We start from the raw sequence: 69,266 nt of genomic DNA on the forward strand, positions 1-69,266 counted from the left end.
TTCTCGGGGGGCTTCTCCGGTTAAAAAAATTGTGTTTGGGGGGTAAAATGCATGTTATTTTGGCAAGGTTGCCTGCTAAAATTCGCACTCATGGGTCTATATATCACACAATAGTCGCTTCAACCCGTGGACTTGGCAACACAGTGCAGTTGAGCTCTGTTGACATTTGACAACTAACGTAATGCGTCGCTTCGTGAAGCTAGTAAATGTGAAGATTAAACTTTCGCCGTATCCGGTCGGCAAAACTCCGGACACATCTTGCCTTTTTAAGAATAACTTCAGTGCCGTTCTTTGTTCTTTCCTCAGAGAAAAGCTTAACTCCAAGTATGGAGTCAAATTAATGCCTTAATGTTTTGCACAAAAATAAAGTTTTGCACAAAAAAAAAATAAAAAAATTCAGCAATACATTTTTTTTTGAAAACAAAAATAAAGAATTGCAAAGGAAAAATAAAGTATTGAGCGGAAAAATAAGTTTTGCAAACAAAAATAATAAATTGCAAAATAAAATAAAGTTGTGCAAAAATAACAAAATATATTCAATTACAAAATTCAATGACAGCTGTAATCCTATTTTATCTTTGCCACATATTTTTCATGCTCAAACCTACTAAATCATTTGCAACGCTCATTTTATTCTGCGTTTGAGTCAAGCGTGCGCTCACGGTACTGGGTTTCCTTTGCGCTGCACTTTTCTGCATGGTTCTCTTTGTGGCACTGGTTTGACGTGGGGGTGGAGTCAAGAAACGGGGGCACGCCCCCACAAAATACATCATCGGCAGGAGACGGAGATCTCAATAGAACAGATCAAGCATGGCAGAGCAGAGGCAAGTGGGAGGATTCCATGTATGTAAAGGTGTTTGTTTCCTATTATTTAGCGTTAAAATGTGTTTTATTGTTTGTTTTTTTCTTCTTCTAAATGCGATCATTATTAACGGCATTTGCTAAAGAAGTTGCACATGAACTTGTTGTAAAATGATAGGTACGTAAAGTTGATTGTTTCTTTTTATTTAGCGTTAAAATGTGTTTTTTTTTCTTCTAAATGCGATTATTATTAACGCCGTTTCCCAAAGAAGTTAGATATAATATGCACGTTTTCGTAATTTGCATGATTTTTTACTGTTGATGAATTAGTCTATTATGATTTTTGTTTTTTTGAGCAGATTTTAAATGAATAAATAAAAAGTAAATATATATAAAAACAAACGTCCCATCCCAACATTTTTTAAATTCTGTGTTAGATGGCTAAGTTTAAACTATGCTCATTGTTAGTGTACGATTCATTTGGTAATGCCGTATATTTATTTTGCCATATTTAGCAGAGAGAGAATCCAGATGTTGCTACTGTGGCACACAATTTAATAAATCTTCTGACCCAAAGCCTGGGTCAGATTCAGGCAGCTCAGGGTCAGCAGCAGCCTTCTCCTGGTTTTTATCAGCCGGCTCAGGGTCGTCAGCAGCAGCAACAACAACAACAGCAGCCTACTGCTATTACTCCAAGAATAGAGCAGGATATGACCAGGTTATCATCTGCACTCTCTCCAAACAATTAAATGCTTTCATTTGTCTATCTATTGTACCTTTTAATAAAAGGAATAGGTTTTATTGTTTTATAGAGCTTTTCCTGGGATGTTCAAAAAAAGAAAAGAAAAAACGCACACCCTCAAGTGCAATCAAAAGCAACAGCTTGGAAGCCATTTAGCATCCACATTTATCTTTTAAACAAAATAACTGACCCCTCACCTCACCATCTGAAGAGCTTGAACTACTCCAGGCAGGGCTGGGCAAACGTATTTGTACAATTTCTTCAAACATGAACCATTCTGAAGTAAGTACTTTGTGGCTGTGTTGATGTAAGGTCACCCCAAAAATGGCAGTGCAACATGTTTAGTGTAATACAAACGTTTATAACTAATAGGAATTGTATGGGATAGTTTAATCAAGTTTTTAAGAAATCAGGCTCAGTGCCTGCTTTGATAATTGCTCGTGTATTTCAAACAAATCTTATGCTTAAGCAAATACAGTGGGACTGGGTACGGAAAGTATTCACACCCCCTTAAATGTTTTACTCTTCTATATATATATATATATATTGTGACGGGGTGAAGAAGTACACGACACAGGAGGGCAGGTGAATTTCCCCGAAGGGTGGATTTATTGAACAAAGTGAAAGTGAAAGTGCGTTGAGTGCGGTGCTCCGTGCTCGGTGTGGTCTCTTCTTGCGTCCTCGGTGCTCGCGGTGATCTGGATCCGTGCTCAGAGTGAGTGCTGGCCGTCACACGCTGCTCTCTGGAGGGAGAATGGAGACAACAGTTAGCCGAGTCTTCTGGAGACATCTCTCACCTCTTTGGGCGGCGGGCAGGCTTATAAAGCCGCCCGCTGATGAGTTGCAGCTGTGACGGCTCAGCCTGTGATGAGCGGGTGCAGGTGTTCCCGCCTTGTTTCCAGGGCGACGCTGATGAGCGCTCGGGACACTTGTCACACTCCCCCCCCTAAGCGACGTCCTGGTCCTGCGGAGAAGCGGGGAAACTGGGGGGGGTTGGGGAGTGGAGCCTGACAGACCTGCGAAAGCTGACCACATCCGGGAAAGACCATCGGCATTGGCGTTGGCCGTCCCGGCACGATGTTGGACGGTGAAGTTGAAGTCCTGGAGCGCCAGGAACCACCGCGTCACCCTGGCATTCGTCTCCTTGGCCCGGGCCATCCATTGTAGTGGTGCGTGGTCAGTGGTCAGGGTGAAGTGGCGGCCCAGGAGGTAATACCGGAGCTCCAGGACTGCCCACTTGACGGCCAACGCCTCCCGTTCCACGGTTGCGTAGCGCTGTTCTGCTGGGGTCAGCTTTCGGCTAATGTAGATCACCGGGTGTTCCTCGCCGTCGGTGACCTGGGAGAGGACGGCTCCCAACCCGGTGTCGGAGGCGTCCGTTTGTAGCAGGAAGGGGCTATTGAAGTCGGGCGCTCGTAGGACCGGTGCCGAGGTGAGGGCCGACTTGATGCGGTGGAACGCCGCCTCCGCCTCGGTGCTCCACTGGGTCTTCTCTGGCAGCCCCTTCCTGGTCAGGTCTGTCAGGGGAGAGGCTAAGGAGGAGAAGTCAGGGATAAAGCACCGATAGTAACCCGCCAACCCCAAAAAGGCTCGTACCTGCGTCTTCGTGGCGGGACGGGGAGCGGAGAGAATCGCAGAGACCTTCTTCTCCTGGGGTCGGATCAGGCCCCGTCCCACCTGGTAGCCGAGGTACTTGGCCTCCGCGAGCCCTAGGTGGCATTTCCGGGGGTTGGCGGTCAGCCCAGCCCGACGCAACTCCGACAGCACCTTCCGCAGCCGGTCCAGGTGGTCCTCCCAGGTCTCGGAGTGTACCACCACGTCATCCAAGTAGGCCGCCGCGTAGGCTTGGTGGGGTCGGAGCAGGATGTCCATGAGCCGCTGGAAGGTGGCGGGTGCTCCGTGCAGGCCGAAAGGGAGGACGCGGTATTGCCAGTGGCCGCTCGGAGTGGAGAAGGCTGTCTTTGGCTTGGCCTGAGCGGAGAGGGGTACCTGCCAATACCCTTTCGTGAGGTCGAGGGTGGAGATGTACCGCGCCCTCCCCAGGCGGTCCAGCAGCTCATCTACGCGGGGCATGGGATAGCCGTCAAACTCCGAGACCTCGTTGAGCCGGCGGAAGTCGTTGCAGAAGCGGAAGGTGCCATCGGGCTTTGGGACCATCACAATCGGGCTGGACCACGGGCTGCGTGATGGTTCGATGACCCCTAACCTCAACATCTCCTGTACCTCTGCCTCAATGGCGTGTCGCCGAGCCTCCGGAACACGGTAAGGCCGCTGCCGAACGACGACTCCTGGGGCCGTCCGGACGTCGTGCTCCAAGACGTGAGTCCGCCCGGGGCGAGGGGAGAACACCGCAGAAAACTGACTGACCAGGTGTTGCAGCTCCGACTTTTGGGCCGCCGACAGTTGGGGGTCCATGTCTACCATCACGGGTGGGGAGTCCGTGAACGCGGAGAGCTGGGGCCCGGTCCCGACCCAGCGCTTCAGGAGGTTGATGTGGTACAGCTGGTCGGCTCTCCTCTTCCCAGGCTGCCGGACCCGGTAGGTGACGGGCCCGACCTTCTCGGCGACCGTGAAGGGACCCTGCCAGGTGGCCAAGAATTTACAGGCGGCGGTCGGGACCAGGACCAAGACATGGTCCCCGCGCTGGAACTCTCTGGGTTGGGCGGCCCGGTCGTAGTGCCTCCGTTGGGCCTGCTGGGCTTTGGCCAGGTGCTCCCGGACAATGGGCATCACGCGGTCGATCCTGTCGCGCATCTGCCGCACGTGTTCGATCGTGGAACGGTGTACCCCCGGTTGTTGCTCCCAGGCCTCCTTGGCCACGTCGAGCAGTCCGCGGGGTTGCCGGCCGAAGAGGAGCTCAAACGGGGTGAAGCCGGTGGACGCTTGGGGGACTTCCCGGATGCCAAAGAGGACGTAGGGCAGCATCTTGTCCCAGTCCCGCGGGTCTTCGGCGGCCACCCGCCGCAGCATCTGCTTGAGCGTCTGGTTGAACCGCTCGACGAGGCCGTCGGTCTGGGGGTGGTACACTGTTGTGCGGAGCTGTTGGACCTTCAGGAGCCTGCAGAGATCTGCCATCATCCGGGACATGAACGGGGTGCCCTGGTCAGTCAGAATCTGGGCGGGGATGCCCACCCGGCTACACAGAAGGAAGAGCTCCTGGGCGATGGCCTTGGTGGTGGCTTTCCGGAGGGGTATGGCCTCTGGGTAGCGGGTGGCATAGTCCACGATGACGAGGATGTGTTCGAACCCCCGGGCGGACTTCGGCAGCGGTCCCACCAGATCCATTCCGATTCGCTCGAAGGGCACCTCTATGATGGGCAGCGGAATCAGCGGGCTGGGGGGAGGAACTCGTGGCGATGTCCGCTGGCAGGTGGGGCAGGCTTGGCAGAAGCGCTTCACCTCGGCCTCCAGGCCGGGCCAGTGGAAGCGATCTCGGATCCGTTGGATGGTGTTCTGAGCCCCGAGGTGGCCTGCCATGGGGTGTGCGTGGGCGATCTCCATCACTGCCTCGGTCTTGCTGCGGGGCACGACGAGCAGGTTTTTTTCCTCCCCCCTTCGCTGAGCGACACAGTAGAGCAGGCCTTGTTCAATTCTGAAGTGGGGCGTAGGGTGCGGCGCGGGCTGTAGGTCCTTCCCCTCCGCGACCCGTACCTGAGCCCAGCAGTGCTTCAGACGGTCGTCCTCGTGCTGCTCGCGGGCGAACGCCCCGGCCCCCGAGACCTGCTGGAAGAGATCATAGAATAGGTTAGCAGCTTGGGGGGTGGACTCACCGTCTCGGGGGCTGTCCGAAGCCAGCAGCACAGGACGCCGTCTGGGTCTCCGCGCGGTCCGGCGCTTTGGGCGGCTCCCGGGCTGGCTGACAGGCTGAGTGGCGGCGGTGAGGAGACGGTCGAACCCCGGCCAGTCCCTTCCGAGCAACACGGGGACCGGCAGATCCTTGACGATCCCGACTTCGATGGCCCAGGTGCCCGGGGCGGCCTCGATGGACACGCGACGTGCGGGGACTTCTCGGGTATCGCCGTGCACACACACAATGGGGACGGAGGTCTTCGAATCTCCTCGCGGCGGCAGGATTGCCGCCTGTACGAGGCTGATGGCGCTGCCGGAGTCCAGGAGAGCCAGGAAGGGACGGCCGTTAATCTTCACCTCCGCCCGCGGCGCGTTCTCTGTGTGCACGGCGCAGCCTGCCAGCCATGCTCGTCCAGGGGATCGCGGGGCTTCGGTGGGCATGGGCTCGTCCGGAGGCCCGGGAACCGCCGGCCTGCCTACTGGTCGCGAGGTACCCTCCGGCGTGCGTCGCTCCTGGACCACCCTTCGGGGAAAAGGCGACGCTCGCTCCCCGACCTCCCGGTGGAAGGTGGCATCCGCCAGCTCAATAGCCTCGACCAGCTCATCCTTGGTGGTGGGCTTCCGCATCCCCACGGCTTGACGGAGGTGGCGCGGGAGCGCGCGCAGGAGGCGGTCAATGACGACGCGCTCCGCTACCTGGATGGCGGTGGACCCCTCGGCCAGCAACCAGTGTTGTGCCAGACGGGAGAGATCCGCGGCTTGGAGTCTGGGCGGGCGCCGTGGGTCATAGGACCAGTCATGGAAGAGTTGTGCAGCGCTGATCGCGGATAGCCCGACACGGCCCAGGATCTCTTTCTTTAGCACCGCATACGAAGTGCTTTGCGCAGGGGGAAGCGCGAAGTACGCCCGCTGCGCATCCCCGGTCAACAGCGGGGCGACGATGCGAGCCCACTCATCCTCTGGCCACGCCTCGCGGGTAGCGATGGTCTCAAACATCTCCAGGTATATGGCGACATCGTCGTGCTCGGTCATCCGTGGCATGAGTTGGGTTGCTTGGGCGCGAGGGTCAGGCAGCGGAGCGCGTTGGGCCGCGGCCGCCCGTAGTGTGAGCAGCTCCCGCTCGGTAGTGTCTTGTCGAGAGGCCATATGCTCCATAATTTGCTGCTGGCGGATGCTCACCTCGGTGAGGTGTTTCAACAGTTCGTCCATCGTTGCAGGGAGGAGCGCCACCTGGGGAAACAGAGGGAAAAAACCAATAAGTGTGGGGAAAAAATAAATCCAGGGAAAAAGTCTCGGGGAAACGGGAACCACTCCACGTGAACCTGATGTCGGTACTTCTTCACACTCTTGCCCGCATTCTCCACCAGTGTGACGGGGTGAAGAAGTACACGACACAGGAGGGCAGGTGAATTTCCCCGAAGGGTGGATTTATTGAACAAAGTGAAAGTGCGTTGAGTGCGGTGCTCCGTGCTCGGTGTGGTCTCTTCTTGCGTCCTCGGTGTTCGCGGTGATCTGGATCCGTGCTCAGAGTGAGTGCTGGCCGTCACACGCTGCTCTCTGGAGGGAGAATGGAGACAACAGTTAGCCGAGTCTTCTGGAGACATCTCTCACCTCTTTGGGCGGCGGGCAGGCTTATAAAGCCGCCCGCTGATGAGTTGCAGCTGTGACGGCTCAGCCTGTGATGAGCGGGTGCAGGTGTTCCCGCCTTGTTTCCAGGGCGACGCTGATGAGCGCTCGGGACACTTGTCACAATATATATATATATATATATATATATATATATATATAATCATCAAGCCTGCATTTATTTGATCAAAAATGTGTAATGCAATGGCTTACTGGCCAGGGACACAAGCCACTTCTCATGTCAGAACGTCAAGAATTCAAAATTGCTTTGCATTTTGATCATGATTGTCAGCAGAGGATGCCTACACATCGAATATGCTACCCAGTTGTAAGTGCCTGTGCCAGAAAAATCACATTACCTATAGCACACATTGACAACTACGATTCATTCAAGGAAATCATGCTGCAGGCTATCAACTCTGATTTTGGATTTAACAGAGTGTAAATTTGGGAGTAGGATACAATTCCAAATTAGTCCAGTGTACGTTCAGGGCATAGTATATTTATATATGCTGTTAAATGTTCTTATTGTTACCCTAACACCAGAAAGAAAACAGGCAGTCTATTAATATTAATAACATTTAATGTGTTATTCTGATTTCATAAATATATATTCTGCATAAGTACACTTCCTGATTATACAGCTGATTGTTCATTAACGTATCTTTGATGAAGATGATCTTGAAAAGAGAAACAGTCACAATTACCTGCAGCATTGTTGTGCTGAATGATGTAAGTATTACAGGAATCAAAGAAGACTGATGCTTCCTTGGAATTCCTTTCATGTTACTGAAAATGTAGGTGTTGATATAATGAATGACGTGCTCGATGGTGTTGCACCTTTGGAAGTGAAACTTTTACTTCAGCACTACATTTATGAAGAAAAACTGTTGTACCTGGAACAGTTGAGCCAGCTATGATTATGGGTAATAAAAAACAAACCAAGTGTCATCCTTAACCTGAAATCTGAGACAGCAATCAAACAAACTGCATCACAGATGTGGTATCTCGTACAAAACTTGCCTTTTCTTTTCAGGGGTACATTGTCAATCCTGAAAGTGAGCACTGGAAGTTGTTCATTTAGTTGCAAGAGATATGCAGCATTATATTTGCTTCTGTTTTAACCAGAGGTCTTGCAGTGATGAGATTTCAAGCAGGATAAACTTCTTTGGACAATTTACTATGATAAGCCATTTCAGGAATACAAAACAACACTTTATGATACATTATCCTGGTATGTTGATTAGGTTTGGACCTGTCAAAACTGTGGTGATGAGATTTGAAGCTAAACATAATCCCCTCAAAAAGCAGCCACATGATGTTTGCAATTTCAGAAATATGTAAAGACCTACAAAAACCTGGTACAACAAATGCATTGTTGGAAATTTGGGGACCCATTAGTTCATAAGACACACTGACCTAAAGGATTATTAGGAACACCATACTAATACTGTGTTTGACCCCCTTTCACCTTCAGAACTGACTTAATTCTACATGGCATTCAGAGGTGTAGTGGTAAAAAAAGAGGTGGGTAAACTATAAATTCTGGGTGACTGCATCGTGGTCACGGTAAGGTGGGCCACTGCTTACCGGTGTATGCAGCCCGATCTCACGGCAATTCGTACTAATACGAGGTGGCTAATATGAGCACATATGAGAGAACACACTAGAACATATTCACATTAATCAAGCTGGAATCAAAGAATTTGACTTTTGTCTTAAAAAATTACTTAAGCCGACTAATCGATTATCAAAATAGTTGTCGATTTCAGTTTTTGCCAATTGCTAATGAGGCAGGTGCAGATTAATGACAGAAGGATGAATTTGGTGCCACATATTTTAATTTAAAGAAAACTCAGTTTCTGTAATCAACAGAAGAAAGACAATATAAGTTGGACTGTAGTTTCCACAAGTGTAGCCTAATGGCTGCCGACATTAACAGACGATTTTGCTAAACTATAAAAACAATAAAACCAAAAATGTTCTATTTGAACACAAAATACACTGCGAAAAAAAAGTGTCACAAGCTGATTAAATGTACTACAAATGGATAATTGTCATTTTGAAATTTTCTGGATATCCATTTGCGTGTCGTTCATGAATGATTCGTTCATTTTGAACGAATCTTTGATATGACTCGGGACTACCGAGTTGTCTCAGAAAGTGATTTGTTCATTTTGAACGAATCTTTAATATGACTCGGGACTACCGAGTTGTCTCCATTGTCTCAGAGAGTGATTCGTTCACTTTGTTTTGACTGCACGTGCCCATTACGCAACATATGGGTTCTGACTGTTCTGATTCTGAATCGACAGGTGAGATCCGAGTCTTTTGTTCTTCCTATCAGTCCCATAGAGACGGGAAGAGAAAAGATTGGTTCATTTTGCTGAACGAGACTCAAAGATCTGAGTCAGTAAAATGATCAGTTGCAGCACGATATGAAAGACAACCAATGAAAATGAACAATATGAAACTAAAACGACACAAGCTTAATTTAAAATGGCTTAGGAACTTTAGGCTATTTAGAAGCGGATAAACTCTATTTAGAGGTGGATAAACGCACTTTGGAGGTGGGTGAACGCTATTATTGAATTTTGGGAGGTGCGTAAACGGCGTTTACGTGCGTTTAGCCGCCACTACATCCCTGATGGCATTGATTCAACAAGGTGCTGAAAGCATTCTTTAGAAGTGTTAGCCCATATTGATTGGATAGCATCTTGCAGTTGATGGAGATTTATGGCAGCTCCCATCCCACCACATCCCAAAGATGCTATATTGGGTTGAGATGAAAGGAAAGAAAGGAACTCATAAAGGTTTGAAAAAAGTTGAAGGAGCGTAAATGATGACAGGATTTTCATTTTTGGGTGAACTATTTCTTTAAATATTATTGCATTTGAAGTTTTCAGTTAATTAATTAATGCAAATCTTTGTCTTCATTCTACGACCAGGAAATGTCATCCCTTCTGTTATTGCTATATCTCCTTCCACCACCACCAGGAGGACTGAAGTCTCCAAAAATTAGTGCATGGGATGCTGTTGAAAGACTTGTAATCTTTCATAAGGTAGTGGCATTTTAATAATGTTTTGTGGGTTGCTCAAACATGAATGAAATTGAAATCAAGTCTTCATAGGCATTCCCATACTTAATTAGCCAATGAGTCAATGTTTGTGTAACACTCGTCTAAGAATTAGAAATAGTTTAATGGATTGCTTACTATGTAATATAGTTAGGATTTGGATTAGTCAGAAGATTTTAGGGATCGCTAAGGAGGTAGCGGGTTAGACTGAGAAGCAACAGACAGACACAGATACAATTTGAAATAGACGTATAATTGATTTCACGGTAAAAGAAAAAGTAGAAAGTTAAACAAATAAAAGAAAGTAAATTACAAGATCACATGGACTATAAACAATAAAAACTGACTGAAAATTCCCTCTGAGTGCACTCGTTCTTTTTCCTTATAAATATACACACAGACCGGTCAATTCAGTACATCAAAAAATAATAAAACAAAGAAAAGAATACACAGAGAAATATAATGTCTCTCAAAAGACCTCAGGTGTTCTCAAAGTTTTGACTGTCTTGATCTGGTCTATGGATGACCATACACCCTTCCGAGATCTTTAGACCGAAACGTCTTTATTCACTAGAAGTGAACTGGAAGAATCAAAGAAAGGATATCGTCGCCTCTCCACGACGAATCTTCTACTCTGCTAAAGGGTTGCTTGGCTCGCCATCAAACGTGAGGTTCACAGGGTGTCACAGAAGATCGCTCGGGTGTCACGGTTCCAAGAATCAAGAAAGAAGAAAAGAGAGAAGAAAGAAGAAGAAAAATAGAAACGAGAAAGAAAAAAAACCTGGCCTCTGAATCAATAGCGCTTCGCTTACACAGACACGTGGCCAACAATGGCGACGGTGAAACTCTCACACAGGCGCACCTCGATTACAGGCGTGCGCGACCATAAAATGGCGTCGTGAACTAATAGAACGTATTACTCTACTCTGTCGGCTCTTTTACTCAGGATGCATCGAAGTAATTAAAATGTAAACTTCCTCATACTCTACGGAGGGTTTTCGGATCAGCATTTCAAATTTTGGATCAGAATTGGATCGCGTTGATCGATCACGTCTGCTCTCCTCATCAAGGTTGTCTCTTCTGTCATTGCGCATGCTCATTGACATGCACGGCGCAACTGACGAAGAGCTCTCATTCGTCAATCACTGAGGATTGTTCTAGAACAAATTTGCATGCATTTATTTAATTTTAATTATTCTTACATCTCTTATGGACAGCTTTTATTAAGGGAATTATATAATTTGATAGTATATAAATTAAATAATCCCCCTTATCTAACCTGTGTTACATTTGTTTTCTCTGTGACTGCACATTATGTTTGTGTCTAATGTTCAGTGTCCATCCTAACCCTAGTCATGCTGCAGTTTGGAGGAGCACCTCAACAACAACCAGCATCAGCATCCGTACCTCTTTGCTGTTGGACGTCAGAAAAGCAAGATTGACAGGTTCTACATCACCTTGGATAAGCATCTCATCATCCCATGCCAGGCAACCCGCTCCCTTGGGGCATTTGACGAACTTTTCAAGGCACATTTTGTGTTCAATCTGTCTTATGATAGTGCACTAGTGAGCTTTTACACCTTCATGCAAACAATGGTGTACAACATTGATGTAGGGAAAATGAAGGAGTCACCCAGAGTCAGAGACTTGAGAGCCAGACTGCTTAACCAGACTGTAACCTTGTCTTAAAGTTTGAGCACTGTTGAGAGAATGCTTATTACGTCCCTCTGTTGTTATTGTCTAGAGTTAAACGGGAATGCAACATATTACCAGCTGTGCAAGCATCTATTGGAGGAAGGTCAACAAATGGAGAGGACAAACAACTACCTTTAAAAAAAGGTTTATTGCTCAGTGCAAAATAAATGGATAAAGTGTCAAAAATATTTACAATAATATTTACAAACAAACATACATAAAATAAACAAACAAGAAAATATAAACAATGCTCAAACCTTGGTGGGAAGGGAAACACGAGTAGAGGCCAAATCAAAGAAATTAACAAAACAAAAACAACTAACTAAGTTTAACCACTAAACTAACTATCAAAGCAAAATGTAGAAATAAAAAGTCTTCAGCGTCAATGACGCCCAAACTAAACTACACTAACTAAACAAAACAAAACACAAAATACGGCACTCTCTCTGAACCTAGTGTGTGTAATACAGCAACAAATAAACGTCCTGCGTGGTGCGCAATGTATGTCGTACGACCTGCTTTTCCTGTGCTCTCCTTCCCAGCCTCACCGCCATAGACGACTACTGAAAGAAACAGAACATGCGACATTATTAGGAACCCACATGATTACAGAGAACGTTTACTGAGAGACAAAAAGTCTCATTCTCTAGTACCACGCCACAGCATGACACGGGGCAGGAAGCTAAACCTCCAGTCCCCGATCTGGAGGAAGATCCGGCTTTTAAAGCACAAGGCCACCCCTGATTAGATGGAGCGGCAGAGACGTCATCTCCAACGCTGACAGACACACACACCCTCACATACCAAATACGTACAGCGTACGTAACAATGCTGATCTGTTTTATTTGTCAGAAACGGCACCACAGCAGTCAACAGTTGATTTCCCATGTACGAGGGGAACATAGTTATTATCCTGGTCCTAAGTTTAAATTGCTTTGTTCGCAACAAGGTTGTAGGCATCAGTTTCAAACTTATGCAGGTTTTCGTAAGCACCTTGATAATGTTCATAGCAATGTTCAGCAAATTGCTCAAACTTCGACTGTTGTATGTTCCTCAAGTGAGCCAGTTGCAAGTTCATCTCGAGAAGATGCTTTGGAGGACCAAATGTATCCCCAGCATCAATCCCCTTGTTCCAGTGTTTCCTCTGTGAACAATGATTCAGGGCTTACTAAAGATTCAACTAAATTGTGCGAATCCATTGTGGCAAAACTACAAGCAAGTGGGATTCCAAACAGTTTAGTGTCCTCAATTGTAGGAGATTTAGAGTTGCTAACAGATGAGCTTCACTCACAAGCAAAGCATAGCATGCTTTCTAATTTACCTACTAGTGACCCCTACACATCAGTGATAAATGAGTCTTTTGAAAAATTACAAAACCCGTTCACAGATCTGAATACCGAATGGAAACGAAATAAATACTTTAAAGAAAAATGGGGGGTTGTTGAACCAATTGAGATAACATTGTCAATTGATATTTGTACTCTCCTAAGGATAGACTGTAGATCGGAGGCGGACACTTTTGCAGATTTTAGCGATGGCAGTTATTTTAAAACCCACCCTTTGTTTACAACCAAGAGACATGCATTACAAATCCAAATATACTGTGATGATTTTGAAACTGTCAATCCCCTTGGCTCCAAACGTGGAATTCACAAAATTGGCTGTCTTTATTTTATTGTTAGAAATTTGCCCCCCCAAATTTAATTCTGTTCTGATGAACATTCATTTGTTATCACTTTTTCACACACAAGATCTAAGTAGATATGGTTTTGATGCTGTACTGGAACCATTGATAAATGATTTGAAGATACTGGAAAGCCAAGGATTAAGTCTTCCATTTTCAGATGAGCAGATATATGGCACCATTTCACAGATTACTGGCGATAATCTAGGGATGCACTCTATTCTCGGTTTTAATGAGTCATTTTGTAGCCATCATATCTGTCGCCTTTGTTTAATTGAAAAGAAAGATTCTCAAACTGTGTTCAGTGAGAATAATCCTAAGGTGATCCTTCATGGAAAAGAAATCTTTGAAATGCATTGCCAGTCTCTCCAAGAAAACCCACAACTGAGGTCACTCTATGGTTTGAAAAAAAATTCTACACTTAATAAACTGAAGTATTTTCATGTCAGCAATAACTACTCATTCGATATAATGCATGATCTTCTTGAGGGTGTGGCTCAGTACGAAATGAAATTGCTTTTTGGATATCTCACACACAATTTTATATCTGAAGAGAACTTACTTTCGAGGATTTATTCTTTTGATGATGGATTTTTAGAACGTAAAAACCGCCCCACAAAGGTTATTCTGAAGAGTGCTGGCAATAGCATCGGTTTAAATTCCATTCAGACATTGTGTCTTGTGAAAAACCTCCCTCTTTTGTTTGGTGACATTGTTCCTCCAGGACACAAACACTGGAGTTTGTTGTTACTGTTACTTCAAATAATGAACATTGTGTTTTCACCTTGTCTCACATCAGGCTTGACAGTTTATTTGAAGCACTTGATTGCTGACCACCACAAACTATTCAAGTACTTGTATCCACATAAAAACTTAATACCCAAGCATCATTTTATGATCCATTACCCCTCTTCAATAAGGAAAATTGGCCCCTTATTGTATATGTGGTCAATGAGGTTTAAGGCCAAACAAAAGATGTTCAAAGAGTTTTTTTAAAATTTCAAAAATATAACTATAATATAACAAAAAATATAACAAAATCATTGGCTAAAAAGCATCAGATGACCATTGCTTATCATTGGGAATCCTTTACCCTCAAACATAATGAGTTTGGGCCTATTAAATCATTTCCTCTTAGAGATGAGAATTTGATCAGCAATCATATCATTGAAATGATCATGTCAAAGGAGGTCTTCTCCACCAGTTGGGTTAAAGTTGATGGAGTAGAATATAGAGCTGGACTTGCTATATGCAGTGCGATGGAAAATGAAGTGCCAGTCTTTTGTCAGATAAGTGATGTCCTTTTGGTTGACAACCACATTTATCTATTGGTAAACAAACTATGCACAGAGAATTTTGATGAGCATGTTCATGCATCCAAAGTATTACGAAGTGAGGAAAGGTGCATTATAAAAATGTCAGAGATTAAATTTTGTAAGCCATTTGACATTCAAAGTTCATAGAGTGTTGCAGATGAAAGTTTATACATAATTCATTCTTTTGTAATGTTTTAATTAAATTGCACTGTGAAGGAAAATATATAATAAAAATAAACAATTTAGTGGAAATTATTTTGTGTTTTGGATTTAATTGAACTATTTTAAAATTATTTAGCAGTGTTTTGTAGGTTTTTTTGAGACTATAAAGTGAAACTAATTCTACCCACCTAAAAATGTGTAACTCTGAACAGTGTTTTTCTGTATCCCTTTAAGAGTTTTTTTAGAACTTGTTAGAGTCAAAGAAGGAACTCTGACTCAGTGTTAAATATTTAACTATTTTAAAAATGTTAATTTAACTCAGGAGAGTGTGGAGCTATATAAACTCTGAAAAAGTGTTAAAATCAACTCTATGAGAGTTAAATCAACACTGGACTTTTTGCTGTGTATATATATACAGTCCCTGACAAAAGTCTTGTCGCTTATCTATTTTCTAGAAATACCTGATAGTAACCTGACTTTTAATTAATTAATTGGTGTTAGAAATAGCTCATATGAAAAGCTAAAACCCTCCCAAATGATGTTTAATGCACTGAAATAAATAATGTTCACAGAAAAAATATTTAACATTTAATCAAGACAGAAAGGTCAAATTTTGGCAAGACAAAAGTTTTGTCGCCTATACAGAAATTGAACAAATTTACTGCAAATACAAAAATATGTCAGCAAATTAAGTTGTGGTGCTGTCAGATTCAAATTTAATATCTTGTATGACTTCCATGAGCTTGAAGGACTGCATCCATGCGGTTTGGCAAGGATTCATACAATTTATTGATGAAGTCATCAGGAATAGCTAAGAAAGCAGTCTTGCATGCCTCCCAGAGTTCATCAATATTCTTTGGTTTCGTCTTCCATGCGTCCTCTTTCATCCTACCCCACATATGCTCAATGATGTTCATGTCTGGTGACTGGGCTGGCCAATCCTGGAGCATCTTGATCTTCTTTGCCTTGAGGAACTTTGATGTGGAGATGAAAGTATGTGATGGAGCACTGTCCTGCTGCAGAATTTGGCCTCTTTTATGGTTGGGAATATAAGAGGTATGATTTCTTGGTATTTTAGACTATTGATGTTGCCTTCCACCCTGCAGATCTCTCGCACACCCCCATACTGGATGTAACCCCAGACCATGATTTTTCTGCCACCAAACTTCACTGTTTTCTGGGTGAATCTCGGATCCATTCTGGCTCCAGTAGGTCTCGTGCAATATTTGCGGTGACTGTGGTGTAATTCAACAGAAGATTCATCTGAAAAATCCACCTTCTGCCACTTTTCCAGCGTCGATCCTTTTAGCAGGCTGTGGGCCTTGGCAAATGCCACACGGTTTTTCAATTGTCTTTTTTTTAGTGCTGGCTTCTGGGCACTGATTCGACCATGGAGGCCATTTCGAGACAGAATCTGACAAACTGTTCTGGTTGACACAGGGACTTCAGGTGACCAGGTCTCGTGGAGCTCTGCTGCAGTGGAAAATGGGCTGGCCTTGAATTTTCGAGCCAACAAACGGTCCTCTCGAGCAGTTGTCTTGCGGGGTCTGCCTGACCTGGGCTTGTCAAAAACGTTTCCAGTCTCTTCAAATCTTTTTTTAATCCTCTGTACTTGACGCTGAGACACATTGAAGGTGTCTGCCACATCAGCAGTGGATCTGGTCTTCAGCCTCTTGATAATCAAAACTTTAGTCTCAGGGTGAATCTTAGGCATGTTTGCAGAGGTCTAGTTGCAGTTGATGTGAAGGTCTAGCGTACTGGGGTTCTTTTTATACACACTTGAGACCTAATTGATCCATTATTAGTCACAGGTGAAGCTCATATGACAAGGTGACAACACTTATGTCTTTGCAAAAATTGACTCAATGGGCTTTACCAAGCTGTGAATATTAGAATACTTTTTGAAAGTTTAGTTTTTCACTGAAACATTATCACAAAAGCTGGTGGGATTAAAATGAGCCATTTCTTGTAAAAAAAATCGTATATTTCAGCAGCACTTTAGGTCAATTTGTACACAAGCGACAAGACTTTAGTCAGGGACTGTGTATATATATATATATATATATATATATATATATATATATATATATATATATATATATATATATATATACGCACACACACACAAACACACATTTCTATATAAATTCTTTTGATGAGGAATGGCAACCCAGGGAACTATGTCAACATTCAACCTCTGTGGCAGCCTTTACAACTACTGCCTTCAGTAGTTTTGGAGAAAGAGAAGGAGCCAGAAGTAAAGATAAAAAAGGGAGAGGCAGTGACAGGCAGAGAGGAAGAGGGGAAAGCAGTGACAGAGGAAGATGGAGAAGCAGTGACAGACTGAGAGGAAGAGGGGAAAGCAGTGACAGAGGAAGATGGAGAAGCAGTGACAGACTGAGAGGAAGAGGGGGAAGCAGTGACAAACAAAGAGTAAGAGGAAAAAGCAGAAACCGAGGAAGAGAAGAGGGAGAAGAAGCGGGAGAGGGAGAGACAGAGGTCATGTCAGAGAAAGACGGGAAGAAAGATCTTCATCTGGCTCTAGTTGCGTTTCCACTAGCACTGATGATCGATGGTACACCCAAGAAGAACCTGATGTTTCACCACCACAAATATGATTCCGACCTGCTCGACCACCTGGACGTCAGATTATTCAAACAGAGTCGTACATTCCTCTGGAGTTGTTCCAACTTTTTTTTCATCCTCAGTTTGTCAGACCGTCATACAGAATTCTAACACATATGCTGCTGAGCACCTGGAGACAGCAAGAAGGCAGAGGCAGGAAATGTCCCAGAAGGAATTTTTCTCATTCATCTCAGTTGTAATCTATATGGATTTGGTGAACCTGCCATCAGTTTCAGACTACTGGAATCGGTCCAGACTGTATGACATTAGATTCCCAGCAAGCATCAGTGATGTCCTGCAGGAAATTTCAGGCCATGTCCTCAGCACTCCACCTCAGTGATCCTAAGCAGAGCCGAACAGCCCTATACGCTCACTACGCAAGCTGCGTAGGGCCCCGCAATTTACTAAAGGCCCCGCCTCCCCCTTGTGTCAAAGCGCGTCAATCAATGTTGTAAACACTGATGATAAAATTAAGCGGAATTATCCTTCTGGCCATGAAAAGAGGGAAAAACACCACGAGAGTAAATTGCAGGAACAGCAATCAGGTAAACTTGTGTTCTCTCCTCTCCAAGTTTGATGTCAGCAAATAACAGTAAAGTTAAGTTGATGTGCATCTCTCTTCTGTTGTCTTGCTAAGCTGGACATGCAGGCTAAGCATCTCTTGGTCTGTCTGGCTAGCTAATGCCAGCCGCTTTCAGGGCTGTGTTCTGTGTCTTTGTGCCGCAGAAATAATTATTTATTTTTTTATTTTTATTTTTTTGATAAATGGCAACGGTGTATTGTATTGGGAGCACTAAGGTGTCAGGTGTAACTGCATGGCAGTGGCAAATGGTTTAGATAGCTTACGGGTCAGGTAAGAGGGCCCCTTAGCAGAATTTTGCTTAGGGCCCCAGGGAGGTCAGGATCGGCTCTGATCCTAAGGTAGATGCTGAGAATGCAAGGAATAAAGGAACCCCTTCCTTTGACCGTCTCTGCAAAGTGAAACCTCTCTATGACCAGATCCGTGAAGGATGTAAAAATTATTATCTCCCACATCAGAACATTGCTTTTGACAAAAAAAATGGTGGCATCAAAGACAAGGATTTGTCTGAAGCAATATCAAAAAGACAAACCGACAAAGTGGGGGGTACAAGCTTTTTGTTCTTGCAGACTCCCTGAATGCCTATACATGGGATTTTTTCATTTATGAAGGTACATCTCCGGTAGCTCAGAGCCAGCAAAACAAAGGTCTGAGCTACGAATCAGTCATGGCTCTGATAGACGAAAAGGTATTGGGGTCAGGCTACAAATTATATGTCGATAACTTCTACACCAGCCCGATGCTCTTCAGCAACCTCCTGCAAAGAAACATCTTTGCTTGTGGGACCATCAGGGTGGGCTTCCCACAAACCACCCAAAACAGGCTTCCAAAAATGCACCCCGGGGAAGCATAAGGTGGAAAAGGGACAACCAGCTTCTCTTTGTCCAATGGAAGGACACAAGAGAGGTATCGATGTTCTCCTCCTTCCATTCAGCGAATGGAGATCAGACTGTCCAGAGGAGGGTCAAAACAGGATGTGGGGAATGGACTTTAATGACTGTTCCTATTCCTACAGTAGTATCGGACTACAACAAGTGAGTAAGAATGTTTTCAGTGGCTGATGCAAAATGTTTGCAGATGTGTTTATATTTTATGTATTGACTTTTGTTTATGTATCCTTTTTTTACACAGGCACAAGGGAGGATTGGATATGTCCGATACCCTCATCGGGTAATACTCAGTGCTTAGAAAAACCAGCGGTTTTACTCCCTTTTCTTTCACTTTGTGGACATTGCGGTGGTTACTGCTTTCATTATCCACCAGCAGCTGGCTGCAATGCAAAGCAAGATGGCAAAAAATCTGAGGGAATTCCAGGAAGCTCTAATACAGGAGCTTGCTGATTGGGTGATGCCTCCTGATGTTCCTGCTGCTCCTGTTCCTCCTGCTTCTCACCATCCAGCAGGACACATTCTAAAGCATATAAAACCTTCAAGTAAAGTCAGAAGAAGATACAGAATGTGCCACCAGAAAACCCCTGTGATCTGCAGTGTGTGTGACTTGTCTTTCTACTTCAGTCGCTGGCATAATGGTGACAATTTGTAGCGCTTAGCTCTGAATAGTGTTATACAATTGTGTGAAAAGTTTGTCATTTGGCTTTCTAAAACCACTGTATATACTATATACTTTTTTGTTTAAATTTTTCATGTTCAAAAAAATGTATATACTGTATTTAATATATATTCTGAGAATGTTTTGAATTTAAAAAATATCTAATTTTGTGTGTTGTGAGACCAAGTAGTAAACAAGTGTCACCAATGGAGCATATGAATCCCCAATGAAGGAAAAAAATTACATCTAGTGTTACAACATCTAGTGTTACAGCAGCTAAAATTCTCACAGAATCAACAAGATTTGTGATATCAATTCCAAATTTAAAACACAACTTTGCTTTAATTTCGTAGTATTTTCAGGTTAAAACCTCTTTTGGATTATGTTTTTTTTTTTTTTAATTAAGAAAATATATTTTATTATAATCCTTATTTATTATAATAAACTTAAATTGCTATAACTTTTCATTTATAATTTTTTTTCAACTGCAGACACTTGTGCCATAAACCTCCAAGGGTTTTCTTAAAAACAAGACCAGAATCAAGCATATATTAAAAAGCGTTCCAGAATTACACCCATTTTAATTTGTTTGTTTTTAAGTGTGAACTCAAAAAAGGGGGTAACAGTTTAATGGATTAAATCACCTTTCTTTCCCATTCTGACATTCAATTTGGAGTTCAGGAGATTGGCTGCGTCCGAAAACCTGCAAAATGCTGCCTTCGGAGGACACATTTCAAGGCAGGAAGGCATCGAGCCACGTCCGAATCTAATGTTTGCTTCACTACCTCTCTCCTGAGAGACCTTCATCTGATCGATTTTTGAAGGCAGCACATGTGTCCTCCGCTGCCTTTGATATCCCACAATCCTGTGCTTTCCATTCAGTGACAGTTGAGCTGGGAATAAAAGATGTTGTCCAGAAGTTGCGTTTGCGGGTCAGTTTGTGTGTAAATGTAAGTTTTTTACCAACATATTCCACTTCTGATATAAGTTTTAGCGAGAAATCACTACTGTAGTAATTAAATATGTGTTTAGTTATCACCAGAGCTCTCTATTTAGCTGTAGATCATTAAACTGTTACACTGCCTTAAAAGTCTGTCCGAAATTAGTTTCATGAGGCGCCTTCATGCACAAAATGCAGGCAGAGTCATTGTCTGATGAAGCAGCGAGGCAACGAGTCAGCTGCCTAGGTTTCCAGACGCAGCCATTAGTTGCGTTTCCATTACAGATTTGCGAAAAACTGTTGCGATATTTCTTAAATGTCGATAAAAAACTGTTGCGAAATGACAGCGTTTCCATAGCTGCAGTTATGCGACTAAAACATATTACTTTCCTCTCGCGATAGGTCAGTCCAAAATGATGGCACTTGGTAGGTTTGTATATCCCATCCACCACACTAGCCATTATTTTTATTGGAAGGAGACGTGTGTGTTATCCAAGCATTAATGGCAAGGAAAGCCCCTTAGGTTACTTAAGCGGCACGGATATGAGGTCTGTGTGTGTGTGTGTGTGTGTGTGTGTGTGTGTGTGTGTGTGTGTCAGATCTGCTTCAAGGTCTTCATGATAATGTAGCATTTCTGTGTTTAGAATCCAGTATTACTGTAATCCTATATTGTCTTTTATGAGTTTAAAAAAGAACGTCTCGTCTTCTCTCCAAACAAACCGTCATCTGTAAAGAATGATCGACTTTTACGCGCGCCAGGTTGACGCATATAGAGAAGAGCGAAATGTTTGAATTTGCATGTTAACTCAAATGGTTTTTTTATTTTTTATTTTTACCACTTTCGTTATTTTGGCTAGACATTTCGTTTTTTGGGGTATATGAACTGAATTTAGAAAAGCTTTGAAAAAGAAAAAATGGCATTTAATAAACAAAATATTTTTTTTTAAATGAAGACAGCGTTTGGAGTGAGTGCATGCAAAATAATTAGTTCCCTGAGTCCACAAATAAAAATAGACAGTTTATAGTTTATAATTATGTCTTGAACTCATCTGTATAGCTAAAAATGACAAGAGTATTGTAAATTGTTTCATCTCTCTTAAAGGAAGAAGGAAAAGATGAGAACGTCGGCGCTTTTATCGGCCGGGGGTTAAATAAAACATAGCCTAACTACGAAACTAAATAGGCTGCGTTTAGGCCTAAACATTAGCCTGTAATATTATTATTTTAATTTATATGTTGATTATGAAAAGTGAGCAGCATGAGTAAGAATCGCAATATGTTTGAGACCTGGGGAGTCACATGATTTTGATCATTTTGAGTTTTATTTTCTAGAAAGTCTTTCTTAAAAATTTTTTTTAGTTTTGTATAAATTGTATTTTTATTTTGATCGATGTTTCATCAATTAATTGCCTGTTTATTAAATTAGAAGCAAACTAAAATCGTCTGGAATGGATTGACGTGCGTAACTGGCCAGTTTCCTCTGCCTTTGAGTAAGGCTGAAACTATAGGCTAGCTCTTTCTGCTTTAATACATTTCTTGAATATATGTCTTAATTACAGTATATATAGCCTGTAGTCCTTATTAGGAGAAAATATATGTCCTTTTAACTACATTATCTTGTTATTACGACACAATTGAGTGGAAAATATAATATATAGGCCCTATGTTGCAGCAATGCGTCACCGCGACAGGTGACATGTAAATGCGGAAAAAACGTTTCCATTGCAGTTTTTACGAAAATGTCCTTTTTCGAATTGTCGTAAAAACTTTTTTGCGATATATGGGAGTTTTTGCGAAATTGCCGCGGCTATTGTCTTGACCAGTACCACACCCTAAATGCATTGAAGCAACTGCCATGCGATTGGTTAATTAGATAATTGCATTAATGAGAATTTGAACAGGTGTTCCTAATAATCCTTTAGGTAAGTGTATGTGTGCCAGATGCATAGCCTGTTGTTGTTCATTCTTTGGAATATACTGACCAAATAAGTGAAAAACTGAGCTCCTCATTGGAGGCAACTGACACAGTTCATGTGTCCAACTCGGTCAGTGGCGGTGGACACACATACACAGGTCCTTCTCAAAAAATTAGCATATGTGATAAAAGTTCATTATTTTCCATAATGTAATGATAAAAATTTAAATTTCATATATTTTAGATTCATTGCACACCAACTGAAATATTTCAGGTCTTTTATTGTTTTAATACTGATGATTTTGGCATACAGCTCATGAAAACCCCAAATTCCTGTCTCAAAAAATTAGCATATCATGAAAAGGTTCTCTAAACAAGCTATTAACCTAATCATCTGAATCAACTAATTAACTCTAAACACCTGCAAAAGATTCCTGAGGCTTTTAAAAACTCCCAGCCTGGTTCATTACTCAAAACCGCAATCATGGGTAAGACTGTCGACCTGACTGCTGTCCAGAAGGCCATCATTGACACCCTCAAGCGAGAGGGTAAGACACAGAAATAAATTTCTGAACGAATAGGCTGTTCCCAGGGTGCTGTATCAAGGCACCTCAGTGGGAAGTCTGTGGGAAGGAAAAGGTGTGGCAAAAAACGCTGCACAACGAGAAGAGGTGACCAGACCCTGAGGAAGATTGTGGAGAAGGACCGATTCCAGACCTTGGGGGACCTGCGGAAGCAGTGGACTGAGTCTGGAGTAGAAACATCTAGAGCCACCGTGCACAGGCGTGTGCAGGAAATGGGCTATAGGTGCCGCATTCCCCAGGTCAAGCCACTTTTGGGCTACAGAGAAGCAGCAATGGACTGTTGCTCAGTGGTCCAAAGTACTTTTTTCGGATAAAAGCTAATTTTGCGTATCATTCAGAAATCATGGTGCCAGAGTCTGGAGGACGACTGGGGAGAAGGAAATGCCAAAATGCCTGAAGTCCAGTGTCAAGTACCCACAGTCAGTGATGGTCTGGGGTGCCATGTCAGCTGCTGTGTTGGTCCACTATGTTTTATCAAGGGCAGGGTCAATGCAGCTAACTATCAGGAGATTTTGAAGCACTTCATGCTTCCATCTGCTGAAAAGATTTATGGAGATGAAAATTTCGTTTTTCAGCACGACCTGGCACCTGCTCACAGTGCCAAAACCACTGGTAAATGGTTTACTGACCATGGTATTACTGTGCTCAATTGGCCTGCCAACTCTCCTGACCTGAACCCCATAGAGAATCTGTGGGATATTGTGAAGAGAAAGTTGAGAGATGCAAGACCCAACACTCTGGATGAGCTTAAGGCCGCTATCGGAGCATCCTGGGCCTCCATAACACCTGCAACACGTGCCCGCCGTTCTCTCTTTTGTTTGACGTCAGATTTTCCACATTATCTCCTTTTGATTTACATGAGTCGAGTCTATGCGGTGGACTACTAACAGCGCTTATCACATGTATAGCCTACAGATACATGTTCAGTTACTTCATTGTATTGCAGAACAAAGGCGCCAGAGTGCAATACTACAAAATAGTAAAGCAAGTGTGTGAAGCTATTACAGTCCACTTCGGCCCTGCACCTGTGTATATACAGTTACCTGTCACTGAGTCCAAAGTAAAGGAACTTGTAGAAGTGTTTCACTTGGCATCCCTCAGTCAGTGTAAAGTGCATCGGTGCCGTGGATGGGACCCATGTGGAAATCAGGCAGCCAATCATAGCGTAGTTTTGCGTTCTCATGTGGACAGTTTCTTTTCAAAACCGTGCTTGTGTGGACGCGATTGTTTTTTAAAATGGAGGAGAAAAAACTCTGGTAATAAAACTACCCATGTATGTGTGGACTAGGTCTAAGAATGATCCTCCATCAGCAACAGACTTTCAAAATGGCTTTCAGGATTTCATATAGCGGTCTCAAGCAATCCGCCTCTTCACATTCGACACGGTGCCATCGAGTGTTAAAATGCGAAAGGCAAAGCTTGAATTTACGGGTATGTCCTTCTTTGGCTATAGTACTTTCAAGATGTAGGGGCATCATGGCGACCAGCATTCGAACCCCTCACCCGTATGCATTTTTAATAGCATATTATAAACTTACAAGAATACTTTATTACTTGGAAGAAGTAAATATACATTAATGAGCACATACATTTTTGAAAGAATTAAGTGTTTTTAGCTAAGAATAAACAAAAAAAGTTACGCAGTGTAGCTTTAAAGGAATTGTATGTAAGATTGTGGACAAAACTGGTACTGCAATCACCATCCCCTCTCTCCCCCTCCTCCCTGACTGGAGGTTGCCAGATAGGCTGCAGGATCCAACAGGAACATTTGTAGCTGCAGATGTACAGGTGGAGCTTCAGGCTAAAACACAACATGTCAACATCAACATCTGCTGAGGGCTAAAACAACAACTTTTAAATGACAATATCCTGGCCGGACTACTGTTGTCAGTGATAAGTATTTGAAATTAACATGATTTTTTAATGTCTCGTGACATATCAGGGCCATTTTATGATTAATTGAAATACATTTCTTACATACAGTTCCTTTAAGTATTAGTCATACCTGAGGCATAGTTTGATGACGCCAAGTTTGAACACAAAACTTTGGGATGTGGTCTTCACCTCACAGCCAATGGAAAAGACTCAGGCAGAAATCATGTTCATGGATGCGATTATTAACGTTACCTTAGTATGACGCAGAGTAGGATCAAATGCTGTAGGAGCTGAGCAAGACCGCTGGAGCAATTGTTAATAAGAGGAAATGTAACAACTAGCGAGCAGTGGGACTTTTATTATGCCACAGTCGCGGGTGCCATTTCCGCTTTTCCGGTCATAAACTTTATTTGATTGTGAAATAGTGTTGTAAACTTAAAACACATATGTCATGTATAAGGGAAAGTGACATGCAGGCAGGGTTCTAAATTAACACCCGTCAAATGCAGGTTTAAATTCATTTTGGCAGGTGTTAATAAAAACTTACTAGAAAGTTTGCCCGGTGATGCATGAGGCATTAATTACATGCATGATACATAAGGCTCGGTTCTCTGTCTCGGTTTCATACGCACATTGGCTGCGCACAGTTTGCAGTGAAACCTTGTCCGGGACAAGTGGATTTTTTGAAGGGGCAAGTGAAAGAGAATTTTATTTGCCCGACTGTATCCTGATAAAAAACGTCAAAAAAATAACTAGGGAATTACCAAAATGCAAGAATGATTCTACAGACATTTAGTATAAGTGGCAATCGATAGTGGATAGTAGTATAATGTATAATGAACTGACAGTAACAAGGTTGCACTGCTGACGCTCGCACAGCCTCCCGAGGAGAAATCACAACAAAAGTGCTGTTCATACTGAGAAACTCAATAACCTACATGGTAAAAATGTGTTACAAATTGTTTTGTAAGAGTGTTACAAAGAGTTTTTATATTTATAACAACATATATCCTACAGTTAAGCAACATGACAGAACCAAGAGTGCTGTTTGCCTGAATACCATCACGACTGAAAATGACACGGATTTCATATGACAGTTCCATAAATTTTTTTTTATTAACATTAAGTCACTTACATTTTTAGATAATACTGACTGTTTGTTAGATTTCAGCTGCAAAAATTGTTCCAAACAAAAATCACTGCAGAACCATAACGCATCTCACAGCAACAGTGTGTCACTGAACAAATCAGCATTTGAATGAATCGGTTGAATCAAAGATTCAAAGACCTATTCGTAAATGACTGCCTCATTCTTGAATGAATCATCCATTTGAATGAATCATTTAAATGATTCAGTGACTCACTCATTAAGACGGTTAATGCTGCCACCTACTGTTGGTTTAGTTTCATGTTTCCAACATTTCTTGTGTATGTTTTGTTTGTGTAAATTATTTAATTTGATTGGTAACAGCCCTATAGTGCCTTATTCTAATTTAATTTCTAGATTAAATGAAAAAATAAATAAAATGAAAGCTAAAGCATAGCCTATATTTAATAAGATTGTGGAAAAAATAAAAGGTAAAACCTTTATAAAAGGTAAAAATATCACAAATATGCAGATTTAAAATATGTCAAAGCTGATTGAACACTGGTGAGAATATTGTTTTAGAATAAATTATATTTACAACACATGTTTTTAAAAATCTGTCTGAATGACAGATTTACTTGTTCGAAGGACAAACACGTGCTCTGTAATTTACTTGAGTACTAATTTACCTCTGTGTACTTTCTATGTGTTTTTCATGCCAACAATGTTAATAAAATGATCAAATGCATCTAGTGGCACTCATTTCTCTTATTTTCACCGGGGGGGAAATGGGCTAGTGGAAATTACAATTGGCTGGTCACTTTAGACATCCTTAGAAAGTGACCAGCCACTTGTAGAAAACATCACATATTTGTGTGATGTTATGTACCTTGTGGCTTTAAAATGTTATGAGGAATTGTTTTACAAATGTTTATTCTCCTCCTCGCACGATTCGACTATCAGTCAACTATAGGAGACGTATGACAATTCTGATTCGACTATATAATCCCTTTATAAATCCTTAGTTTGCATTTTTTTTATACACCCTGTCCTATTTTTGTAAGATTATGCACACCAATCTGGCATAGCACCACTGACAGGTGAAGTGAATAACACTGATTATTACACGGCTCTGTGAAATACTTGATTCTGATTGGTCAATCGCGCATTCCAGCGGTATGTTATTTCCAGATAACAACCGCATACGGTACTACGAGTTATCTTGACTGGTACTGCTTCAATTCTTAACACTGGCGCCATCTTGTGTCTGTTAAATACTTAAACAGCCATGGCTACAATGGAAGACTTCAAGGCGGGTTTCCTTTATAAAGTTTTAAATATGGATATTTTTTCTTACACAAACACATCAATTCGAACCAGAAGGCTCTATTAACCCATCGGAGCCGTGTGGAGCACGTTATTTGACGGACAACTGCACTGTTTTTATGGACTTCAAAAACAGCTAATTTACAACTACTGCTTGGATTAATGTTAGCATTGATAGCATATCATAACGAAGCAAGGACAACCGACTGGGAGTACAACCGACTGCGATAACAACCGACTGGGTGTACATTACCCCTTACTTATCCCTTCATCACTGCACCTGTTAGTGGGTGTGATATAATTGGCAGCAAGTGAACATTTTGTCCTGAAGGCAGGAAAAATAGGCAGCGTAAGGATTTGAGCAAGTTTGACAAGGGCCATATTGTGATGGAGAGATGACTGGGTCAGAACATCTCCAAAACTGCAACTCTTGTGGGGTGTTCCTCGTCTGCAGTGGTCAGTATCAATCTAAAGTGGTCCAAGGAAGGAAAAGTGGTAAACCAGCGACAGAGTCATGGGTGGCCAAGGCTCAATGATGCATGTGTGGGGAGCGAAGGCTTGCTCATGTGTTTCCAATAAAATAAAATAAAACAAGTATATATCTTTTAATCTTAAACGGGTGACTTCTGTGTTATTCTTCTTTGTGGCGTATGATGTCATCACGTTGGAAAGTTCACACATGATGTAGATGAAAGTACCGACTCAGTGCCAAAAAACTAATTCTCATGTTCTCCTTCAAATTTTAAATTGTCCCGACACGTTTTACCTTTATTTACAGTACATCTGGAAAGTATTCAAAGCGTTTCACTTTTTCCATATTTTGTTACGTTACAGCCTTATTCTAAAATGGATTGAATAATTTTTTTTCTTACAATTCTACAAACAATACCACATAATGACAATGTGAAAGTTTGGTTGAAATCTTTGCAAATTTATTAAAAATAAAAACATACATATACATTATTATGACAGAGCTCCCAGTGTTTCTCTGTGGAGAGAAGATAACTTTCTAGAAGAACAACCACCTTTGCAGCACTCCACCAATCAGGCCTGTATAGCAGAGTGACCAGATAGCACATGACAGCCCACATGGAGTTTGTCTAAAGGCACCCGAAAGACTCTCAGACCATGAGAAACAGAATTCTCTGCTCTGATGAAATTCTTTGGCCTGTATGGCAAGCATCATGTCTGGAGGAAACCAGGCACCACTCATCACCTGGAGAATATCATTCCTACAGTGAAGCATGGTGGTGGCAGCATCATGCTGTGGGGATTTTCAGTGACAGGAACTGGGAAAGATAAATGCAGCAATATACAGAGACATTCTTGATGAAAACCTGCTCCAGAGGGCTCTGGACCTCAGACTGGGACGAAGGTTCATCTTCCAACGGCTCAAAAATAGGTGTGCCAAGCTTGAAGCATTATACTCAAAAAAGAATTGAGACTGTAATTGGTGCCAAAGGTGCTTAAACCAAATGAGCAAAGGCTGTGAATACATATGTACATGTGATTTTTTTCATTTTTTATTCTAATAAACTTCCAAAGATTTCAAACAAACTCCTTTCACTTTGTCATTATAGGGTACTGCTTGTAGAATTGAGGGAACATTAATTTGATCTATTTTGGAATTGGGCTGTACGATTAAAAAAAAAGTGAAGCGATGTGAATACTTTCCGGATGCACTGTATGTAAAGGCCATTTGATTTAGTCTTTGCTCATTCGTTTTAACACTGGGTCGGCACTTTCACATACGTCACAAGCTTGACCTTTCCGACGTAATGTGTCATATGTCATGCAAAAGCAGAACACAGAAGTCTTGCATATCAGGGTAAAAAGTTAATTTTTTATTTTAGAAAATGACAGATTGTTTGGCTAGATAAGACTATATTCCTCACCTGGGATCGTGCAGAGCATCTGAAGCCCTTTGAAACTGCATTGATTTGGACCTTCAACCCCTTGGTTGCCGTCAAAGTCCATTATGTGGAGAAAAATCCTGTAATGTTTTCCTCAAAAAAACTTAATTTCTTTTTGACTGAAGAAAGAAAGACATGAACATCTTTGATGAGATGGGAAGTAAATCATCAGAAAACTGTCTTTTTTTTAAATGAAAAACTAATCCTTTATTATGTTATTCAATCAAAACAACAACAAAAAATTATACACAGAATACTTAATTATACTTATATCTCGATCAAAAGATTTATGTACAGGCCAAATATACTTAGTGTAATTTTACATATATCCCTGACAAGTACATTAAAAGTAAACTAAGAGTATCCTCTCTTATTTTTAGTTTAAAATATACTAACAGTACACTTGTATCATTTTTTTGTATGGATACTCTTTAACTAAGAACACGAACAGGGTCTCAAATGTCTTTCTCCAGAGTGAATGCGAAATTGTTCCTTTTTCTAAACCTCTTGTCACACGAAGGAGAATGTAAATTTCTTTTCAGAATGAGTCTGCCAATGCCGTTTCAGGTTTCGGTGACATGTGAAACTCTTCTGACACTTTAGACACTTGTAAGGCTTCTCTCCAGTGTGAACTCTCAAGTGCATCTTTAGGCTTCCTAATTTCGTGAAGCTCTTTCTACACTGATGGCAGGTGAACGGCTTCGCTCCAGTGTGAACTCTCATGTGATTATCAAGGTTTGTTCTGTTTGTGAAAGTCTTTCCACAGCCATTGCACATGAAGGGCTTCTCTCCAGTGTGAAGTTTTACATGCTTCTTAAGGTGATAGCTGCCAGTGAAACTCTTTCCACACTGATGACACATAAAACAGTTCTCTCCTGAGTGAATCTTCATGTGTTTATCAAAGGTTTCCTTATATCTGAAACCTTTTCCACACTGACAAATGAACGGCTTCTCTCCAGTGTGAATTCTCATGTGAGTCTTAAACCCTCCTTTTCGTGAGAATCTCTTGCCACACAGTTTGCAGGTATAAGGACTCTCTCCAGTGTGACTTCTCATGTGTATTTCAAGGTTGTTTTTCTGTGCAAAACTTTTTCCACACTGAGGGCACATGAACGGCATTTCTCCAGTGTGAATTCTCATGTGTATTTCAAGGTTGTTTTTCTGTTTAAAACACTTTCCACACTGAGAGCATTTGAACGGTCTCTCTCCAGTGCAAACTTTCATATGGACTTCAAGGTTTCCATTTTCTGTCTGAGTCTGTGAGTAACTAAATGATTTTTCATGGCATTTCTCCTCCATTTCATTCAGTTCTTGACTCTCCTCTTTCAGTGCCATCAGATCTAGAGTGGAAAAAAAAATGTTAACACAAGTTAACAAAAGTTTAATTTCAAAGACATGAAAACATTTAAACAGACTCCTGAAAAAGGAGTAACCCAAGTAATCCAAGGAGTGGATTGGGATACCACAAGTCCTAACACAAATCTTGCAGAAGCAAAAACATTTCTTACTGCACATAGTAAACAAGACACTGACAAGAAATGTTATCAAAATGCTTAACTGTTATTGTATGTTACTGGGCATATGTTTTAACATTGTTTTTTTAGGCTCCACTGCAGCCAAACCATTGTGATGTTCTGTAGCCTATCAAAAGCTAAGTGAGTTTTATTACATTAATAAAAAAATGTTTAATAAAAAAATGCCCATGTTATTTATCATGTGTGGTGCTTTACTTTAGCTTGATATGACCACATTTATCTTATAGTCTGTTTAATTGAGTGCAAGGTTTTATATCTGTAATCCTGTGGTGTGTTTCCCTTACAATAGGGGCGTAAAAATCAAGCATAGAGTTAGTTCTGGCAGTTCATGTTAGTCAAGCTTGCATCAGCTGATCCATGTCAATCTATAGGGATACAACGCCTATCACAGCATATATATATATATATATATATATATATATATATATATATTAGGGCCGGGACTTTAACGCGTTAATTAAGATTAATTAATTACGTGACTTTAACGCGTTAATTAATTACGCAAAAAAAAAATTTTTTAACCGCATTTATTTTTGCACCGCGGAACGTTTTTCAATGAATCAGTTTCGACGGACCGATTATACTGGAACACCAACTAGCGCGACAACTACAACAACAAACCATGGGTGCGTCTCAATCCGCTCCCTAGTTCAGTAGTCAGGGCACTGATCAGGGAGTCAGCCCATTGACTTATGTCTTGATCAGTGCCCTGACTAGGGAACTAGGGAGCTGATTGAGACGCAGGGCATGCGTGAACATGAACGAAGAAGCTGATGAGACTGCTTTGCTTGGCCCCGTGGATGGGAAATTTTGTTTTAAAAAACGAAAGAATGGACGCGTCGTCAAGAGCATGGTTGTGTGCAAGCTATACAACAAGGAATTCGCGTATCACCGCAGCACATCGAGCCTCAAATATCACAAATATGCTTTTGCTTAACTTAATGGCAAACATTGCACTGGTCTGCTGGACTGAAATAAATAAACAATATTTTGTTGATTAAGCTTATGTTTTCAGTCATTATTCAATGGTATAATAAAAATACATGTGAAAAATTACTTCTCATTGTTCTCAGGTCAAATATTTATATGCGATTAAATGCGATTAATTTCGATTAATTAATTACAAAGCCTCTAATTAATTAGATTAATTTTTTTAATCGAGTCCCGGCCCTAATATATATATATATATATATATATATATATATATATATATATATATATATATATATATATATATATATATATATATATATATATTATTTTACAAAAAATAGTAAAATAAATATATATGGTCCATTCAGTATTATCAGTAGCTTTATCGTGTTGCTCAGGAGCTAATTCAATGGCGAAATCAGCAGATTAAAAACTGCATCATATCAATAGGAATTGTGCAATTGGTAATTTAGCAATAGGGATTTGTTCCCCATCCGGATTTTACCTGATTCAATTTTGCGAAATTGAACAGTGCCAAATTCGCCTTTTGATTCGGAAGTGACCTGAATAAGCATTGCTTCTTAAATCGCTGCTTTATTGACATTGACTCTTTGCATGCAATCTCACTGAAGGTATACTAACATGACTGCCTCAAAAACAAAGTTTAGATGAGATCTGCACTCCATGCATGAAGGAGGACAAGGCCGGCCCTGACCAATTTGCTGCCCTAGGCAAATTTTACTTGGTGCCCCTTGTATCAAGGTTTTTATATGTTGGTTGCGTTATATACACATACATAAATATTATATATATATATATATACACACACAGACAGACACACGACTGGTTCACTATCTTTGTGGGGACTCTCCATTGACGTAATGGTTTTTATACCGTACAAACCGTATTTTCTATCCCCTTACACTGCTCCTGCCCCTAAACCTACCCATCACAGGAAACATTCTGCATTTTTACATTCTCAAAAAAACTCATCCTGTATGATTTAGAAGCCTTTTGAAAAGTTGGGACACTTCAATCTCAGGTTTTACTATCCTCATGGGGACATTTGGTCCTTACAATGTAATATAAACAAGGGCACACAAACACACAAATCTCTGTATGTATGTATGTATATATCCTCCACTAAACTATGCATGTTCATGTTTTCACCATGAATTAAACTTAAGAAATTTGTATATTTAGTGTGCATTTTATTTTTTGCTATTTTAGATAAACCTGTATCATTACTAATTTCAGAAAATACCCCCTTAAAATTGCACAACTGAGGAAAAACATTAGGCTAGTAAAAACATTAGACTAAAATTATATATGTTTATAAACAATTGACATGATTTTTTACAGATTCTGATCACCCAGAACAGCTGCTTACATAAAGTTTATGGTAAAAATAACTGGAATTAATTAGCAAGCATTCATATTTAGATAATGCAATTAGATAAACTGTTCATTCATTTCATCACTTTACCTCTGTCTTTATCCCCTTATTCCTTATCTTTCCTGTAGCAGAGGGCTTTGGTCTTTTTGACACATATTTGGCCATCCGTCATAAATAATTAGGCAACTTTCACTGTCTGGCACGAGCGAACAAGCACATTAAAAACGAATGCAATCCTGTCTGTTAGATGCGCGAGAGGCGACGTGACAACAAAATTCCCAATGTTAAACTGATCGCGCACTCAATATCGGACACACTAAAGCACTCGCCTGGCAGGGGAGATTGATGCGGCGGTCTGGAATGAGTCTGGGGATTTGGTTAAGGTTTTAAACAGTAATAAAACCGTTAAAAAAAAAAAATCACTCATTTTGGTGCCCCTATGGACGAGTGGCAACCCTAGCATTTGCCTATTTCGCCTATGCCACGGGCCGGCCCTGAAGGAGGATATCTTGAATGATGAGATGAATCATCACAGCTGGCTATATTTCACACTCCATTCATCTCTCAATGTCTTCACGAATCTATCAGGTTATTGGCAGCATGCTTGTTGCTTAAGGCTATCTGGGTATCATCAACATACAATTGTGGTCAGAATTATTGGCCCCCTTGGTAAATATGACCCCCGTATATAAAAAAAACCCATTTTTTTTATCCTTTTGATCTTTTATTAAAAATAAATCAAATTGATTGAGGTAAAACAACCATCAATTCTTTATCATCTTTGACGATTGTGGTCCTCACAGTTCCTGGAGGGCCACAGTCCTACAGAGTTTAGTTCTATTCCTGCTTCAACACAAATACCTGTAGTTTTCAGATAAGCCCGATTTGCTGGATCTGTGGCCTGATGTACGTTGTGTGTACGCAATTTTTCACGCACAGAGATTTATTAAAAAAAATTATCTAGGCATAAAATTCTTCACACCGTACAGACACTCTAGATCATGCGTACTCACTTTTACTGGAACTCTGTTACACACATTTAGATTAAATATAGTCACATAAATAGAGTTAAGCACTGCAATTTAATTGAATCATTATCCAGAAGTTGCATCATTTTTTATATTAATTTAAATAAACATTTTTGTAGCGGATGCACTGCTTTTGAATACTTTTCCTGTCTCATGCTGCATTTTTTATATTTAAACTAGCGAAGATTGCTTGGCGCATAATAATGATGCTTCCATTTGTATTCTAAATAGCACAACTCACGTTCTGAGAAAATATTTTAATGTGAATTATGATCAATGATGCGCACCTCATACCGTGCCCGAACACGATTGTCCCCTCTCCCCACTAGGGGTGTGCACGAATATTCGAATATTCGATCTGTAATTAACATTCGAAAACTAAAAATACTATTCGAATTTTATTTTGTTAATTGGCTGGCAGTAAATGCAGTTGTAGCAGATATCAAGTGGTACCCTCAGGACAGAAGGACAGCCAAACATGGATGAGATGAAGGATGTACATTAATTTACTTTAAAGAAAAAGTAGGTTGGAGCAAAATTAGAAAACACACACACAGGAAGGCATACTGTCTCACTCCGCACTTCCCCGTCTGCATTCACAGTTAGACTGAGCGCGAACGCTTAAAGGGGAAGCGATAACGCATCCTAAGGTGCGCCACTTATTAAGGCCCCACCTACAACAATTGGTAGGAACTCCCGACTGGAACCATTGAAAATTAAACATAAATAACAATGAAAGGGTAACATTAAGTTGTAATGAAGTTAAAACATTTAAAAAAATATTTCTTTCAACACAAATAAGGTAAGGTAAAATAAAATAATAAAAGTAGGATGACATAAAATAAAAAGTCACAAGCAACTGGCTACACAGTGAATCCATGAGAAATCCCTCTAAATCTCGCAGTTATAACTCAATCCACTGGGTGGCGTTGTGGAGCAGGTTAATAAGTTAAGTGCATTTGATCACAATGTCGTCGTCTGCCTCGCAATGTTTGGAATTAACGTTACTTCGATGAAAATTGAAAATGCTGTTACAAAATGGAGTTACTTTTGATGAAATCAATTACTGAAACTGAGTTGTAATAATATCACCACCACAAACGAGAATCACATGAAATCCAAACACCAGTGGAATGAGCGATCACTGCTCAGGAGTGCAGGTAAGATCATCTGTAGCTACCCCGAGTGAGAACTTATGATAGCAAAATGATCTCGAGACAAATGCTTCCTTTAAAGTTCTTTGAGGGTTTATGAACAGAAAACACAGTTCTTCACTCAAACTTCACTTAACCGTTATCTTTGTCTCCGCAACGCCTGTCAGTGGCGCATTTTCTCACCCGAGAATATCATAATCCAATAATATTATAGTTTATCTCTACATGAAAATGTGAAACAATACAAAGTAAACACATCAGCCATATCAAACACACACACACACACACACACACACACACACACAGAGGTCGGTAGGCTATAGCCTATTGACGTGTGTGTGTGTGTGTGTGTGTGTGTGTGTGTGTGTATGTGTGTGTGTACATCACGCTAACTGACGCGCTCTGCGCTCGTGCTCTTTGAGCTTATAATGCTTTTGTTCTTTAGGCATTTTTTTACACTGTTTAATGTTATAAAAACCTTAAGATATAACGTAAGCGTGTTGTGTACATTGCCTAATCATAAGCTTGTTCAGAAATGGTGACGACATGTTTAGAGAAAAAAAGAAAGAAACATCTCTCTCATTTTCTCAAAATACCTAATTTAAATAAACGAATATTCGAATATTCGATTTTTATGAGCCCAAATATTCGAATACAATATTTTGGGAAAATGCCCATCCCTACTCCCCACTCCCCCGCTGGCCTGCACTCACATTGCACTTAACGTACCGGGCTGGAGCATACTTACATCATTCACAATGCAACTTTTTGTTTTGAAGAAGACCGGAAAAAAGCACCTTCGCAAATAGACTGCCTAATAGATTTATAATTTATGTCGTGCAGCAATTTTCCCTTGATTGCACTACACGCATCAGAAGATTATTACAGTGGCAGCTGACTTTGTGGTTTGCGAGTAAAGCTGCAAGTTCCTACATCATTTCATGTTAATCAATAGGGTGAGATAAGGCCTAATGATAACCCTTTTTTGTGACATTTACACTGGAAAAAATAAGGACTACCCGTTTCCATTAAAAATATATACCGGTAATCATCCTAAAATATAACTATTTAATTTATAGAGAAAACAGCATACATTTAATTTAAAGCAATTTAAAATACTATTTGTCCAGTGGAAAAGATAGAGGATTGATTAACTAAAGATTGACTAACTCTGAAAACCTTCTAAAATGTATTTTATACAACAAGGCAAGGACACTGAACGATTTTTAGCAATGTAAAATGACGGCAAATAGTTGGTGCCTCCTTTTCTTAATGTCTTGTACCATTAAACATGGCATCACATGGATGGGATTTTGCATGGAAATGATAGGCTACAGATGATGTTATGCATAGTAAAACACACTTAATGTTTATTTTGGGGAGGAGATGGAGTGGAGATGCATGTAATGCACAATCTTTCACTGACTGGGTTTTATCAAAATAATTTTGCGCAGTTTCTGGCATTCGTGAAATTATACACGAGGCCCCAGGTGTTTATAAAATATGTAGTGATTTAGATAAATCGAACATCAGAGGGATTTGTAATATCTGTACAATGTAGTGATGCAGTTAGACAGACGTTTAGCCCCATCATACACAAGGGCTCGACAATAAGGACTCCCTGATGGCCCCGGGCCAGCGTTAAGGACACGGGAGCCAGTTGATGGAACTGTCACTTGCCAGCCCGGGCCACTGCAATATCTTCGCTGAAGTTGATAATTTATGCATTTGTAAGCTTTGCCTATTTAAATATTCAAGCGCTCATTAGCAACAACGTAGTCTCTCAGTTTGGTTCTCGAGCGACACAGCACCACGCAACCACGCCACTCGTCTCACAGCGCACGAATATTCACACAAAATTGACGGTAGAGATCTGCGCGGGACAGATTTTGCCCGCTCCCGCAAGATTTTTTCCCGCTCCGGCAGAATACATATATTATTTTCGCCCACTCCGCGCCAACAAACAATCCAGATATCACAATGTATGATTTTTTAACTATTTATTTGAATGATACAGCTTCAAATAAGTATTTAAACACCTGAGAAAATCAATGTTAATATACAGTATGGTACAGTAGTCTTTGTTTGCAATAACAGAGGTCTAACGTTTTCTGTAGTTTTTCACCAGGTTTGTACACACTGCAGGAAGGATTTTGGCCCACTCCTCCACACAGATCTTATCTAGATCAGTCAGGTTTCTGGCCTGTCGCTGAGAAACACAGAGTTTAAGCTCTATCCAAAGATTCTCTATTTGGTTTAGGTCAGGAGACTGGCTAGGCCACGGTACAACCTTGATATGCTTCTTACAGAGCCACTCCTTGGTTATCCTGGCTGTGTGCTTCGGGTCATTGTCATGTTGGAAGACCCAGCTTCGACCAATCTTCAATGCTCTAACTGAGGGAAGGAGGTTGTTCCCCAAAATCTTGCAATACATGGCCCCGGTCATCCTCTCCTTAATACAGTGCAGACGCCCTGTGCCATGTGCAGAAAAACACCCCCAAAGCATGATGCTACCCCCCCCATGCTTCACAGTTGGGAGGGTACTTATCATTCTTCTTCCTCCAAACATGTTTACTGGAATTATGACCAAAAAGTTATATTTTGGTCTCATCTGACCACATGACTTTCTCCCAAGACTCCTCTGGCTCATATGGCACGGAAGGTTCCCCTGCTTAAACCAGCACATGTCCAGGCCCGTCTTAAGTTTCTTCCATTTTCTAATGATTGCTCCAACAGTGGACCTTTTTTCACCAAGCTGCTTGGCAATTTCCCCATTTCCCCAGCCGTGATGCAAAGCAAAATGTAAGCAATCTGTACTGTTACACCCCTAGGCATAACATATGCGAGGGGGTGCCACAACATTGTGAACATTTTCAAAGGGTGCCATGAATGAAAAAAGGTTGGGAAACACTGGAATAAACTTGTAAGTAATCGGTTAACAGAGGTGGTTTAGGTTCATTTACACTTTTTCAATTAGATTGTAATTGTTTTAATGTGGATCGAATATTGGAATTATAGACTAAATTGAAGATAAATGCACAACTTAAATGCTAACCATGAATGTTTCTTCTGTTTAGTAATTGCTGTCTGATGGCTGAACAAAAATCAAATCCAGTATGGCAGCATTTCACTGAGCCAACTCCAGGGAATGCCAGGTGCAATATCTGCAATTTACTGGTGAGCTTGGGAGCTGAAAAAGGTAAAAAGAAAAGTATAAAGGTAAATTGATGCCATATAGAATTGCAAGCGTAGGGTAAGATTTGTGAAAGTGTACATAAGATTGCAAGCGTAAATTAAATTTGCATGGACAAGATAAGTTTTGCAAAGGTGTAAATTACCTTTCAAGTGTAAGAAAAAAATATTTGCAGCATTTTACTGTTATGCATAAGTGTAATTCATGTATTGTGAAACTGCAGCTTCATGTTAACGCAAAATAAATATGATCTGTATTCTTCTGACTTCCATTTTTCTGCGCTTACCCTTTTGACACGTTTATTTCGCCAAAATACGGCCAAAAGCATTGCACGCCTGTGAACATCGATTTGCAAGCGGAAAAAACAGAGTCAGGAACTGCGAAATAGATTGAGCGTGTAAAACCAACCTTTGTGTAAAAAAAATAAACTGTTGCAACTGTCTAAATGACTTGTTGTGTGCGTAGGGCAAAAAAGGCTCCCGAAATAAACCGATTTGCACAGTTCCGTCTTTCTTTTAGCTGCGCTTACAGTTTTGGCACGATTCTGTCACTGACTGAGTTTATCAAGCACGAGGAGGAAGGCGGGTCCACGTTCTTCTGGAGCCAATCAAATGAGCTGCTCGATTTACTCTTATCTGATTGGTTCAACCAAGTTGGTTCAAACCTCAGACGCCAGAACACATCTTTATCTTCATTTTACTTTTAATGCACAAATACATATAAATAAACAAACAAACAAATAAATAAATAAAGCACAATTGCTTACTAATCTGTGCACCATTAGGTTTAAGACTTATATGTTTCTATCCTGAATTCTGAGCTGGTGTGTTGAGAAAGAAAATGTATGTGAATTCAGTGCATGTATCATCATCATCATCGTCATCATCATCATCCTGCCAGATATAAGTTTGTAATCTTGATACTGCTAAAAGTAGACCTAGCATTTGCACTGCATGCATAATATCACCTGACTACTGATCAGAGGCGATTCCAAAATTATTATTATTATTAGTAGTAGTGTAGTAGTAGTATTTTGCTAAAATTAGTTCATAATAACAAAAATATGTTTTCCTTTAACGTATTTTAAGGGTACCTCTAAATTATGCACCATTTATCATCTGTAATGCCATCGTTTAACCTCTAGATGGTGGTATATCCCTACTGTATGGCTGTGTATTCCTTGTTTGCTGAATTTTGATTCAGACATAATTAGTTAGTTTGCATTTGATTTGGATATATATATATATATATATATATATATATGAATCATTATAAAAGGCTACTCTTTGTCAAAGTTGAGATTTATATTGATTTGAAGTATCAGTTTTGTATTATCCTACAGTCAAATCTGGACAAAGAGAAAGCATTTCCTTTTTCATACTAACTATAAAATAGCTTGATCTGTCTACACAAACACAAAAACACAACGATGTTTCAAAATATATAATTGATTGTTAAATACCATGAAATGTGGTCTGAAAAAGTTATTCAGAATGGTATTGTTACATGGCTATTAAAGAATGCGAATGAAATGTTTTGATTGTGAACTTTAACATCAGCTCAGTGGTGTTTAAATATATATATATATATCAATACAATTCCAAACCAATGACTACACCAGTTCGAAATTCAGGATGAAAACATAAGTCTAAAATGCACAGCTTATTTAGCAATCGTTATTTATTTATTTGTTTATTTATATGTATTTGTGCATTAAAAGTAAAATGAAGATAAAGATGTGTTCTGGCGTCTGAGGTTTGAACCAACTTGGTTGAACCAATCAGATAAGAGTAAATCGAGCAGCTCATTTGATTGGCTCCAGAAGAACGTGGACCCGCTTCCTCCTCGTGCTTGATAAACTCAGTCAGTGACAGAATCGTGCCAAAACTGTAAGCGCAGCTAAAAGAAAGACGGAACTGTGCAAATCGGTTTATTTCGGGAGCCTTTTTTGCCCTACGCACACAACAAGTCATTTAGACAGTTGCAACAGTTTATTTTTTTTACACAAAGATTGGTTTTACACGCTCAATCTATTTCGCAGTTCCTGACTCTGTTTTTTCCGCTTGCAAATCGATGTTCACAGGCGTGCAATGCTTTTGGCCGTATTTTGGCGAAATAAACGTGTCAAACGGGTAAGCGCAGAAAAATGGAAGTCAGAAGAATACAGATCATATTTATTTTGCGTTAACATGAAGCTGCAGTTTCACAATACATGAATTACACTTATGCATAACAGTAAAATGCTGCAAATATTTTTTTCTTACACTTGAAAGGTAATTTACACCTTTGCAAAACTTATCTTGTGCATGCAAATTTAATTTACGCTTGCAATCTTATGTACACTTTCACAAATCTTACCCTACGCTTGCAATTCTATATGGCATCAATTTACCTTCATAGAAAAACACCAAAAATTTGTGGAGTCACCTGAGGTGTCACCATCTCCAGGCTTACAAAGATGCACAGAAAGAAAAAGAAGCAGCTACCTCTACATCCAATGTATCTCAGCCAACTCTGAGCATCAAACATTTCTGGCAGAATTCGGATGCCAGGTCAAAAAAACTTGACACTTTAATTGCCGAAATGATTGCTACAGACAATCAGCCATTTACATTTGTCTCAGGTAGTGGTTTACGAAGGATGGTGGCTGCAATGGAGCCAAGATACAACCTAAAAACTGAGAAGTACTACCGCTTTTGTCTTTCACGACAGACTGTTGGTCTGGGGACACTGAAGCACTGATGAGTCTAACATATTTTATTGACAACAAATGGGAAAGGAAACAAGTCATCCTAAATGCCAAGGACATGTCTGGCTCCCACACTGGAGAGTACTTCAACAACATGTTCATCAGCATGCTGAAGTACTGGGACATCAGCCATGGCAGTTGTACTTGTGCTCCGTGACAGAGGTGCTAACATGGTTTAAGGCCTCGGATTGGCAGAAATGCCAAGTTGAAGAACATGGCTAAACATTTCAACCACTCGGTGCTCGCAAAGCAGAATCTGAAAAAAATTCAAAAAGAACTTGGCCTCCCACAGCACAGCATCATTCCGTCTGAACCCACTCGCTGGAACTCCACGCTCCACATGATGCAGAGGATGCTGGAGCAGAAACGAGCACTCAACGTCTATGCTGGAGAATATGGAAAAGTTGCTACTTCAACTGCAGATCAATGGGACAGTTTCCAATTTGATTGACACATTGGAACCTGTTGAGGAAGTCACCCTCAAGATCAGCAGGTCAGAGGCTTCCATCTCCAGTGTTATCCCAAGCATTGCTGTGCTGAAGATGGTGCTTCAGGCAGAGGGTCCTAACACGAGGGGGATTAAAACACTAAGAGAAACAATGCTACAAAGCTTGCAGAAAAGGTTTGCAAGCATGGAGGAGACAAAACCTTTGGTGCTAGAGACACTGCAGGACCCTCATTATAAGGGTCATGTCTTTTTTTCCGTGGAGACACTGACCAAGGCAAAACAATGGATAAAAGAGGAGCATGCCATTGTGTCCGAGCAACTGAATACTAAGAATACCTATAAACAGAGAAGGGTGGAAAATGAAGAATTACCTGGTCCCTCCAGTGTTCTTGAACAAATGTATGCAAGCATCTTATGCTTGCATACATTTGAAACTCCTAATGAAACTCCTACTCAGGATAGTGATGATGATCATCACATCTCTGAGCAGCTGGATCAGTACCTTCGTGAGCCATTGATTGACAGAAAAACTGGTCAGCCACTGGAATGGTGGAAACCGAATACATCCGGCCTATACCTTCTTGCAACCCTTGGCAAGGAAATTCCTGTCTACCACCCTCCTCTGTTCCCAGCGAGAGTTAGTGAGATTTTTTATGATAACAAGAGGAGCCGCCTCACAGGAGAACATGCTGAACAGTTGTGTTTCCTGCATGATAACCTGCCTTTCTTAAACTGGGAGTACTGAGAACTTTCACTGAAAGATGGGTAGAATGAGGAAGACTCGGGGACTGCAACTGAGTTCAAATTGTAGCACATTCCTTTTTATATTTTCTGTAATGTTTATAAAAAATGTCCTTAACTCAAAAATGAGGGGTTTGCTGCTGTTTGCAGATGTTCTGTGTCAAACATAAATGTTGCTGGCTGCTAGTGTGTTTGCAGCACTACTACTATTATTTATTTCTTATTTACATTTTTCAGTTTCTTTTATTTTTATTTATAAAGTTTATTTAAACATATTTAAGTTTACATTTATGTTCTAACAAACTTGAATTTGATAAATGCTCTGAAATGTTTAGGTAAATAAGTGAATTTATATGTATTTATATTACCTGTTTTATATATTTAATACTTGGTCAGTTTATTGATTTGTTTGGTTAACTTTAGATAAATATTTTATTGTAATACCTTCGAGTTTCAAGTCAGTGTTCAATAAATAATAAGGTTTAGAAATGTTGTGCATCCACTTATTATTAGCGTGACATTTTGTCATACAAATGAAGGGGAAAACCTTCAAACAAAAATATTGGCCAAAAAAATCAGCAACACACATCGGTCGATCTCTAGTTCAAATACTTATTTTCCTCACACTGTGTGTGTGGTGTGGGGTGGTGTGTGTATATAGTTCAGGCCAAAAATTTGGACAAATTACTATTTGCAATGTTTTTGAAAGAAGTTTCTTCTGCTCATCAAGCCTGCATTTATTTGATCAAAAATACAGATTTTTTTTTTAAATATTGTGATGTATAATAAATTGAAAACCAAATATTTTAAATTGTAATTATATATTATCATTTATTTCTGTGATGCAAAGCTGAATTTTCAGGATCTTTACTCCAGTCTGGTGTCAAGAGTCTATCAGAAGTCATTCTAATATTCTGATTTATTATGAGTGTTGGAAACAGTTCTGCTGCCTTATATATTTGATGAATAAAAGGTTCAAAAGAACTGCATTTATTCAAAATAAAAATAAAAAATAAAGAAAAAAATGACAAATTACTGACCAGTAGTGTATATTGTTGTTACAAAAGATATCCATTTTGTAAAACATTTGTTTTTTTGGCTTCTTTTTTTTGTTGTACTTTTTATTCATCAAAGTATTATAAAAAAAAAAGTATCACAGGTTATGAAAAAATATTAAGCAGCAGAACTGTTTCCAACTTTGAAAATGAATCATATTAAAATTATTTCTGAAGGATCATGTGACACTGAAGACTGGAGGAATCATACTGAAAATTCAGCTTTGCGTCACAGAAATAAATGATAATTTAAAGTATAATAAATTGCAAACCAATTATTTTAAATTGTAATATATCACCATTTGTATTTTTGATTAAAAAAAATGCAGGCTTGATGAGCAGAAGAAACTTCTTTCCAAAACATTACAAACAGTAATGTGTCCAAACTTTTGGCCTGTACTGTATGTGTATAATATTATAATAACAATATAAAACATGTAACAGGCAAATAAATGTACAGTAACATGTATTTATTGCAAAAACGGACACAAAAAAAACTGTTAAAAAGTATTAACTCATGTTACATTCCAAGTCTTCTGAAGTCATATATCTTCATGTGAAGAGCAGAGTGTATCTTAATGTTTTAGTCATTGAAATGATGTTGCGTCCCTTTGTGAACAGAACACGCACGCACTCGTTCATGTTTCTCATTCAACTGATACAAACGACTCTTTAGAATGATCGGTCACGAGACATACGAGAGCCAATGGCATTTTAAAATCAAAGCTGACGTAATTGATCACGAGACACACAACAGCCAATGCTGTCAAAGCTGACCTGACGTTTCTTCCGGCGGCAATATTTTAAATGTATTAATCTTTGGTGGATGGACTCGACGTTACTGAACGTTTTTGGGGATTTTCTTCACACAAATCAATCGTTTGGCCTCGGAACACTTGGAGTAGTTGTACTTTCTGAATAAATTGTGCCTGCAGTCGTATCTGCCTGTTATATCCTGTTTTTTATAATACACAAATGGGTAGGTTTAGGGAAGGGTTTGAGTTACGCGTTCAAAAAGTGTCTGAATACGTGTGTGTGTGTGTGTGTGTCCACAAGGTAAATGGATTTATAAACATACTAAATTATGTTTCGTAAAAATGCAGAATATTTCTTGTGATGGGTAGGTTTAAGGGCAGTGTGTGTGTGTGTGTGTGTGATGGGTAGGTTTAGGGGTAGGGGCAGTGTAGGGCAATAGAAAAAACGCTGTTGATAAACACGCTAAAAAGCAATTATGCATCTGGATAGCACGCAAAAATGGCATACGAATTGGCGTGTCATACATATGACAAATGGCACATATAACTCCACAAAATAAGCCTCAGAATTTATCAGTTATACAACAGCATGTTCACATATATTTTCAAATCAGAGAACAAATGGCGAATTGAATTATAGTTGTCACAGGATATATGTATTTGTGTAATGGTGAGCTTATACTTGTGTGTATTGTGTTGCATGTAAAGCCTAGTTCAGACGGCACGATTTTCAAACTCGTCGGGTCACTGCTCTTTTCACACTGCATGACTATCTGGGGTATCATTCAGTCACTGCTGTGTTCACACTGCACGATGGATCGACGACAGAGGAGTTCACACTGCATGACTGAACAAGAGGAAGAATCGGCGACAACTGGTGCGCGAACTACGTTTCCCAAACACACGTGCGATGTGACAAGTAAACAACGCAAGATCACACCTGCATCACACCGGGGTTCTCGCACGAGACTTGGAATTGTTATTAAAAATGATAAACTGCATAAAGTTTGCTTCAAATTGTATGTGCGCTGATTTGTGGAGAAAAAGAAAAAAGATTATGGCGGAAGAAATTGTTGGAGAGACAGAGGGAGCCAGGATTGTGTTCTTTTGCAAAAACAGTTTGAGGTAAATAAACAATTTTGTAATGTGCTGCGGCTGTGGCTGGATGTGCAAATGTTTGGCCTTTGTTTCTGTTTGATAGAATTGTAAATATATCTATTAAAATACTGATATTCTGCTCTATGACTCCTCCCTGAACCTCCTGCTGCCCTGTATCTCACTCTCTCATTGGCTGTCGGTGTAATTTTCAGTTAGAACTCATTTCACAAAGCAGGAGTTTCAATCGCCGACAGGTCCAGATATTTAGCATGCCAAATATCTCACGGGCGTCTGCGATTCTCTCCGATTGCGTCTTTGATTATTCTCACTGCGTAATCATCACTCGCGTGCAGGAGCACCAATTTGCCAATGATCTCGGGCATTTGTCGGCGATTCCACAAAACCTGTCGGTGACTCAAAATCGGGGCAAAAATCTGGCAGTGTGAACTAGGCTTAAGATGTAATGGTCATTTGCAGCATGCATTTGTGGGAAGCTTTGATGGTTTTAATGAGAGCTAAATAAAACTGTCTGAATCAGAAAAGGCCGTTGCTGTGCTGTCACCTGTCAATCTCCCCACACCGCTAAACCACGCCCACTTTTATAGCATTTTTCAAAACTGTGGTTTTTCAAAACTGTGGTGAGAACTGACTGCTGCTGAAACAGGGGGGTTTCATGACCCTTTAAATAACTTAGTTACAGGGCTTACCATCTCAACGCAGTGAGAGTTAGTGGAAAGATGCACGTCTTAGACAACTGTTTTATGATAGAAATGTTCAGTAACGGTCTCTCACTTACCGCTTTATAAAGATAGCTGACATTTTACACGTTTATTTCCTTTATCGACTAGGGGTGAGAGAAAATATTGATACACGTGAATATCGCGATATTATGTTTGGCGATACTGTATCGATTCTCAAAAACGCTGTATCAATATTTATTTATTTACATCCAAGATTCGTGGCTTTGTGTTCGGTTTAAACCACAGAATGTATAACACCCAACCGCTAGATGGCAGTGTTATCTCAGAACGTATAACTGACACAGAGCCGGAGAAGCGCAAGGTGAAAGTGCGTGCATCACTAGTGTTTAGATTAGCAAACCCAGCTCAAGACGATAGCATTATTCCGCTCCTGAAGTATACAGAGCTGAAGTGTGGACTCATTTTTGCTTCAGCTAAAAAGAAGCCACTAAGTAAATCGACAAGAAACATTTTGTTTGCAAAACAGGCCAACTTATAATCTAATACTTGGGAAACACATTGAAACAGAGCTCACTTAACATCCTAACGTCACCCGCGCTGCTGAGAAGTGCTTCGATAGAATGTACTGCACGTTTTCCTCTCAGTAACAAAATAAACACACACCAAAACTGACAGCGGTGGCAGGAGAATGAAAGATCATAGCGATGTGGATATGGATGCACCAGCTCTGCAGTTCAGTTCTTGAAATAGCACTTTATACAATAGACTGCTTTATAGAAAACAGCTTTAGGCCCCGATCACACAGAACGCGTTTTTCAGGTTCGAAAACGCGAGGCGCACTGCACTCCCTTTTTTGGTCGGCGTTTTTTCATTCAAAAGTGCACTTTAATGTTTCTAGGCAACCCCCGAATCACCTGTACTGTCAGTCAAATCAATGGACGGTCAACACAACGGAAGGCCCGCCTCTTCATTTATTCGTTTGGACAACAGAACATAAGCGTGATGATGTTGCGCGCTATTCTGCTCAGTTGACTTTTTTTCAACTTCATGCGCTCGCAGCGCTCCTTCAGAAACGCGAGGCGCCCAGGGCGCATAAGCAGCGCGCATAACGCTCTCTGCCAACCGAAATCCATTCAAAAAAGGCGCCTCTCGCTGCAAAAACGCGTTCTATGTCATCGGAGCTACTGTGTTAAATATAAAACAGTCATTCAGTCATGAAATGGACTGCACTTTCTGTTGTTAAATAGGGCTATACTGTGAACCTTTAAAACATATACACATAAAGAATCCTGCAGTCAGATTACATTTCCCTTAACTTAGATTGCACATTGCATATGATTAGTGATATATATTATAGGCTGTATTAATTAAATAAAATACTTTGTCTCGTGTTTTAGGCTTATGGTTGTGTTCTTTATTCTTTTAAATTATAAAAAACAAAAACACAAAAAAAAGAAATATCGCAATATATTGCCTCTCTTACAATATCGGAATATATCGTATCGTAACCCCTGTATCGTGATACGTATTGTATCGCCAGAGTCTTGGCAATACCCAGCCCTATTATTGACAAGAGCTACTTATGTCAGAGAGAGTTTCTGGTGGTAAATTACGAAGGAAATTCGGTAACACTTTACAATAAGATTGTATTAGTTAACATAAAATAACCATGAACAACCCCTCTGTTCAGCATTAGTTAATCTTTGTTAACCTTAACGTTCATGTTAGTTCACAGTGCCTTAACTAATGTTAAAGGGATAGTTCACCCAAAAATGAAAATTCTGTCATTTACTCACCTTCATGTTGTTCCAAACCTTTATGAGTTTCTTTCTTCTGCTGAACACAAAAGATGATATTTTAAAGAATGTTTGTAACCAAGCAGTTATAACAACCATTCACTACCATAGTAGAAAAAAAGGGTAGTGAATGGTTGTTCTATCTGCTTTGAGTTTGTTACAAAAATTCTCCCGAATATCTTTTTTTGTGTTCAGCAGAAGAAAGAAACTCATACAGGCTTGGAAAACCATGAGGGTGACTAAATAACGACGGCATTTTCATTTTTGGATGAACTATTCCTTTAAGAAGATTTAGTAATACATTATTAATGTTGAAATACATTTTAAAAAACATATACAAGTCACAATGGACTATAAGTCGCATTAGTGCAGAAGCAGAGCGGGAGCGGTGCGCGGCTGCTCGCTGTACATAATCGAGCAGAAGAAAGAAAGTTTGTGAGTGAGAAACTTGTGAGGGACTGCCGAAAAGCAGATGTTACTTTAACTGTAATGAAGAAAACAAAGAAAGCTAATCGTGGACTGTAAGCAAGATGGCCAGAGCTGAAGGAACAAGTCCACAGATGGATGCTTAAACAACGCTCTGTCATGCGAGATGAACGCTGTGTGAATCGTTCTCCGCTGCATATTTTACTACATGCAGTTTGTAATTTGCAGAATAGGATTTTCTTTATGGGGGCATTTTGTTTGTGTTCAGTCTTTCTAAGTTGTTGTCTTTAAGTAAATATTTCAGTTAAGAGTTTTTTCTGTTTTCAGTTATTTTTTTCAGGGGTAGGCTACAGGAGTGACAGAGCACCCTCTCGCAGCTATATGTTTATTCTTGTCAGTCAGTATTAATTAAATTTGATATACATGTCGCACCTGACTATAAGTCGCAGGACGTACCAAACTATGAAAAAAAGTGCAATTTATAGTCTGGAAAATACGGTAATCCTTGTTGGTGCAACCCACCTTTAGACCTAGAACCTAATTTACACTTCTTTTTTTCTTCTTACAAAAACCCTTTTCAATTTCTTTGTTTATAATAATATAAAGGATACCCCTAAGCACAAAAGTGAAACTCTGTGTATGCCGATGGCCAATTAGTTTTAATCTGACAGTTACGTGAAGTAAATATAAAGAGATGCATGAAGCAGAATGACAGAAGAAAGTATTTGAGAATGAAACCAACCTGTTTGTTCCTCAGTATCTTCTTGTTTCACACTGAATGTTTCTTCAATCCTCATGTCTTCACTCTCCTCTTTAATAAACGTCATCTTTGTTTGTTCCTCAGCATCTTCATGTTTCACACTGAATGTTTCTTCAATCCTCATGTCTTCACTTTCCTCTTTAATAAATGCCATCTTTGTTTGTTCCTCAGTAACTTCTTGTTTCAGACTGAACACTTCTTCAATCTTCAAGCCTTCACTCTCCTCTTTAATAAAGGCCATCTTTATATTAGCGTGTTGCGTAGAGCTCAGCTGCTTCAAGAGTTTTCCCTAAGTGTTTAGACAAATGTTTAAGATGAGAATGATTCATAAAGTAAAATACATCCAAATTGAATATCTGGGTGCATCTCAAGCCGCGTTTCCACCACAGGAACTTTACCCAGGAACTAGGAACTTTGGGGTGGTACTCGATGTGTTTCAACCGCAGGAACCAGGGTCTAAATGAAGTTCTGGGTAAATACTTCCCCCTCCAGACGGCCCTGTTTGCGAGGTAGTACTTTTTCAAAGTTCAGGAACTTTCGAGGGGGGGACTTGGGCGCTGAACATGCTAATTGGTTAAGCTTACGCAGCCTTTTATTTCAACCGCCATTTTGAAAAGTCTTTTGCGAGGTTGAGACGCCAGTAAATATAAGTATTGCTCTCTCTGTCTGATGGCTCACGTTTGTCTCAGCCATTTCACGGTCAATGTTTGTAATAGCTGATAATAACAAACACTGTCATTTTAAATCTAGCTTAACACGCTTTCAGAATACGCTAGTACTCTTCACAAGTACATTTTGTTAATTACCTCTTTAATAAACCAATACATAACCAGCAAAAGCAGCACAGCTTGAATCTCTTCCATACTCGTTATTTTTTTATACTCCATGCGAACGACCTGACCTGATTACTTTTAAGTGTGTGTCCTTACATGACGTGACAGCGTGCGCCACACTCACCAGGCTATAATGTTGACAAGAGAGGAAAGTAGTGGGACTACAGATGGAAATTGGCCCTTGGTTACAATCCGGCATGTTTACATGCATGTATTCCATGTTTTGTTCATTAACATGCACTGTCCAAATCAAATATAATTTAAAAATGTAAAAAATAAAGAAAGTTACTTTTTCTGAGGGGTAAACTTTTTATTTCATAAGACGTTATGAAGATAATGTTGGAATAATGACAGACACAGCCTAGCTCTCATCTTGACAGCATATTGCCCCAGGCAGTTTTTACTTTAACAGTGCCTGACAGAAAAATAATTTTTTTCTGAGATGATCATTACACTTTACAACAAATAAATAGCTTATATAACACTGTGTATTAGTGCTGGTGGCCGTTAAGAGTTGCTCTGGCTACAGTTAACACATTCCAGCTGGTAGAGAGGACAGCGTCGACATTTCTGATGCGGCAGACAAACTGCAATGATTGCGATTGAAAGGCAGCACATGTAAACACCAGATCGTTTGAGATAAGGTCTCATGTAAACAGTCCACTAAATCTTCCAATCGGAATGACAAAAGAGTGAGCATGCAAACATGGCTAGTGTCGCGCAAAAATGATTACTGTCCGTCGCTGACTAGGAGAAGCAGTCCTACATCACCGGACTAATTTGCCTAATCTTCATGGTACTTTAGACCTCGGTAGAAACGCAGAGAATAGCAGGTCTGGGGGGGAAAAAAAAGTTCCTGGTACAAATTGTTCCAGGTAATTTTGGTGGAAACGGGGCTTCAGTCAGCTCTAGTTCAGTGTCAGCCACTGGTAAGAGAGTTAGTCAAAGAGAAAGAGAGTTAAAGGATTAGTTTATTTCTAATATAAAATTTACTGATATTTCACTCACACCTCTTCTCAGTAAATTAGATTTTTTTTTGAGGATTTTTTTTTTTTTTTTTTTACAAACAAAATGTTGAAGGTCCAAATCAATGCGCTTGGAAGGGCTTCAGAGGCTCTGCACGATCCCAGACGGGGAATAGGGTCTTGTATAGAGAAACCATCAGATACACACATATATATATATATATATATATACATATATATATATATATATATATATATATATATATATATATATATATATTTTTTTTTTTTTATATTATATTTTTTTTAACCTAAATTGGGCATCTTGCACTGCTCAACATTAGCCTGACAAGCCAGACCCACATCAAGATGTTTGGTCTGGAAACTCACCATTGACAGGGCTCAATCCGAGGGGCGGGATAAACGGTTGTCTTTCAAACTCCCTCTGCACGCGATAGGATAGCGCTACAACCAACCAGAGCAACGAATGTGAAACAGAGCTTGTTGATGGATTAAACATTCACTGTATCCGGTCAGCAAAACTCCGAACACATCTTCCCTTTCTAAGAATGACTTCAGTGCCGTTCTTTGTTCTTTTCTCAGAGAAAAGCTTAACTCAAGTCTTCCAGAGTCGCGGTCAAAGCTGATTCGAAAGACCGCCGTTCGCCAGTTTCTGTGTTTACTAGAAGCACGCAAACGCAACTCAGCCGTCGTCATTATGGCCCCGCCCACCGACTCTATACACGATGTGATTGGCCTGGCAAGAGTTAGGCGAATACAGGCAGATTAAATTTGCTGCCGCTAGGGTGCGTCTAGATTTCTAGGCTATTTCTAACAATGTCAGGCGATTTTTCGAGTGTTTTCTAGTAAAGGTATAGTTTGTATTAGTCCTTGCATGTTTGCTTGGTGCTGTACTACTTCTGCCTACATTTAGTGTGAGGTTTTTCGACATGATTGTACAATCACTAGCGAGCGCAGACCAGCGCTTGATAAGAAATTTAGGTTAAGTGTTTCTTTTTTTTTTTTAATGCCAATCGTCTATAGTTTCACTACACAAGACACTATTTCTCATCTGGGATCATGCAGAGCCTAAGCCATTCAAAGCCCGTTGAAGCTGCTCTAATTTGGACCTTCAACCCGTTGATTGCAACTGAAAACCATTAATTGAAGAAAAATCCTGGAATGTTTTCCTTAAAAAAAAACTAATAAAAAAAGGAATTTCTTTTTGACTGAAGAAAGAAAGACATGAACATCTTGGATGAGACGGGGTTGAGTAAAATATCAGAACATTTTAATTTTAAGTGAACTAACCCTTTAAAGGACTTAAATGATTAGACAAAAAAACTCTTAAAACTAGCACAACAAATAAATAAAGGAACACAGACTATACAGACCAGACAATTAATATTAAGGCATTTATGATTTACATCCGATACGCATTGATTAAGATGATATTAAAGGGTTAGTTCATCCAAAAATGAAAATTCGGTCATTAATTACCTACCCTTATTGTCATTCGACACCCGTAAGACCCCCGTTCATGTTCGAAACACAAATGAAGATATTTTTGTTGAAATCCGATGGTTTAGAAAGGTCTTCATTGACACCAATGTAATTTCCTCTCTCAAGACCCATAAAAGGCACTAAAATCGTGTATCAATTCATGATTCGGATCGCCAAAGTCATGTGATTTCAGCAGTTTGTAGGTTTGACACGCAAAACAATACACTGATTTATAATGGGTTGCGCAGAAAAACTATTCCAGTCGCTTCATAAAATTATTGTAGAATCACTTTAATGAGATGGATTTTGTAACGTATGTCTTTGGAGCCTTTTATGGGTCTTGAGAGAGGAAATTACATTGGTATCAATGAAGGCCTGTCTGAGCCATCGGATTTCAACACAATATCGAACTTGTGTTCCGAAGATGAACGGAGGTGTCCAACGACATGAGGGTAAGTAATTAATGACAGGATTTTCATTTTTGGGTAAACTAACCCAATAATAGATAACACCGTCATGAAAACATTATAAGTAGATTTGTAAAGTTGTCATTATACATTTTTGTGTTGTTCATTCACACTGGTGAACTGTAGGTGTTGTCCGAGCACTGTGATTCAAACGCTTAGAAACTGAATCATTTTGAGAAGATTTTGATTCAATTGAATCTGAATTGGTTTCGAAAAACTCAGTTTCTCTCTAGCATTACAGTGACCAAACAGCGAGTTTATGATGAAGATGAACTGCTTCACATTAAACGGAATGAAATGAGACAATTTTCAATTACTTAAGTGTGGATTCATAAAAACCATGCTCATTCATATTAGATACATAATAAATCATAAGATACAGTTTCATTTCTACATTCTCCTAAAATTGTACAAATGGGTTGTATTAAGTTCTTCCACACAATAACCGGAAATACGTAATTGTTGTGGAATCGGTGTTCTCGTCAAGCAAAAACGAATCAGAAAAACACACCTGGGCCAAAAAGAAATGAACAATTAGGCCTATTTACACAAGAATCAGATTACGTAGCTATAAAGAATCAGCGTTACATGACACGTCCTCCTTGACCAAGATGAACTGTTTGTCCAGACTTTAGCTACAGTTCAACAGTTAAAACACCACGCAATGTGCACAATTCAATTTTTTTTTTTTTTTACATGCAACTAGTACTTTATAGAATTATATATATTTTTACTTTAAAATACGAGCTTTACTTTAAAAAAATGTTTTACTTTTATATACAAGCTATAATGATAATATTTACTTTTTTTGGAGTAGACATAGCACTGAATAAGAATAAATACGAATAGACATGAAACTAGACACAATAAAAACATAAATGTTGATTAACATCAAGGTTATACATTTTAAAACTAAATATATTCACAATTTATGGGAGGCATTTTGCAAAAGTCTTAATCTGTTCAAGTAAGAGTATGTGGTAATTTGAATATAGTTTAAAAAAAGAAAGAAAAAAAAGCCTTAAGTAGGCTACAACAAGAACACAACCAGAGAATCGGGCAGTGTTATGAGGTACGAACACGTCGACTTTTTTGGGACTTTAGCTTTCGCCGTATGGCCAGAGTTAGAGATAATTGGGATGCACGGAGATGAGAATGGTATGTAAGTTATGGGTCATATGGATTTATCAAACTCTGGGGGATAAGGTGAATAAGCTAAAGTCCCAAAAAGTCGCAGTGTTCATTTAAATGAGGTGGGATTTCTTACCGAGAGCGACATCGTATAACCGTGGTCTAGTTTTAAAGCTCTCTTTGCCATTTCCAGTTTTTGGCACCGCTCATACTCAGGGTCCTCCAGGGTGAAATCGTTCCAAGGGAAAAGAGTAGGGACCGTCCCTGGTTTCAAGCGGCGAACGGTGATCCCTAAACTGTAGTCGTCTGACGCGAAGTGTCTGCTGCAGACATAAGTGCTGCCCCTTTTAATTTTAAAGGTTGGCCCTTCCTCCCGCCGGATAGCCTGAATCCATTTTCGCCGAACTTCCCCATTAACAGGGAAGGCATGAAACGACAGGTACGGCTGCTTTTGTGCATAACAACAACAGCCCGGTACGCTACAATAACTCTTGCTCGTTGCTTGCGCCATTTGTTTACCTGTTGCCCTGACCTATGAGGATGAAGATTACCACGACGATTGCGTATTTCCGGTCACAAATACGGAAGTTGTGTTAAAGGTCTATTGATATACACTTACAAATTATTAAAAACAAACCTTTCTTCAGGCAAAGCACAGATGCCGGAGCGCGTGAAAAATTAAAATTTAAACAAAGTCACTAAGCTGTTTTTACACGGTTTAAAATATATTGTCAATGTTTGCATTGCGGCGCTTTGCAACAAAGTACAAACATCACGTTGCTTCACGTTATTAACTGATTTGGTTGGGGATAAAAAAGAAGCGAGAGAAAAAAACACTCACAGTGCACGGTACACATTTTCGACGAGTTGCATCCCTGACGGATCCGCGATTGTGTCTCGCGCCGGTGGCCGAACCTGACGGCGGACCGGGAGGTGCTGTGTGCACCGAAGGAACCGCACCAGCTCTGAGTCTCACTTGATTCTTGCTTCGGCATCCCATGTTAAACTCCATCATATCGCCGGGATGATAATCCTCTGGTTTAAAGTGAAAGCCACACACCACAGCGTTTCTTGAAGCAGACGCAGAAGTGAAGTCCCGTCTTTTCGCCTGCACAAAACGCACCCAGGCACGGAATATAGCACTGTCCTTTTTCTTCTTAGGAAACCTGTGGACTCGGTGTCCTGACAGGTTGGAGTTTGTGCAACCACCACAAACACAATAATTTACCATGACGGTGATTAAAAGAAAAAAACCTACCGAGAAATACACTGACAACCGCTCCTACTGAATGAACCTACTCTCTCACACAGCGCAGTCTCGCAAACAACTTCCTCTAGTGACGTAATGACACGATGTTTTGTTTTTAAAGCGTAAAAAAGTTTTTTTTTTTTTTTTTTTAAGTTACTGGCATATAAATATTGCAAACCAAATAAAATGAGAGAAGCTAGAGCACTTTAAAATTCTGCATAATACCCTTCGAATGCACTTTTGTTAAATAGATGTAGCAGATATATGCACCTTTTGTAAAAATGAAAATGAAGACATCTGTCATTTATTTTTCTCTTGTAATCTTCAATTTTCTGGAATGATTTGAGCTCTTATTGTTTTTCTAAAATTAATATGAACCGTAATCTATACATTAAGGATGTCATTTGTCTTTTTGAAAACCCAAACAAATCTTTAGAATCTACTGTTAACGTTCTTATTCTTGCGGCAAAGTTTTATTTTCACCAACAACGGTTTCTTAAGAAAATTCTGACTGTTATTGATTTCTTATGTGAAGTACAACATTTAATCAAATCTCTAATATTTTTTTGATAATAGAAAATTTACTTCTTTTTTTTTTTGAAGAAATATGATGAGATCTTGCATGTAAGATTATTATTTTTAATTTAATTTATTTATTTTTATTTATTTTAATTTTATTTTTTCTCTCTTTTGTTATGTTCTTTCCACTTCTGTCCTATGACTTTGCGAAATAAGTTTACTTGTTTAATATGTACTTTGTTGGAAATGTTATATTTCTAAGAGATATGTGTTTGCAATAAAAACAAATAAAAAAAGATTTGAGGGAGAAAAAAATCATTAAAAAAAGTGAGAAATTAAGAGCTCCGAGAACATTGTCTCTGTCCCTCATGCAGTCTTATTCTGGATCAACCTTTAAATTGGAAAAATGGTCTATTCAACATAGATTTTTCCTTACAAAGTTAAAGAAATAATGTTAAAAAATACTCCATTACATTACCAGGTCAAACACTTTATTAAAAACAAATTTGATCTGACTTTTGACTCTAAATGTTACTTTTGTCAGAGTGACACTGAAATTCTTCTTCATTTGTCTTGGTCGTGCATAAATTATACTTCCCAGCTCTGGAATTTTTTTTAGTTTGTTTTATCCCAAGTATACTATTTTACAAGGTTTTTCAATGAACCTTTAATCTGTTTTAAATCAGTTTTTATTATTATTATTATTAATCCAATTCTCTTTCTACATTTATACATGAGAGAAGGTTGTTGCGCTCTTCAGTATGAAAGATAATTTTTCTTCTTTTCAGGTGTTTAGAGCCAGAGAAGGGTAGAGTTAAGCAAAACAGAAGAGATGGCTGACCGCACACTGAATCCAAGAGAGACTTAAAGGTAGGGTAGGTAGGACTGATCTAAAACACTTTTGTCCAAATTTGTTTTAAACTTTCTTTATATGTCAATACATAATTAAAATGTAAGTACTCTGAAAAGGAGAGTATAAAATCGAGTGACTCTAGACTTTTTAATCTGCAATAAACACAGCTCATTATTTTCATTCGGGATGAAACAAATGATTGGCTTGGGCGACTGTCACTCTCTCTCGCTACCATGGCGACCACCGCTTTCGCTACAGGATCTGCCCACATGCGCGAGCTCGTTTGATTTGAGCAGTTCAAGAGGCAAGAAACCTCGGCAAAATAATGGCAGAGAAAGAGCATACAAAATTCACAGTGCAGGGTTTTGCAGTCAGCGAAGGCAAACAATGCAAAAAAGGAAGACGAGAAAAGGCAATGCACAGAAAGTCTTTGGATAAACAAAGAAATCAAACGTGAGTAAATATCTGCGTGGCTTTTCAACGATGGTGAGAACTGAGGGACCTCAAGGGGCTGAAAAACGACTCATTGCTGGCTGTATTTCTACTAGACAGGTAATCTTTCATTTTGATTATACATTTTTTTGGTTTATGTTATCATGATGCATGTATCAAGAACACATGAAGCTGCATAATATAGGCATAACATTACTTAGCATAAAGTTACAATGTTATACACTTAGCCATTCGATAAATACTCAATCAAGTTGATCGCTGTTGTGTTGAATTTCGCAAAATTTAACTTTAGATAACAAAATGCATGTGTAAAAGCTAGCAATGCACTAAAACTTTTTTTAGAACTAAGTTAGCTTTAGCTACTACTAATCAACAATGCTTTCATCATGGAAACTCTTACTTGAAAAACACAGTATATGTTATGAATCTTACACGAAATTCATCTTCATTACAGTAAACTGATGTTATTGTAAAAACATGTAACATGCAACATACCAGTAAGACCTCCAAAATGATGCTACCCATTTTCCTTGCCTTATAATAAATATAACTAGCTCTTTACCAAATCAAACAAAAATATATTTTAAACTTTACCAGTATCAGTATTCTAGCTTGATAATGAGTACTAAAAGACATCTTATTTGTTTATATTACTGATAAAGTTAGATTTTTTATTACATGTGATTCTGACATGATGTCACATGCACACTGCTCTGAGGTAAATAATGCGTCTTCCAGCTGAGCGGCTGGTGTAGCGTTCATGTATTTTGGGGGCATGGCTTTGGAAAGAGTCCAGAAGGGAGAAGGTGGAGAGAATGGAAATAATGAGCTGTCTTTAAAACAGTCGTGAGAGGTCTACAGACACTCAAATTTTATACTTTCTTTTTGCAGAGTACTTTTAATTTTTAATCAAAATTTGGAAAATTTGTTTTTTTGACCAATTCCTACCTACCCTACCTTTAAGGGGGGGGGGGGGGGGGGTTAAATGCTGTCTCATGCATACTGATCTTTTTACACTGTTAAAGACTTGGAATCCCATACTAAACATAGACAAAGTTTCAAAAGTTAAGGTGGACATTTGATGGGAGTATTTCTTTGTCAAAAATACTACTTCCGGTTGTAACAACAACGACTCATGAGTTTAATGTCTCGGGGAATAATTAACTCAAAAGGGATTTAATATTCAATATTCATGAATTTATGAATATGATTTGCCAGTTGTTCATTACGTATTAAAATTTTCCGATAGGGAAAATTGTTTAATTAAATACAAGTAACCCTTTATGAAATTGCTTGAAATTATCCTACTAAGTTTGTCCTGCAAATTTAGTTGTAGACTTTTCAAATCATTTCTCAATAAGGGATTACTGCTTTACGAGCGCATAAGAAACATTAACTTTACTGATAAGGACAAGTTCAATATTTCAAATGGTCATACAGTTTACTTTACTAACATAGTAGCATAAGCAGTTAGGTAACGTTAAATCACAAGTTTCATTGACTTTGTGTATGTGGCAGAATAACAGATTCAACTCATTAAATGTCTTTTGGAGGTTTAATAAACACAGACTAAAAATAACACTACAATTCACACAGAAAGTACATACTAAATATGCATCAAGAGAGTAGAAGTATAGATATTAACGAAAGAATACATAAAAGAGAATAATGAATAGACTGAAGTTAGAGAGAGATAAAAGAGAGAGAGAGAGACAAAGAGAGTGGGGGAGGGTAAGAAACAGCTTTCCTTCAGTTCCTCAAATACGACCTTCACGGAGTTAACTTATCCCAACGGGAAAATAACACACCCTCTTTACAGCAGTTTGAATTTATAAGAAGAAGAATACTTGCATTCTTTTTGGTTTCGTTTTGGCTTCTTGCTTGTGTGTGTGTGTATTTCTGCGTGTTCGGTGGTTCTTTCCGAGGTCGGGAGGGAACGGCTGGTTGCTTTTAGGGATGCTCCGTGTTGTTGAAGATCGGATTGTAGAAGAGAAGATCTTTGGAAGAGATGAGGCCTGCTTGGAGGGCCTGCCCGTGGGTGTTGGCTCCCACAGGGAGAGAGTTGGAGAAGTAAGAGCCAGAGAGTTTTTCCGAGAAGAGAAGAGAGAGAAGATTGTCTCCACTGGCCTTTTAAGGTCTGGAAATAGTCCCACCCTCCAGGGTTAGACTTAACCAATGAGAGTGTTGGGATTTCCTGGCGGGAAATTCCTCAGCAGATTTATGGCTCTTTGTTTGAAAGTTCGACTCAGTGGGTCTCTGAGTCTTCATACTATAATTAATGCAACAAACACACACTGCATTTTCTGAATAAGTGATATACATGGAAGTGTAAGTCGTGAAGTGAGCATTAATTTGATAGGAGACATGACATATATGAGGTAATCTGAACTAGTACTTTGTTAAGACAAAGACAAAAAGATGCAAAATACCATACAGAATAAACATTTTACAAGACAGGTATGTGTTTACATATAATGTCCTGGGGTGCATGTTCATTTATAGATGGTTTGTCTATAATTTGAGGCAAAGGCTCTGTCTTAAACTCTTTGTGTATAAGACTTCATGTGGCCAAATTCCTTTCGGCCATAAAACATCTTATCAGATGGTTTCCAGGGTAACGAAGAATCCTTCTCTGTTGTGTTGGGGGAAGGTCTGCCACTCAGCACAACTTTCAAAACATATTTGTTAAATGTAACTGGCGATTGTGTGTTTGATTCGCCTGAGTCGCTACACGGTTAGTCATAAGTTTCGGCAAGTTTTTTTCGATCATGGGTCCACTTGACGTTAAAAGGTCGGAATTTCCTTGTATGGGCCGTACGGACAATTCTACCAGAAGAGCGTGTGAGAGAGAGCGAAAGCAACAGGCTACGCCCATCAAAGCGCTGGCTCGTAGGCTGCGCTGCACAAGTGATGTGACTTCAAGAAATTAACAATGTCACCAAAAAGTGCGTTTTTGGTTACCAGACCAAGACAGTCCTGTACAGATCGCCAAAAAAACCCGCGTTAAGGCAACAGTGGATGTAATTTGCTTTTCCGGATCAGCAACTGAGTTGCGCAAAGGTTTATATCTGTTCACTGCATTTCGGTACCGACTGTTTCATAAACAAGGCCCAGCTCGATGCCGGATTTTCAGATCGCCTAATGCTGAAGGATGGAGCAGTCCCAACGATAAAGGTCCCAACGTTAGAACCGCAGGCGGTGAGTGAGACTGCTTCAAATGTCTGTGTTTTTGCCTATGCCCATCAAGTAGCCCAAACATGATCACGTATAGTTAATTGATCAATGGAGCATGCGATGTGTAGTGCGTGTTCATTTGTTTAGCTGGCCACTATATGTGTAACTTTATGTTTGTGTATTGTAAAAGCACTCCAAACAACAATACACAAAGAGGGGGGAAATATGTTGAACTAAATAAGCGCGCTTCTTCATTCAAATGCGCTACTATTCCGTGTCTTTCTATGTAAACACTAGCCTGCCGTGCAAAACCAGTCCGCTTAGTACAATTGTCTAAACAAACCACGCGTAAACACACACACACACACGTGCACAACTGCACTTCCCACATGTACACCTTCAAAGACAAAAATACGACGATATAATTCAAGTATAAATATGTAAATAACACAAGTCGCTAAGCATATTACATAGTTAGTGTATGACTTGTACCACATAGAGACGTCCTGCTCTAGTCGTTTTTGCTGCTGCTCCTGTTCAACTGCAGCCTCTGGGTCTGATTCCGGATCATAGATGTATGGCTGTATCTGATTAAAAGCCATATTTTTATTTTGAATAAAGTTTTTTTCCCACTGTTAGGGATGACACAGCTTTACGACGCACTCAACATAATAACAGTGGCGCGCACACGTCATTATTTAGCTCCGCTTACACGATACGCCCCCACCCGCATCTTTCTTATATAATTATAAAAAAAATAAAGACTTTTCGGAGATATGCAGGATGAAATGCTACTCTATAGGTACTCAAGATTGGCATGACACTGACTGAAACTGAGTGTTTCACCCCCCCTTTAAAGTCTAGAAAAATACTTTTTTTTTTCCAATTGCATGGTGCAATAAAGTGCAAAGTGCAGGTGAGTTAAAAACAGAGGAGCATGAGCAAACGTTTCAGCAGGTTGCTATCCTCAGTGCGCAAAATACAACAGACAATCACTCTTTTTCTAGATTGACAAGCAATTAGAAGCCATCAGGTTAATCCAATTATTACAATCATCAATTAACATCAATCACACTCGATTATCACAAGTGTCACAGCAAAAGAGTTTGAAAAGCAATATCCAACCCAAACTACATGAAATATACATTAAAAGAAATGAAAACAACATTAAATGTAGAAGATTACAAGAAAGTTCAAGTTCTTCATTCATGCCATCAGGAAATAAAGATCTGAGTTCAAAAATCCAAAACGCCTCCCTTTGCAGTAATTTCTTGTCTCCATCGCTGCCTCTTCTATGAGGTAAAATCCTCTCGATGCCCAGGAACTATATAACAAAGAATGTTTAGCAAGACTTAAGTGTCGAATTGCACTTGTATGTTCAATCATCCTAGTGCGTAAAGCACGTTTTGTTTTACCAACATATAGCAGAGAACATGGACAAATGATAATGTAAATCACATATGAGCTCTTGCTAGTTATTTATTGTTTGATCCTATATGTTTTTTGTGTACACGGGTGTACACATATTTTGTGCATGAAGTACACTTGTAGCATGGAAAGTTACCCTGGGCATCAACTAGGGTGGTTGGAGAAGAAACATGAGTGTCTGCATGAACAAGCTTATCCCTTAGACTAGAACTCCTGGAAGAAACAAAGAGTGGTGGATCATTAAATACGTTCAATAACTGAGAATCACTTTGAATAATATGCCAGTTGACTCTTAATAATCCTACTGATGTCATTACTCAATGGACTGAATGTGGATTTAAAAACGAATTAATAGCTTTTTTTTTGCTTTTAACAGCGATCAAATTACGTTCTTCACGCTCTGGTAAACTACGCACCTTCTCAAGTGCACTGTCAATCCATTTATTGGGATATCCACGTGATTTAAAATTTGTATATAGATTATGAGCTTTCACATTAAAATCTTCCTTCATAGAACAGATTCGATGAAGTCTTAAAAATTGACTATAGGGTAACCCACGTTTTAGGGGAGTGGGATGGGCACTACTAGCATGAAGGAGACTGTTCTTAGCTGTATCCTTTCTATAAAGAGAAGAAACAATTTGTTAACAATTGATATGCAGGTGTGTCCAAAAAATTGAGATTTATAATCCCAACCTCATGTGTAAATATAATCGAAGGTCTTAAGCACTTCATATATAGAACAAATGCTTCCAAAATCTTTTGTAGAACCTTTGTAAATGACAAAACAATCATTATCTTAATAAGTCACTATCTTAACAATAGCAATAGATTATTCACTTTTTTATTGATTATTTTACGTTAACGAGTAACACAATTAAATGATTCATTAATGCATCAGGGTTTCTGCAGGTTTAATGAAGGTAAATTTAAGAAGACCATTTAAAGAAAATAAATAGAAATGGAAAATAAAGAAAAAAAGAGGAATCAATTGAAGGGATTATAACACGTCAATGTGTTAATGTAAATGTATAAGAAGTATTTACAACACTTTAAAGTTTGAAAACACAATTTACAACTGATCTCCATAACTTTTTAACTTACTTTACAAAAAAAAAAGTTTGAGATAAGAAATCTTCTGAAAGTGATTTTATGATTAAAAGAAAAACAAATATCTGCCAGTGGATTCATAAAAATCAACTTAATTACAATGCAAGTAATTTTCATACCCGATGACAGATGTGAACACATTCTTGTTGTAAGCGAAGACTCGCTTCATTTTCAGTTTCTCCGAAAACTAGACTTAATTTCTTATTTTTGCATCTCAAGTAAATGTTCTTTCTTGAAAGAATGTTAAATCTTGATTTAAGGATATTTTGATATTTGCACTGGAAAACAAAAATCCTAGATATAATTCTGTTGCAGTTATTTTTTTTTTTATAGTTTATTCTGTTTTAATTACATTTTCTGGGATAAAATTGTATTAAAGGGGTACTTTAGCGCTGGGAAGATGAATCTGTATTTAAACTGGGTTATTAATGTAGTAGAAATGTGAAAGTATTTTTGAATATGGTGCTTTCTATACTGAGAAAAGACAGAAAATGTATTTTTGTCTCATGGGGATGAAAGACAACAATTCCCAGAATGCATCGCTGCCCTGTGAGGCCACTCCCAAAGCCACCGCTACTGAATCACTTTTACTTTCCCACCACCGCGTTCATCTTCATAAAATCAGTGCAAAAAAGCAAACTTTCACACAAATGTGTGTTTTTTTTTTTTTTTTTCAATTATATTTTTATTGATTTTTAACATTTTATTAACATAACAGACAGAGAGAGAAAAATATATAATAGTAAAAATGAAATAAATAATAATAATAAAATAATATTAATTATAAATAAAAATAATAATAATAATTAAAAACAAAACAAAAGAAAGAAAAACATACAATAAAATCAAGTCACAGATGGTCACAGATCACAGTTCAGCCTTTGTAAATGTAATCTAAATATGCCAAGCATTGTAGTGTCAGAGGTCCATAAGCGGTTCCCATATCCTTCTGAAGGCATCCCCCATATTTTTTAGGGCATATGTGCGTTGTTCCAGTCTTAAAGTTTCATTTAGAATTTGTTTGAACAGATTGAATGATGGGGGTCGTCTTTGTTTCCAGTTGAGCAAGATGCATTTCTTTGCTATATACGACATTAAGATAATCCTCTTCCTGGATATGGTATCCCGTGTCTTGTCCACTTCCGTACCAAAGAGGTACAGTGTTGGTATAAAATCTAGTGGGGCTTTCACAATTTTAACAGTTAGATCATGTACTGCCTTCCAGAAATGTTTTAATTTCCTGCATTCCCAAAAAACATGCATAATTGACCCTTTACATGTTTTGCAACGATGACATCTGGGGGATGAATTAGGAAACATTTTACTTAAGCGGAGCGGAGTAAGGTACATTCTATGCATGAATTTATAATTTTGCTCGATTATTTTATTACAGGACAATGAGGAAAACACATTCTGGCATATCGTATCCCACTGAGCGTCATCAAAATCACATCCCATATCCTTCTGCCATATGTTTCTAAGTGGGGTCAAAGAGGAGCTGTGATGGTCCACCAAAGTGCTATAAATTTCAGATATTTTTCCTTTTAATGATGCCGATTTTACCAAAATCTCCTCAAGATTTGTTAGCTCCAAAGATAGGCGTTTTTCCCTTTTTAGAGTGTTTATTAGATGGCGAATCTGTAAGTATTTATAAAAGTCCTGTTTAGGAATTTCATATTCTAACATTAAGACAGCAAAGGACTTGAGCGTATCATTGTTGAACAATTGTTGGAATTGGTGTATACCGTTACTTCTCCACTTTGCGAACAGGGAACCGCCAATAGATGGTGGCAGATCTGGATTTAAGAATAAGGGGGAAAGGCTGGAGATTTTACCAAAATTCCCACAGAACTTGTTTGTGTCTTGCCAAGCCCGAAGAGTGTTGTAAACTACATACGTTTTTGTTATTTGATGTAGTGCATTTATGTTGTTAAGGAATGGTAACAAGGTTGTAGAAATAGGAGTACAAAGTTCTTCTTCTATGTCTATCCAGTGTGCACTGTTCCGTCTTTGCACCCAGCTAATAATGCCCTTTGTCTGAGCGGCCCAATAGTACATCTGTAAGTCTGGTAATGCCAGTCCCCCTTTCTCTCTGGATTTTGTTAGAGTTTTAAAAGATATTCTTGGTGAGGAATTTTTCCAGATAAAAGAGGTTAACATTTTATTTATAGATTTAAAGAAAGCTTTGTCCAAGTAACAGGGCAGTGACTGAAATAAATAACTGTAACGGGGCAAAACATTCATTTTAATTACATTAATTCGTCCGAGAAATGAGATGGGGAGCATTTTCCAATGTTCTAATTCTTCTTTAATCTTTTTAACCAGTGGAATGTAGTTTATGAGGTAGAGATCCTTAAGTTTTATAGCCACATTCACCCCAAGGTATTTAAAGCTGCTTTGGGCCCAGGTGAACGGTGAGATTGCCTTGAGCCTATTCGAAACTGAGGAGTTAATTAATAATGTATTGGATTTTGTCAAATTAATTTTATAGCCTGATATTGTTCCAAATTTAGTGATAAGGTCTAATACTGCTGGGATTGATTGCTCGGGGCTAGTTAAGTATAGAATTATATCATCGGCATAAAGTGAAATTTTGTTCTGGGTTATCCCGATATTAATACCAGCAATCTCTTCATTAGTCCGTATGGCTTCTGCGAGTGGTTCAATTGCCAAGTTAAATAATAATGGAGACAAAGGGCACCCCTGGCGACATCCTCTAAACAAATCAAATTTTTCAGTGAGGGTACCATTTATACATATTTGGGCTTGTGGATTGCTATACATAGTTCTGACCCATCTAATACATTTTTCACCAAGATTAAATTTCTCCAGAACGGCAAACAAATAAGACCACTCAACCCTATCAAACGCTTTTTCTGCGTCAAGTGAAAGTATTAAGACTGTTCTGTTGTGTAGGGATGAGTGATCAATTATATTTAATAACCTCCGGATATTGTCAGATGCATAGCGTGCCTTCACAAAGCCGGACTGGTCGGGATTAATAATCTCGGGCAGAAAGTCTTCCAGCCTGTGTGCAATTAATTTGGATAATATCTTGAAGTCAACTGGAAGTAGTGAAATTGGGCGAAATGATGCGCATTCGGCAGCATCCTTGTCCTTCTTGTGTATTAAAGATATTATTGCCGTCTTCATAGTTTCAGGAAGAACGCCATTTTCAAAAAAATCAGTAACCATGGGCATAAAAAGTGGCTCGATTTGCACCCAGAAAGCCTTATAGAATTCTACAGAATATCCATCCAGACCTGGGGTTTTTCCAGAGGGCATTGACTTAATTACTTGTAACACTTCCTCTGGGGTAAATGGGGCATTTAACTGTTCCTTCTCATCCTCTGAGATAGAGGGTAGGGATAATTTTTCCAAAAATCTGTGGATGTCTGTTGCGGGGGGATTTTCTGACGCGTAAAGCTGTTTATAAAAATCAAGAAATGAGGACTTAATAGATTGTGTATCATATTTCAACTGGCCTGCCGCATTGCGTATGCACTTTATTGTGCTTTCGGCACGTTCTTTTTTGAGTTGGTAAGCTAGAAGTTTACTTGGCTTGTTACCATATTCATGATATTTCTGTTTAGTAAAGAATAGAAGTTTTTTAATATGTTCTGTTTGAATGAGATTAAGATTAGTTCTGGCTGCATTTAGTTTTCTCAAGTTTTCCTCTGTAGGAGATTGTTTATGGCATTGTTCCAAATCGATTAACTCTTTCTTAAGTTGTTCTGCTTTTTTAGTGATTGATTTTTTTTTTGCAGATGCGTATGAGATCAACTGGCCCCTAATTACAGCTTTAGCCGCGTCCCACATCACTGCCGGAGTGACAGGGGAGGCCGCATTATCCTGTCTGTACTGCTCTAACCATTTTTTAACATTTTTACAGGCTTCAAGGTCTGTGAGAAGTGAGGCATTAAATCTCCATTGTTTGGTTTGATTTGTCTGCTGGGGGAGGGATAGCCGCAGGTAGACTGGTGAGTGGTCTGATATAAGAATGGGCCCTATGTCGCATGAAACTATGGATGAGAGATGATCTTGGGGTAAAAAAAATAGATCTAATCGAGAGTATGATTTGTGCCTAGCCGAATAGAAAGTGTAGTCTTTCCTTGTGGGATTAAGTTCTCTCCAAACATCGACCAGTCCTACATCAGCAGAGGCTAATCTCAGAGTTTTAGAAGCGTTGGGGTTAGACAGTGTGGTTGAAGATTTGTCTAAGTTACTATCCATATGACAGTTAAAATCTCCAGCAACTATTCCAAAGTCTGTATTATATTGATTAAATAAACTGATTATATCCATCATGAATTTAGGGTCATCTTCGTTTGGTGCATATACGTTCAACAATGTCACTTCTTGTCCATATAGCGTCCCTTTGATTAGTATTTGCCTACCACCAAAATCGCTATATTGCTCCTTAAATATGAAAGGTATTTTTTTATGAATGAGTATTGCGGTTCCCCTTTTATTACTAGTAAAGCTAGAGAAATAAACTTGCCCAACCCAGTCTCTCTTGAGTTTTTTGTGCTCTTCATTGGACAAATGGGTTTCCTGAAGGAAAGCTATGTCTACTCTTTCTTTTTTTAAAAATGTAAGAATTCTCTTTCGCTTAATTGGGTGGCCAAGGCCTCTGACATTAAACGTTATTACATTAAGTATATTAAACATACAAAGTTTGGTCTGCTACATTGGTTTCGTGTGACCATGATAGAGTAAAAGTCAAATAAAAAACAATATAAGACTAACAAACTAATAAAAGCAAAAAATATAACATGTGCAGAGCATGAGGGGCCCCCTCTGCCCACTCCCTCCCCACCTCCCCAAAACCCTAGCCTAGTCCCCAAACGACAAGGCAACCCCATTGAAACACGTAACACCCTCAAGTTGACCGGCAAGTAACAGCTGTCAACAGCGCACATTTGTTTAGAAAAAGGCGGCATCTCTATGTCGAAGAGCGGCCAAGAAAATAGATAAAGTTTAAGATTCTTAGGTGGTAGCCTATTTTACTCCACTCTAACAGCACGCAAGCAGGTAAAAATAAAAAAATAAAATAAAATAATTATCAGCCTTGCTCTCTTCTGTTTACCATGTTAGGCAAGTATCAAATATATCCAAAATAAAGTGACAATCATAAACAGAGGCAGTTTAGTATTCACAGAAAATAACGAAAGGATAAAGCAGAAGACTGTTTGATGCCTGCTGTGGATTGTTCATACTTCCCACCGGTGTAGAGCCAAACGTTATCTGGCCACCATCAGGCCCAGTGGTGAGCCTGATTTCCACGGAAAAGTATGCACTCGCCCCTCTTCAGGTGTGGAAAACGATTAAATTCAGTTTAAACCTGGTCATGTTTGGGCTATTTTGCGGAGATTTTGCGGTGGAATTCCTCAGCCTCATGTGGGGAGGAAAACATCTGGATCTTCCCATTGTGTAGCACTCTCAGTTTGCATGGTTGGAGGTGAAATCCTCGGAAGGTCCCCATGTCCACAAACAGCTTTTTTACAGTGTTGAACTCCCGTCTTCGTCGGATCGTCTCCGTGGAGAAATCCTGGATGAACGCGAGTTTGGATCCGTCGTGTGTAATGTCCCGTTGTCTTGTGGAGCGTAAGACGAATTCTTTATCTTGATAGTTGAGAAAGCGGAGGAGGACGGCTCGATTCTGGTTGGAGATAACTGTGGTCGGGGTACGGTGGGCTCTTTCTAGTATGAACACTCTGTCACCTTCGATGCCCAGCCACTGGGGTAGCATATCGGTTACAAAGTCCAAAATAGGACGTTTACCCTCAGCTCCCTCCCTAAGACCAAACAGACGGATATTTTTCCTCCTACCACGGTTTTCTAGGTCCTCTGTCTTTTCTTCCAGGTATGCGAGCCGCTTTGTTGCTTTAGCCAGATCACTCTCGCTCTTATCCAGCGCGACCTCCGCGGCGGCTATGCGGGCTTCGGCCTCCTCGATTCGTTTTTCATTAGCTGTCACATCTCGTTTAATTTCACCTAAATTATTCTCCATCACCGAGATAGAGTTCGTCAGCTCGCCCAATTGGTTGTTTATTCCGTCCAACTTAGAGCTGAACTCAGAGCGGAGCGATCTAAGCTCAGTTAGCACGTCGGTTACACTAGCCATGCTGATGGTTTCGACACTCTCGACCGGAGATGATATCTTCGCGCTTCGTGAGCTTGTTTTGCGAGCATTCGAAAAGATTTCACACTCCTTTGGTACAGGGGGTTTAGGCATTGTTTGTATTATATAGTTGACCAGGTTTGCAAAGGTCTGGAGCTGTTTATTGTGCGATGTTGTACGGAGCCGTCAAACTATGCTGCCATCTTGTTCGGGCTCTCTAGCGCCCCCCCTGTGTGTTTTTTTAAAGGGATAGTTTACCCAAAAACAAAAATTACATAAGACAAAAAACTTTTGTTCATTTTCAAAACACAATTGAAGATATGTTTAATGAAATCTGAGATTTCTGTCCCTCCATTGAAAATGTACTCAAACCCAACAATATGACACAATAAAACGTTCATAAA

At 39.7% G+C, this 69,266-nt stretch overlaps 1 protein-coding gene across 2 annotated transcripts; it reads right to left on the minus strand.

Moving 5' to 3' along the window:
* Window positions 1-29,269: 29,269 nt before the first annotated feature.
* LOC137049691 (zinc finger protein 260-like) lies at window positions 29,270-55,272 on the minus strand. Of its 2 annotated transcripts, none has more exons than XM_067428300.1 (3): window positions 54,089-54,731; window positions 49,036-49,342; window positions 29,270-30,625 (listed from the first exon to the last, which is right to left on the minus strand). In XM_067428300.1, the coding sequence occupies exons 1-3, from the start codon at window positions 54,461-54,463 to the stop codon at window positions 29,796-29,798; spliced, it is 1,512 nt and encodes a 503-aa protein (XP_067284401.1). In that variant the 5' UTR covers window positions 54,464-54,731; the 3' UTR covers window positions 29,270-29,795. The 2 variants fall into 2 exon arrangements, with proteins under 2 accessions (XP_067284401.1, XP_067284400.1); XM_067428299.1 differs by lacking the exon at window positions 54,089-54,731 and adding an exon at window positions 54,794-55,272 and having other exon boundaries at window positions 29,279-30,625.
* Between the last annotated feature and the right edge of the window lie 13,994 nt (window positions 55,273-69,266).

This window comes from Pseudorasbora parva, chromosome 20 (assembly GCF_024679245.1).
Source record: "Pseudorasbora parva isolate DD20220531a chromosome 20, ASM2467924v1, whole genome shotgun sequence".
NCBI lineage: Eukaryota > Metazoa > Chordata > Actinopteri > Cypriniformes > Gobionidae > Pseudorasbora > Pseudorasbora parva.

What these genes read in the sequence shown, in the direction of transcription:
- LOC137049691 (XM_067428299.1), bottom strand. Translation starts at nt 55,183, where the DNA reads ATGGTAAATTATTGTGTTTGTGGTGGTTGCACAAACTCCAACCTGTCA. An exon ending in GAAAATGTGTACCGTGCACT is followed by an intron (nt 49,343 to 54,793) that starts GTGAGTGTTTTT and finishes CTAAACACTTAG; the next exon opens with GGAAAACTCTTGAAGCAGCT. An exon ending in AGATACTGAGGAACAAACAG is followed by an intron (nt 30,626 to 49,035) that starts GTTGGTTTCATT and finishes TTTCCACTCTAG; the next exon opens with ATCTGATGGCACTGAAAGAG.